At 31.7% G+C, this 72,089-nt stretch overlaps 2 protein-coding genes across 3 annotated transcripts in view; both read left to right on the top strand.

Moving 5' to 3' along the window:
- The window catches only part of LOC139524692 (lachesin-like), a 13,303-nt gene extending 5,709 nt beyond the window's left edge, over positions 1-7,594 (top strand). Inside the window, exons 6-8 of the mRNA XM_071319694.1 lie at positions 833-1,034; positions 2,117-2,350; positions 3,725-7,594. Coding sequence (XP_071175795.1) covers positions 833-1,034; positions 2,117-2,350; positions 3,725-3,861 — 573 coding nt within the window. The 3' untranslated portion in view covers positions 3,862-7,594. The remainder of the gene's footprint in view (positions 1-832; positions 1,035-2,116; positions 2,351-3,724) is intronic.
- A 28,504-nt stretch (positions 7,595-36,098) lies between these two features.
- LOC139524690 (lachesin-like) lies at positions 36,099-70,843 on the top strand. Of its 2 annotated transcripts, XM_071319689.1 has the most exons (11): positions 40,334-40,510; positions 41,351-41,460; positions 47,364-47,622; positions 49,775-49,932; positions 54,380-54,581; positions 55,454-55,687; positions 59,415-59,460; positions 61,298-61,397; positions 62,602-62,860; positions 67,288-67,805; positions 67,874-70,843. In XM_071319689.1, exons 1-10 carry the CDS (start codon positions 40,459-40,461, stop codon positions 67,407-67,409), a joined length of 1,542 nt encoding a protein of 513 aa, XP_071175790.1. In that variant the 5' UTR covers positions 40,334-40,458; the 3' UTR covers positions 67,410-67,805; positions 67,874-70,843. The 2 variants fall into 2 exon arrangements, with proteins under 2 accessions (XP_071175791.1, XP_071175790.1); XM_071319690.1 differs by lacking the exon at positions 40,334-40,510 and adding an exon at positions 36,099-36,270 and having other exon boundaries at positions 67,288-69,953.
- The last annotated feature ends 1,246 nt before the right edge of the window (positions 70,844-72,089 follow it).

Raw genomic sequence — 72,089 nt, 5'->3', positions numbered from 1 at the left:
AATAAAGATAGAGTTTGAATATTAGTGGTGTCACTTTTACAGTTCAAAAGTTATGCCCCTTTTCAAAAGGAGAAATTGCTCAATTTTTGTTTCTGTTCTCTAACTTTAGTTTCTTTAGTTTGCCTCAACCAAATACAATGTATTGTGAAACTTATACACAATGCTTATTACCACAAAACGCAAATCAAGTATGAATTTTGGTAGCATCATTTTGTAGGTAAAGATTGCATGAAATGCAATCAAAACTGTATGATATTGACTTGATGTTAAATCTTCCAACTCTGAAGGCTTATCACTACCTTTTTGATAGACAAAATTTAATGCATGGATCATAAAACTCTATATATCCTATCTGAACTTTTCCAGAAATTTATCAATTTAATATATGCTCAGATGTTCTAGTCATAAAATAATGTTATACTTGTCAAGAGAATAACATAACTTTTGCAATCTGTTCTGAAAATATGAATGATGTCATTGTTAAAGTCATCTTATAGAAATGGACTTATCTTCCTTTGTCCAAAATTAAAGTTGAATTAGCTACAAAAAACAATGCTTTATACATATTTAATTTTAATTCCCACTGATAAATTATAAGCGAAAGCCCCAATGGGTGACTAAATGATTTATTTAGGGGGGAGGATTTAAAATGAATAACTTGGCCTTGTAAAAACTTTGCACAAAACGGTATGATAATGAGTATTCTGCAACACAGGATATACCAATGTGTACAACATTGCAAATAAATTTTTGTAAGAAACGAATGAAAATAGATGACCAATCTAGAAACTGTTAATGAATGCATCAAACTAACATTATAAATGTATTACAGGGTGGTGTTTACAAGGTTTACCAAATCAATGCCACAGATCGTGGACAGTTTATTTGTATTGCTGATAACAATGTCAAACCACCAGCATCTTATACAGTACAGCTTGAAGTCAGGTTTGCTCCCTACTGTACGGCTGTTCAGGATACCGTAGGTCAAGCACAAAATCGGAGGTTTCATGCAAAGTTGGAGTGCTTAGTAGCAGGTAAGCTTTTAGAAGTTAATCTACTGTAACTCTTCATTTGACTAATCTTAATAGTAGGGAAAATTATTTATTTTAAGTTTTCTTTTGAGAGACCAGAAACCCGAAGTTGACAATTATCTCCCTTATTTCAGTCAAAAATATAAAGAAACATTAATTTATTGAATCAGTATGAAGAAACCTATGCTTGGACACCAAAAGTAAACCGAAAGTAACTTCTCATCAATAATTTATAAAATTGATGACGAAAGACCTTGTTTTCTGAACAATTGTTTTTTATTCCACAGCGACAATTTAATTACAACCATTAAAGGAAGGTTGGGATTGACTTTGTGGGTCCCAACAGTTTAGGTATTACATGTAGGGGCCAAAAAGGGGCACAAATAAGCATTTTTCTTGATTTTCGCACAATAACTTTAGTATAAATAAATAGAAATCTATGAAATTTCAACAAAAGGATTATGACCACAAAAGGAAGGTTGGGATTGATTTTGGGAGTTTTGGTCCCAAAAGTTTAGGAATTAGGGGCAAAAAGGGTCAAACTTTGTTTGATTTTTGTCAAAATTGAATTATCATGGTTCTTTAATATGCTGAATCTAACTATGGATTTAGATTCTTAATTTTTGGTCCCGTTTTCAAATGGGTATACATTAAGGTCCAAAGGGTCCAAAATTAAACTTAGTTTGATTTGAACAAAAAATGAATTCTTGGGGTTCCTTGATATGCTGAATCTAAACATGTTCTTAGATTTTTTATTATGGGCCCAGTTTTCAAGTTGGTTTAGATCGGGGTTTTTGGATATTTGACCATAATAGGTAATTGTCCAACTTAAATTTTTTGATTTCTTAGACCACATTCATTCTGTGTCAACTATTTAATCACAATCCAAATTCTGAGCTGTATCAAGCTTGAATTTTGTGTACATACTAGCCTCAACTGTTCAGGGTTCAACCTCTACGGTCGTATCAAGCTGTGCCCTGTAGAGCATCTGGTTGATTTTTAATTGAATTTCTACATACTGTGATCAGGTATTTGAAGGATAATATGTAATTATGATTAATGTATGTGTATTTTGTTTTACTCAGCTAATCCTAGATCAGAAGTTATATGGTATAAAGAAAACAAAGCAACACAAGAAAAAGAACAAATTCAGGATAATGACAAATACAAATTAGAACAACAAGATGATCAGAGATTGAAAGCTGATGAAAAATGGTACACTCTTGAAATAAAAAATGTACAAGGAAATGATTATGGAGATTATTATTGTACAGGGAAAAATGAACACGGAGAAAATCAAGCTAAATTCCAACTTTATGGTATGTATATTTATGTATCATAAGCTGTCATGTTGTCATAGTTCTGCTCTAGGTCATTGCCTAGGAAATATTGAGTGTGTGTGCTGTGTGCATCATAGATATTTGTTATGCATAATATTAAATATGAAAATAGTGTAGAGGACAGTATTCTATTAAGGCAATGTTTATCAAATTATCCTTGCGTTGAATTTTGGAGAGTAAAGAAATTTATATATGTTAATTTAGAAATGTCCTTATGCAATGATATCTTCCTATGTTGATAGCTACATTTTAAGGCCCTAACATGATAAAAACACCCTAAAGTATGACAAAACAATACATCAAAAACAAGAAGGAAAACCACTGAATTACAAACTCCTGTCTTGGGATAAGCAGAAAAAGAATGTGGCTGAATTAATCATGATTTTGAGCACCCAATCCTTCTCTAACCCTGGACATTAGTGTGACAATACAACAGTAAGATAAAAATGCATGAACTGTCTAAATCATTTGAAAATAGCTCTAATTCAGTTTATTTATGATACTTCTATATGTTGTAAGTTGTTAGTTAGCTATATTTGGTACATGCAATCTGCTTATAAGGTGTATATGTCCGTCAGATATAGTATGATATCATCTGACCATAAGGTGTATATGTCCATCTGATATATTATGATATCATCTGACCATGACCTTATTTTAGCTGCTCATTGATAAGTGATTACTTTTTTATTCAGAAACTTCAAGTCATAGGATAGCTGTATTCTGTGTATTCAACTTTGATTATTAAGTTCATTATGTCTGTCTGCAAGAATTTTCTTGATCTTGACCTCACTTTAATGTTTCAGTTGTCTTTGATGGAAATATTGTATATTTGGCATTATTTGCATCTAAACTACCTCTATTTATTTTCATCATCAGCTCTTATGAATTATTTATAACTTGAAATTGTAAACATCAAGTTGTCAGTTATACAACAAAATATGGAGAAAAATGTTTCTTTAATGAGGACTTGTGATTTCTTTCATCCTTAAATAAAGTCAATTTGTTTTGGTGATGTTTGTCAATGAGTTGTTGTTGTTGTCACCATTTACATACAGGGTAAGAGTAATATGACTAAGTTATCTACAATGTATGTTGTGTTTACAAAGGCTGTTTGAAATCTGTCTTTTTTTTACAATCGTTAGTAAGTCTTCATATTTTTTTGTGCAAGAAACTTATAACTAACCCATCATGACGACAAATTGTATCTCTATTGATCTATTCATTTAATTTGAATTAACTTTGTATAAAGAGGAGCACACATCTTGCAAATTTTGATGTGTCACATTTATTTATTTGATATTAAAATTATTTTGATACAGCTTTGAACTTGTTTTTAAATTTACATTATAGAAACTACGGAATGTCAAGGACAGAACTGTCCATCTGTTGGAGCAGGGAAGGCGCCATCAACTTACCAAGTTTCCATGGTTACATTTATGATTGGACTCATCATTAGCTTCAGTATCAATAAGTGCTTACAAAGATGAAATTTTGATGGAGACATACTTCATTAAACATTCTATGTAAAATGAAAAAAAACCCAAGTGTGATAATTACCCAATGTTAAAAAGCAATTAAATTTTCTTGTAAATAATAACATTGAAGTATATTTACACATGTATATATTCATCAAGTTTGTGCCATATATTATTTTTGCAGTTATCTCCCTTTGATTATTGATTAATCTTTAAAGAACCAGTACTATTTTTGACAACATAATCAATAAAGCCCAAAATTTATGAAAGATATTTGTAAAACACCTTTGGTAAAATTTGACTTTTTCTTTCAGACTTCATAAATACCATAAAATAAGTTTTTTTTTTTCTCACTATGTAAAGTAATGCCCATTTGCACTTGCTGCAGCAGTTTCCATTTCTTTAAAATAGGAGTTTTTAATTGGCTGCCATGTTAAAATACAAACTGACAGATGTTTATTATTTGACTAACCAAATTAGCACATCATAAGTTCAAGCTGATGGAAGATTTGAATGAATTAAACCAAACTTCTAAGTCATTTGGTCTATGGTAGAGAGTTGTCTCATTGACAATTAAACCACATCTTCTTATTTTCATATTAAACAAATGATAACAATATTTGTTAGTCTACCAGTCTATAAAACAAGATTTATGAAAAAATGTTTACACATTACTCTCTAAAATAGTTACCAAGGGACATAACTCTAAATTACAACAATTATGAAAGGTATCTATTATCATGATAATGGATGTTTGTCCACTAGAAATTAAAACTCGCATTAATACAAAAAGTGGGAAAATATATATAGGTCTTTGTTCTTATTTAAGATATAAATGCATTTGATACACAAACTGTTGAAAACAGAAGCTCCATGTTTCTCCTAAGAAATTTATTAAAATCAATGAAGTATTTTTCCAAAAAAAGATGGAAGAAATAACAAAAATTAAGGGCATACTATTGTGATGCAATGGTTCTAAAATCTGTGATGTTTAACATATTGTCAATGAATTTTTTTATCCTTAAATATTTAAAAAAAAAAAACTGCACTATATGTATGAAAATGTTTTATGTTCATAATTTAATGAATTACATTTGTACTACATTTTATTGATTAATTTGTTATCATATACATTTTTATACTTTTCATGTAATATTTTTGTATATTTGTATACTATGTAATATATGTACAGATTTACTGTAATCATTTTATATTTATTATTATGTATTTGTAATTATTGTGAAGACACAAACTTCTGAAATAATTTTTTGAATCTCTAAGCTCTACTTGTTCTATCAGTCTTACATATATATATATATATTTGAATTTTGAAATTAATGTATTTGTGTCTTTTTCATGTGTTACTTTTTATGAATTTACTTAACGCATAATACAGTTTTCCGATTGAGATTTGTTTATTAATAGACCCTTTATCCTGTATCTCTACATGTTTTAATGAAATATTACCTGACATGATTTGAAATATCCTTTATTTTGAGGGAAATAATATTCAAAAGAAAGACTAAATATCTCATATATAGTTTATAAAAAGTTTGCCCACCCTGTTTCTTGTTATATGATAATTGTGTTTATTTCAAGTTACCCTTATTGAGAATCAATTCCACTAGGTCAGTTATGTATAAAGTGTAGGTTAGATGTCGTTTTAATATATATAGTCGACTCTGGTAATGTTGAATCACTTGGGAGTAGACAATCATTGTACTATATAGTCAACTCTCGTAATATTGAATCACTTTGGACCAGAGAAACAAATTTGAATCAAGCAAAAATTAGATTTATAAAGTAGTAGATATGTATACTCATTACTTTTTGGTCCAAACACTCTGTTCGAGTAACCAGAATTTTGACTTAAATGTGTTTGTAATACACTTGATTGACTATATCCCTTACCTGTTTTTGTTTTTAACTGATCACTTCTAACAACTCATGTTCTTGTGCAACTTGCGTCATATACTTGATGAACAGGTCGGCATTTGTTTTGTGCCACCTTTTTACCTTTCTGAATGCTATAATGTTTTTGGTACTATTTGAGAGGGAAAAATCTTATTTGAGCAATATTTTAAAGAGAAAGTGAGGTTTTGAAAATGATTACATTAGGTAGAATATTTGTAAATATTATTGATTTTTGGAGTTTCCAACATAAATAGGGTCTTTGCATGATTTCTTTTAAAAAAAAAAAGTGAGAATTACATACATGTTAAAACTCAGAACATCTATGAAAATGTGTTTGTTGTTACAAAAAATCTTAAACATAAACTTGTGATCAAGATTTTCACATTTAAATTTTCTTTGCTAATCAATTAGAAGATGGGAAATTGAATTTCTCATAACTTTTGATATTAAAGTGTATTCAAGAAGTCTAGCAGATACCCAGATTCATGAATATTTATTTAGAAGCAATTTATTGATACATGACAGAGAGTATTTTTGCTTTCTTTAATTTTGTTTTTGTTTACTTCATTCAATGTTAATATACTCTTTCACAATTATACTCAAGGAGTGAAAGTACTGCATATGGTTTGAACCTGAATACAAGGGATACATTTTTTTATAATGAACAATTTTATGGTCAGAATTTAGGATTTTATATGAATTTTATGATTTGGATTGTATTTCATATTCCTTAAACAAAAGAAGATGTTGTATAATAAATCATTTTGGCATTGTCTGACAAAGAAATAGACGGCTAGAATCTTACTTTTAGATTTAATTATTTTACCAATTCTTTACTGTCAATCAATGACAATGAATATTAGAATAGTTAAAATACATTTACTTTTGACATCTTTTTTTCACACACTATGAACACCCGCTAACCTTATAACTAAATGAATTCAAGAAGCACTGTTGATGGCATTTAATGATACATGTATTTGTGTTATTTTTAAGCAGTTTCATCTAATTACAGATATTTTTTGTTGTGTTTACTTGTTCTAATTTTAGTATTTTTGTAATCAATTGGAATAAGTTGAAATAGAGTTGTATTGTACAAACCAGGTTTACAATTAGGTATTGTAGATATAATCTTTTGTGCTATTGATGATTAATGATGACATTACAAATCTGACAATAACCTATTGTTGCCTTAAATTATATCTATGCATTTTGCACATTTGAATCTAAAGGCAAATGTTATTTATTTAAAAAAAGTTTTCAGTTTATTTAAAAAAAAAAGTTGTGATTGCTTTGTTTCAGGAAACTTACCTTTCAATAAATTTGAACTATTATTAATCTCAATCTTATTAAGGATGCTTTGTTTAAAAAGTATCTCAGATTTTTCTAAAGAATCCTCGTTTCAAACTTTGTACCTAAATACCTTTGTGTTTTGAATATCAGTAAGAATATTTTCCATATTAACCTTCACCACTATTTGACATAGCCAGGACTGTCAATAAAGGAGAAAAAAAACTACATATCTTGCAACATCCATAATGATATAAAACTAGGAAATTGTGATTTCTAAAAATACTGGTTGATTAATTGAAATTAACTGAAAGCATGAACTGTCTGAAATTAAAATACTAAACATTTTAGGTTTTACTTTTCTATAGATATTAAGTAAAGCAGGTTCATTTGAACGTCTACTTTATTCTAGAATACTCATTTTCTGAGATTTAGTTATATCAGTCAATTCTCAGTTAGACTATTTAGAATTTATGAATGAGATTGTTTCAATTTATATAAAATTGGTTAATACTATGAAATAAAATTTGTATAATTTGAATTGTGTTGTTTATCACTTCAAAATGGATACTCTGATAAAAAAAAAGTAATTGAATGCAAAAGGGATGAAAAGGAAATAAGTATATATAAGCGAATGTACAGGTAAAATTGACATGTTCACCTACATACCCTCTAAGAAGACCATTTAATAAACAAGGATCTCTAGTAAAAAAGTCCTTAGCCAGAATAAATATCCACTTTGATAGATAAAATCGACCCATCAACTTGAGGGTAGTTTGTATTGCATCTGCTACCAGGCAAGATTATTGTACATAGATATAGGAAGATGTGGTGTGAGTGCCAATGAGACAACTCTCCATCCAAATAACAATTTATAAAAGTAAACCATTATAAGCCAATATACGGCCTTCAACACAGAGCCTTCGCTCACACCAAACAAAAAGCTATAAAGGGCCCGAAATTAATAGTGTAAAACTATTCAAACGGGAAAACCAACGGTCTAATCTATATATAAAACGAGAAACGAGAAACACGTATAATTACATAAACAAACGACAACTACTGTACATCAGATTCAGGTGCAATAATTTGCAGCGGGATTAAACGTTTTAATGGTACCAAACCTTTTCCCTTTTTCTGAAACAATAGCATAACATCACAACATAGAAAACAACACGATAAAATATCAATTGGAAGGCTTAACTCAATCAAAAAACGTAAATGAACACACTATGAACGAATAAATTAGATCTGTGATACCTGTATGTATAATCTCTCTTCCCCAAGCCTGCTCCACTCAACACGAACACTTCTGCATTTCTATGAGATAAGAAAAGAACTGGAATGGCTCACTTCTTGTTAGAAAAAGTAAATACACCAATACAACGAATTCTAATGATAATTCAAAATGGAAATTCTCTTATCAAATAGCAAAACCAAAAGATCAAACACATCAAACGAATGGAAAAAACCCTCATATTCCTGAATTTGCACAGCCATTTCCTTATGTAGAAAATGGTGGATTAAACCTGGCTTTATAGCTAGCTATACACCTCTCACATGACAGTCGCATGAAAACTTTAATATTGACAACAATAAATGAAAAAAATACAAACATTTTTTTATACAGATTATACTGTCGGTTTCCCCGTTTGAGCAGTTTTACACGAGTGATTTTTGGGGCCCTTTAGAGCTTGGTGTTAGGTGTCATTCTAGGCTCTGCATTGAAGACCGTACCTTGACCTATAATGGTTTTCTTTTATAAATTTTGACTCGGATGGAGAGTTGTCTCATTGGCACATGATTTGTAAAAATGTCAACATTGTGTTACATTCTTAATCACTATTAAAAACAAACAAATATGAAGACAAAAAATGACCACAGCACAACAACAATGGCGGGAGACATAAGTATCGAGCCACACCACTAAAAAAATATAACAAAAAATCGACTAAACAGTAAAAGTTGAAAAAAAATACAAATACAAATATAAGAACACGTAAAAGCCCCCATCACACTAGACCAAGAAGATCCAACTAAAATTATAAAAAAATCAGATCGCGGTGATTGCCGTATGGTCGCGGCTTGAATATACGATTTTTGGTTATATTTTTTTAGTGGTCAATCGTGACTTAGTCAAAAATCGAGACATATGTATGCTGTTTCCGTCGTCGGCGGCGGCGGCAACAATGTATTAGTTTGTTGTGAACCACATGTTGTAGGTAAACCATATTTGGTATGCAGTTGTATTAACATTGGTGCACCTCATCCATGGAAATACTTTGACCCTAGCTGCCCCTTCAGACATGGTCTATTGTCTTTGAAGCTTTTGCTTATTTTACATGTATTAGTTTGTGATGAGGTCAGTTTATGGGGAACAACTAAGGAAGGTCAACGATATTAGGTTTGCAGTTGTATAAGTGCTAGCATATCTCATTTCCATGGAGATTATTTAGCTCCTCCCCTTCTAATAACTTTGAAAATTTTGCTTAATTAACATGAATTAGTTTGTGATTAGGTCAATTCAAGAGGAACTATAAATGGTAGGCCAATATTAATTGGTATTCAGCTGTTCAGGCATTAGTACATTTCATTTCCATGTAGAATATTTGGCCCTGGCCCCTCCCAGTCATGGTCTATCGACTTTGAAACTTTTGCTTAGTTTACATGTATTAGTTTGTAATTAAATCAGTTTTAGATACAAGTATCTTGTCTTAGGGGTAAATCAAATTGCTTGATTTCTTGATTGACAACATATTTGTTACGTTCAGAGGACGTGTTTTTTAACAGACGATCGGCATTCCAATGGGAACTAATTGTGCCCCTCTTCTTGCCGACTTGTTTCGATAATATGATGAGGCTGACTTCAATCAGGAACGTCTTAGGAAGAAAGATAAGAAGTTAGGAATATCCTTTAACTTTACTTTCTGCTATATGGATGATAATCTATCACAAAATAATTCAAAATTTGGTTGAAGTCATCTACCCCATCGACCTAGAGATAAAGGATACAACATATACAGTTAAGTCGGCCTCATATCTTGACTTACATCTAGAAATTGACAATGAGGGTCGGTCGAAAACAAAACTTTACGACAAAAGAGATGATTTCAGCTTTCTAATTGTGAACTTTCCATTTCTAAGTAGCAATCTGCAGGTGTATATCTCCCAATTGATACGATATTCCCGTGCTTGTGTTGACTATCATGATTTTTCTTGATAGAGGGTTGCTGCTCACAATGAAGCTATTAAACCAAGAGTTCCAAATGATGAAGTTGAAATCATCCCTTCGTAAATTTTACGGACGCCATCACGAGTTGATTGACTGCTATGGACTAACCGTTTCACAGATGATATCGGATATGTTCCTTACGTCGTAACTACAATCCCATTCCCCCAGAGATCACCCCCGAGTTTTTGGTGGTGTTCGTGTTGCTTATTCTTTAGTTTTCGATGTTGTGTCATGTGTACTATTGTTTGTCTGTTTGTTTCTTCATTTTAAGCCATGGCGTTGTCAGTTTATTTCGATGTATGAGTTTGACTGTCACTTTGGTATCTTTCGCCCCTCTTTTAAGATAAACTGCTTACATTTTAAGTCAATGATATTTGGTATGCAAATTTATTGGAATTTGTAATTATCGTTTCCACGGAGGTTATATAGCTCCAATTCCTCTTAATGGCTCATTGACTTTGAAACTTTTACATAGTTTAGAAGTCAATATTTGTGTTCAGGTTTGTTTAAAAGAATGACTTATAAAAGTCAATGATATTTGGTACGCAGTTGTATTAGCATTGGCACATCTCATTTACATGGCGATTATTCAGCCATATATCTCTGTCATGGTTCATTGAAAATTTGCCTAACTGATGTAACATGTTAAGTTATACTATTTTAATGCCAACATTTGCATAATCAAAATCCAAAAAATTACAAAAAAATCGATACATGTCATATTTGTCACGTTCACACCACGACCTTGCTATGCTCCTGATAAGATCCTGCCCCCATTTCGCGACGACAGTAACATGTTCTAGTTACGGTCTTGTCACGCTGTTTCCAAGGTTAGGTAAATTGATAATTTCAAAATTAAAATCGTCTGCTTTGTCATAGATTCTGATACTCATGTAACTTTTTATGTCAAATTCGAGGTACAAGTCTAAAAAGGAGGCGGGGGAACCCGTATCTGTTTTTTCTTTAATTTCTAGTACTGGAGGTTATATTAATGAAACCTTAAGCAACTTCACCTGCATATGGAATATACATTTCCCACATTATTCGGTATTCAAGAGCTTGCAACTCTTACTCAGACTTTGTAAAACGTCATCAGTGTCTGAGCAGGAAATTGATGAACCAGGGGTATGTCAAAGAACGTCTTTTCCTTTTTCTAAATAAGTTCATCGGAAGGTACCACTACCTTGTTGATAAATATTCCGTATCAACTTCAAATAAAATACACGATGGTCTTAAAATATAGATTCTGCGTACTGACGTTGTTTATCATCTGCAAAACGTGTTATGATATTTTGTTATTTGTATTCGTTTAAATTACTTTTACTGTTTTGTCTTTTTAGTTGATATCTATTTGACGTGACTCTAGTGTGAAGTCGTCCATCTGTGTCAATATTGAGGTAATATCAAAGTATGACACAGTCCTTCTAGTATCAGTAGTACTTTTTGATTCACTGAGATATAAGGTTTAAGGATTGACTGAAATATTGGTCATTCTGTGATATGGCATCATCAATATACTGTAAACACACTTATTTTCGCGAGCTATTTATTTTCACGACTTTCGCGAGTAGCAAAATAACGCGAATATAAATTGTCGCGAATATGTAAAACTTGGATCATTTCTTATTAAATTTCATCAAGTAAGACAGAAAATCGCGAATATAAATAACCGCGAAATGGTCTAGAAAGGGTAAAACGCGAAATAAAGTATCCGCGAAAATAAGTTGGTTTACAGTATCTGAACGTAAAATTAAAAAATTTCGCAAGGATCGTTTTCTTTTTGTCATTTAGATGACTCTAAATAAGTTCTGCTTCATACGAGTACAAACACAGATCGACCAATTGTGATGTACAATGAGAACCCATAGGAATAACGATGGTCTGTGAAAATATAAATCCTCCAAACTCAACAAATATATTGTTGATCAAAAGGTCCAGCATTTTGATAATATCATCTTCAGTGTATTTTGTGATAGAATGATTGTGGTTCTTCACAAATTCAGAATTCTTATAACCCAAAACAGGAAATGTATATCTACGATTCCCGGTTTGATAGAACAAGCTCTGTTTCATGAGATGATGAATTCGATCTTTCAATTGAGCATGGTTATTAAACACATTTATTTTAAAACCAGTTGTTGGCATGACACGGGATATGTTCTTTTCATATATTTTATGATGGTATTATACTAACTCCCTAACGGGAGGATTTATGCCTGATATTCATATGATGAAGGCATAATCTTTCAATCAGTTTAATTGAGGTCTGGAGCTGGCATGTCAGTAACTGCTAGTAGTTGTTGTTATTTATGTATTATTGTCATTTTGTTTATTTTCTTTAGTTACCTCTTCTGACATCGGACTCGGACTTCTCTTGAACTGAGTTTTACTGTGCGTATTGTTATGCGTTTATTTTTCTAAATTGACCAGAGGTAAAGGGGGAGGGTTGAGATCTCAAAATACATGTTTAACCCTTCCGCATTTTTGCGCCTGTCCCAAGTCAGGAGCCTCTGTCCTTTGTTAGTCTTGAATGATTTTTAATTTAAGTTTCTTGCATTTAATTCGGAGTTTAATATGCCGTCCATTATCACTGAACTAGTAAAAATATTTATTTAGTGGCCAGCTGAAGGACGCCTTCGGGTGCGGGAGTTTCTCGCTGCATTGAAGACCAATTGGTGGCCTTCTGCTTTTATCTGTTCTATGGTCGGGTTGTTGTCTTTTTGACACATTCCCCATTTCCATTCTCAATTTCATTAATAGTAGTGTAAAGCGTACAAATATCAAATGTGTTAATGTTGCTGTAAAATTGCAGATATTGTGATCTAATTTAGCAGTAGATCTTTAGAATTTTAGAGAATCCACATCTGAATGACACCAATGGTCGGATATAACTCATCACAATATTTTTGAAGTTTTGTATCCAGTATAATGACAATAGATTTTCTTTGTTTTCTTTAATGTTAAGGGCATACGATACAGTTTTGATCCCGTATTTACATTTTGATAAAAATTTACATATAGACTATTTTTTACCAGATTAAATCAAATATGTAATAAAAAATATACCTTCATGTGCTACTTTTTAAGTAAAATGATGTCGAAATATTATATTAGCTCAAAATTCGGAATTCCCATTCGAAAGAAAGACATAACTTTTTTGTTTTAAAAGATAAACACAAATTGTTTTTTGTTAAATAATTTGTAATTTCTGTATTGTATAAGTATCCTCATATTTAGCACATGTTCATGAATGTAGAAAAAAATATCATTTTTTGCTGTATATTGATCAAATTTTAAAAAATTGCACTATTTACGTTTTCATGAAAATTGGCACACATAATCTTCTTACATTATCAAACCAAATGGCATTTTAAAACAGGGGGGTTCATGAACTCGTTTTCAAGTTAATAAAGTTTGAAGGATAAAAATCAGTCGAAAACTGAATCTTGTCCCGATATAAGTCATAGTAACCTCCCCTGTATCTGTATCGTATGCCCTTAATACCGAGAGAAAAAAGGACAGATTTGTGATTTTGTAAAATTTCACCCTTTGCAAATAACGTTTTGCTGTTAATTGCAAGGTCTATTGTGGGTCATTCAAAATAGTGGTTTTTACATATGATGACATTATTATTGGAGGCTTTGTCTGCTGGAACAACGGCATATTTGTCCTGAAAATAGGATAAAGCATCCACAATCTTCGAAATCTTGAATGTGTTAGAAACCCTTGTGCTCATAAGACATCTAATACATACAAAACAGAATTAATATCAATAACGGAAGTATTTTGGGCCTCTTGAAATATTAAATATAGTTTAGATAATGAAATTAAGTAAAATTTAGATCGGATATGGCGAAATCCTCAATGTCTTTGAACATACGATAACAGACTATCAATTGTCTACAGCACGTGGTGTATAATTTCTGTGATTATGACTTCTATTTCGTCGAGAAGAAGTGAGAAGAAATTTGTCATTGCATCTATAGGAAATGACTTTTCTCAACTCTCTAATCCAAAAGTTTTCTCTTTGTAACCGATATAGTGTGCTCAATATGAAGTCATTTGTTGAATGATACATTTTCTCTATAATGCTTCTTTCAAACAATCGATTTGTCAGGCTGATTAAAATGTTTCTAGAGAAATTTGTTGTTATTACGATCATAAAAATCTAAAATATCTGAAAGCCTTATAGAACAGGGTCGAATATTAACAACGGTGTCTGAATTTTCATAGTTCAACTAAGAATCAGAAGACTTCACATGTGTCGTTTTCATTACATCTTTTAAGATGATTCTTGGAACACCTGATAGAATCGGCGTTGTAGTGTAATTGACAAATTCCGATCGACATCTTTTTATGTTGGACGACGTGTCATTCGGTATTGTATTATTTAGGCTACTTGTATTCATGCTGTTAATAGGCTACCGGACTGGTTGAATCCTTGGGGACAGCACTGCAAATTTAGAATATGTATTTTCATTTTTCCGTAATTTACTGTTAGGAAAACTTATTCTTTATTACTGTTTATTGAAAGAAGATACAGTCTAAGATTCAAGTTTATCACTCACCAATCACTCACCAACTACTTCGTACATTTTACGGACGACACCACGAGTTGGATTGTTTATGGACTAACCGTTTCACAGATGAAATCGGATTTGTTCCTTATGTCGTAATTATAATACCCTTCCCTTTTCACGAATGTGACCTACCGAATTAGACTATTTACCGGATTTTTAATAACTTAAGCAACACGACATGTGGATTAGGATCTGTTTACCTTTCCGGAGCACCTGAGATCACCCCCGTGTTGCTTAGTCTTTAGTTTTCTATGTCGTGTCTTCTGTACTATTTTTTGTCTGTTTGTCTTTTTATTTTTAGCCATGGCGTTGTCAGTTTATTTTCAATCTATGAGTTTGACTGTCCCTCTGGTATCTTTCGTCCCACTTCTCTGACAAAACCTTCGTGTTTAAATTAAAATCCAAAGAACTTTTTAATAGTTTTTCAAAATGTAGTTAATATCATACTTTTTGGAAAAAAATTATAATAAAAGGAGTCAACGTGCTTTTTTGCACTCTCCAGATTGTGTAAAATTGTCAGATTTTGTATAGATTATGCGGAAAACAACATTTTGTGTAATAAACAGAAAACTGCACCAAGAATAGTAAGATACAATAAGGGACGTTAGCTCTAGTAATATGCAACATGAAAAAGTGAAATACAACACATTCCATAAAAGAGTTAATTTATCTTAGTTATCATCCTTTATATCTGAGTTATCTAGCTAACCTTATGTGACAAAAAAATAATGATGAATTAGTTAAAAACAGCAGTTAAGATAATTACACATATAATTTTCTATATCAACATGAAAATTCTTACAAATAAATTACATACAACTCTCGAAATCTGCACGTTTCATTAAAGTTCTAGACCGATTGTTATCTGATCTTTCAAAATCTAAGATGGAGGAAGACACCCCAGCCGCCTTAAACATGCCCCTGTTCCATAATCTTAAAGGTCTTGTCTTTGAGAGTTGTGCGGGTTCTAAAAAAATGAAATTTTTGTCAACGTACAGAATGCTCCTTTCAATATCGGATCTGGCTTCCAAATAAAAAAGACAAACTGATGTTAGCAATAGTTCTGACAAGACAATATTATTTCAACTAAACTAGTTTTTCATTATCAGCCATTACTGGTGTAAATGTTAGGATTCCACGTGCATTTATGATAGAAGAGGGACGAAAGATACCAGAGGGATAGTTAAACTCATAAATCGAAAATAAACTGACAACGCCATGGCTAAAAATGAAAAAGACAAACAGACAAACAATAGTACACATGAAACAACATAGAAAACTAAATAATAAGCAACATGAACCCCATCAAAAACTAGGGGTGATCTCAGGTGCTCTGGAAGGGTAAGCAGACTCTACTCCACATGTGGCACCCGTCGTGTTGCTCATGTTACATCAAATCCGGTAAATAGTCTAATTCGGTAGGTCACATTCATGAAAGGGAAGGGGATTGTAGTTACGACGTAAGGAACATATCCGATATCATCTGTGAAACGGTTATTCAATAACGACCAACCACGAAAGTTCACAATTGGAAAGCTGAAATCAACTCTTTTGTTTTAAAGTGTTGTTTTCAACCGATACTTATTGTCAATATAGAAATAAGGAATACAGAAGCGTTTTATTTTACCCTTAATGTTATTTCTACCACACAGTACGTGTGCTCGTGGACTTTTATCAGAGATGTTTAGTAACCTATATAGCTGATATATTTGGTAATGACTGTATCGTTAGGTGACGATCGTATCTGTACGACTACCGGATGTATGCAGAAAATTGACTAAATGAATTTGAAAATTACAACATATTAATGTGTGAAAATTGAATTCCTCACATTAAATGGAGACATAAAGTTTTAGAATGAATAGCAATCTGATGATAAATTGCAATTACAGCAATAATTGATGTAAGTGAAATGTTACCAATGTTATTACTGAACCATATTTACAAAATGTCTCGTTTATGGCTATACATTAAATAATTGTGAAAAATAAATTTTGTAGAAGAAGATGTTTATCACAGTAACGGCCATGACAGTTACATGAGAAAAGTATGCTCTTTTGAAACAATTCATGCGTTAAGTTAGAATATGGGAACATAAAAAGATAGTATAACGAGTAAAAACAACCCTGTCGTGGTTAAATGTATGGAGTATCAAGGTGATTTATACCAATCTTCCAATTATCTTCCAATACTTTTGATACTTGCTAAACTTAAAAGTCACTTGATGGTGCACTGGCGGATGCCTTAGGTGATCGGATTCGAGAAGAAAAATTTGGTAGAAAGGTAAGTGCCGCTTTAACAGAGATACAAACAAAAACAAAAAACGAGACCAGCAAGCATACATGAACTGTTCCGTTATAGATTTTCAGATATATAGTTATTCTATTCATTATAATGGGGAGTATCAATCTACATTTATAACTAGACTGAACACTGATCAACATAACATTTTGTTTTCGACAGCATTATGGTAGAGACAATATATTTTGGTCAATTATTGCTAAATAACAATATTCCCGTTTACCTCAACCAATTTCTCCATGTCTATGCTAAAAATGTGACATGAATGACTAAACTGAAACTATAAGAATATTCTGTCAGTTGAAAATTAGTATGTTTCATTGTCCCCATTTCATATTGCAATATTCAAACAGCTTTTTCTCAAGAATGAGACACACCAGCAAGCTATCCTAAATGTCATTTTCGAAGGATGACCGCTGGAGCTTTTCTACGTACTACCCATACCAAAGGCATTATGAAGGCATCATTCCATGAAAAAGGGTCTCGAGTTAATCAACAACTCCAAGACATCTTTTTACCTCAATGGACGGTGAACAAATATCATTTTCTATGTATCAGATTATTCTTGTATTGTCCGGCTTGCCTTCTTTTATTTAACATTTTTAACATTCTTCCAACACCAAAAGCACGGGTGTCATTCGGTTTATCGAGAGAAATGATCGTGAAAGAATATCTAACGGCGGTCAAGTATTGAGAGACGATCGTGAAAGCTCTGGTAACGGATCGTTAAAGCCATTTAATGTAAATTCTAGTTCAGAATCTTTGAAAAAATCGCTTAATTTTCAAAACGCGGAACAAATCCGAACAAAAAATGATGTCTGTCAAAATGGTTTAACTTCCTCAACATAACTGTGAAATAAGATAAAGAAAACACAAAAGGCGCAATGCATGTCTATGAAATTAATTACAAATAACACGCTTTTTGTACCAATAATGGTCATAGTTCAGTTTATCATGATATATTGGAAACTTAATCTTTGGTGTATCTGATAGTATAGTAAAATTAAAGTATGTTCTTCCCTTAAAAGCATTAATTTGTATATGAAAACCTTGAATTTGTTGAATTTCCATCAAACTTGATCGTGAAAGATCAGGCAACGCATTATTTTAATCGTGAAAGATAATGCGTGACCAGAGTTAATACTAGTAGTCAGAAATCAGTATTTCTTTTATCATTTGATAAACCTGCAACTGGTTGAAGCCTGTATCTATTTTGATAAGGATGACCATTAAAGCTATTATTTTTTCTATTCAACACTTAACATCGAAAATTAAAAAAAAAGAACAAATACGTGTCTAAATAAGTGTGAAAGATTCAGCTCTGAGAATCGATAAAGTGCAATATAGGCAGACCGACACTATTTAGCCAATAATATGGATATCTAACGTTTAAACCAAAATGATATCCAGCAAACAAAAAATTACAGCAAAACAGCATCTTTCATGAGTAATTTGAGATTGAACGATAACCAACCTTTTGTACAACAGTACTTTCTTTGGTTCTTGATATACAACGCAGATGTGGATTGCTTTGACTATATACTACATACTATAAAATACCAGAGCGCAAATCCTGTAATGTCTCGTCTACTTTACTTATCATAGTATATTTGTTGAACGTCTATAATATCAAGGGTTTTATTATAAGTGTCAAATGCGCTTAAGATTGTCAATGGTTCATAAAAAGAGTTCAAGGTCAGATGAACCATGCCATACAGATCTCTACAAATATCCCGTACACCAAATAAATGTGTTCCGATCCTTACAGTGCCTTAGAAACTGACAAATGTAAAAGTTATGCTTGGACAATTAATTCGGAACATAATGTCAAAAGTATATGAACCCTGACCGACAGCCAGACATAGACATCTTACTATCATTCAATATATCAAATACAATTGACGTCATCATGGTCATATATGAAACATGCAGACAAACATGTACATGAAATACCTTGGCGCTATATAGCATACAGGTATATATCCAAAAGGCTACACAACATAAAACGAACATTGCCGAATGATGCATGATAATGAGCTCTATGTTATTTGAAACCTTGCAGAAGTCGAAAATGTACAACTTACTATCATAACAGACAGTTATCCTAAAGATTAACGAATCCGCGATACGGACTTGACCACAAAACTGAATCTTCAGGTAGCAATACATGGGACAAAAACTTAAAATTGACACTCATAATTTTTAAACACCCTCTTTCCCCTCCTGTCTAACAAATAAAGCTTTCTATGTGTGTTATGCATGTATATATTTATAGAAAGAAAATCTTCCATAGATTTGATTTCTAATGGTCATAATGGTAAAATATAATCCCTTTTGGGTATAACCATGGCAACAATCTGCATTTCTTAGATACAAAATATAGCAAAAAGGGGGTTGAACATGTCACAAAAGTCTCCAAAATTTGGTCTAAAGAAAAATTTCAATCAATTACAGTGATATTTTTCCTGAATCCATAGGTTTATATCTATCAAGTGGTCCAAAAAAAAATCATATGCATTTCTACTCGTTTTTCCATAAAATTGAATTTGAAATGCTTAAACCTATTGAGGATGTTGACCTATCTAGCTTTTCTCAATACCAATAACAAACATTAATTATTATATAGTTGAAGAAAAATTTGAACGTCTTCGTAGCATCAGATCCTTCACGATCCTTTTCACGATCTTCAAAAATGCGGTACGTGATCTTTCACGATCCGAAAAATAATTTTTTTTGTAAATAGTTCTTTATTTACCAAGTTTCAGATTATGTTTATACCAAATAACTATGAGAACCGTTTGATTAATTCAAATAGAATGCCCTTATTTGGATAAAAGTAGTTTTTCTAGTCGAATTTGTGAAAAAAATCATGTTTGTTTACATTTTTTAAGTCATTAAAATGTCGAGAAGCAATCTGCCTTTTGTTGTTTTGTAATAACTATGTACTTTTAAAACTGGATATTCTCACATACTGATCATAATGTTGAACCATTTTGACAGACAATTTTATTTTGTCGTAAATTTGACTGTGTAATTAATTAAATTAGAATATTGATTGACCTTTCACATGTCTTCTCGATTAAATGTCTTTCACGATCCGTTACCAGAACTTTCACGATCGTCTCTCAATACTTGACCGCCGTTAGATATTCTTTCACGATCATTTCTCTCGATAAACCGAATGACACCCGTGAAATGTATATGGAAGTGGTTTGCTGTCTTTCTGTGGTAAAGCTCACACTAGAGATTTTATGCATGTGAAACATGTAAAATATAATGTCTCCAAAGTAAGTTGGTTTTATAAAGATCATTTTTAAACAAAGGCAAATATGCTGTAAAAAAAAAGTAATAACCGACTAAAAACTCATTAAAATACCAGACTGATAATTTGCATTTTATCTTGCATTTCGTCTACACAATACTCATGTAGGGTAGACATCATAATTAGGGTGTCCATGCACAAGCGTTTGTACTTTTGATAACTAGCATTGTTCATAAGTGGGCTATATTAACCTAGATAACTGAAACACATCACTAATAGGAAAATACCAAATGTTGTTTACCTGTTACATCATGTACATGAAACAGTATTTAAGCTGGGATCTTCATTTGTACTGAACAGTTGATCAAAGAAGGTGAATGTGTTATATTTCGTCTTTCTTTCATCCATGTTGTGTAACGGTAAGTATTTTCTTCTTTTTTTAATTTTTTCAAATTATTCAAATAAGTGAGATAATTCCAAAAGAGTAACTTAGGAAGAACATTCGTGTATAAAAATAAAGAGAACGACAGCATATTTTTTTATGTATTAAACCCTAAACTTAAATTATTAATCCAATATATAAGATTGAAAGAAAATATATTGTGTATTCCTCCTAGGCTCATTGCTATTTAAACGACTGCAATATGTTTGTGATCGTATAATTATATGACGTCGTCTTTGTCTGCGTCGTCGTCGTCTCCAGAAAGCATCAAGATTCTAGATAATAACTTGAGGATAAGTGTCTTGATCTTTATGAAATTTAACTTTTAGGTTGGGATTGAATTTATGGGTTATTGTTTTTTTTGCTGAGGAATTAGGGACCGAAAAATGCATTTTTGTCGCAAAAGCGAGACGAAACGATCTGTGTCGGCGTCAGCGGTGTTAACATCTCGGTTCATTCTGTTATTTAAGTTATTCAGTCATCAATGACTTTGTCTATCCTTCATGGAATTTTATGAAATTTGGACAGAAGCTTGTCTATGGACAACATATAGCATGTATAGCATCCAGAATAAAATTTAGAAAAATCTGTGTTTTCATTTTTCGGTATTTAACTGATAAATGGACTTTGTTGTTATCACAGGTTCAAAGAATTTTAGAGTCAAGGATTACATTTTTTTTATACGCCAACAATTTTGACAAACGTTCGTACTTGTAGAATTCTTGGTAACGTTTGCAGATGCTTTTTATGATTAGGAGATAATGTTTGAAGAAAAATTTTGAAAATATATTTTTTTTTCATTTTGCTGTATTTGTCTGATATGTGGACTTAGTTTTGTTCATAAATTTATTGCTCATGGTAAATTTGTAAACCGTCTTGGATTGTTCTGAAATTTACCAGGTTTAATCCACCATTTTCTACAGAAATTCCTGTACCAATTCAGGAATTTGACAGTTGTTTTTTCATTCGTTTCATGTGAGCTTATGATGTTGTCATTTGATAAGGGACTTTCCTTTTTTGAATTTTCCAAGGAGTTCAGTATTTTTGTAATTTTACATTTGTCACAGACGCTAAATCTTCAAGACACAAAATAACATTTAAAGATTTTTTTTTAATTCTGTGTTTTACTTAAGAATGATTGTTATATTTTTCTGTCTTTGAGAAAACAACATCAAAAATGTGGTGCAAACTGAATTGCCGTAGCGTGTTATTTTAAAGTGTGCACAACATTTTTTTTGTTATTTCGTTTTGAATAGACAAAAAATATGACAGTCATTTCTATAATTTCTAAATTCCATTTCAAACCGGAGTAAACCATGAAAAACGTTTATGACGTCAGGGTCACATGACAAAATTATGTATTTGAGCTGATAAAAATAAAAACGTCAGCCAATCAGAAGAAGCGTTACTTCCAAAATAAATTTATTTATAAATGGACCCAACATTAAAATCAACATTAAACTTGAACACTGAAATCAGTGATCGCAGACGAAGCACAGGGTTCAGCGGAAGCCCTTACGAATTTGCGTTCTTGTTTTTAGACAATAGCTTATATATAGGAGTATGGATCTCCATAAACATGTACTACAAAGTTCTATACCTCAAAAGGAAGCTTGGATGGCACTTTTCGGGTTATGGTTCAAACCGTTTAGAATAATGAACAATAAGTTCATTTGTCCTTCTGTTTTGTTTCTTTCGTGTGCCATAATCAGTCTTTTGTGTTTACGATGCGTGCATATGACGTACTTAATTGTCTTTATTTAAAACCTAGTATCTTTGACAACTTTTACCCGTTTTTGAATAAAATTCCAAAGATGAAACACAAAGAAAGCCTAACGATGATGCATCCGTTAAAATGTTTAATTGCATATATGAATATGTTTTAAATTAGGATAGACATTAAGGTGGATTAGCGGAGGGCGTGTGTCTTAATTCAAATGTATAAAACATTTTAATATTTTGTCAATCTGTAGTTATTGATATACTTTAAAAAAAAATATATATAAGTAAAACGTATGGGTTTTCCGGATTTTTTCATTCTACAGGTTTTTGCAAAATTGTCAGATTTTGTATATATTATGGTGAACAATTATGAAGTTGAAATCATCCCTCCGTTACGTCGTGACTACAATCCCCTTTCTTTTTCACGAGTGGACCTGCCGAATGAGACTATTTACCGGATTTTGAATAACATGAGCAAAACAAAGGATGCCACATGTCGAGTAGGATTTGATTACACTTCTGGAACACCTGAGATCACTCCCAGTTTTTGATGGGGTTTGTGCTGCTCATTCTTCAGTTGTCTATGTTGTTTCTTGTGTCTTTTTGTCTGTCTGTCTGTTTGTTTGTTTGTTTGTTTGTTTGACTTTTTCAATTTTAGCTATGACGTTGTCAGTTTGTTTTCGATTCGTGTGTTTGACTATTCCTTTGGTATCTTTCGCCCCTCTTTTATGCGTGGAAAAATTTTGTGCAATAAAAAGAAAACTTCCCAAAAGAATTTTAAGCTTTATTTTCTGTGGTCACAAAAGGTATAATTTCGTCCATGTGAAGATTGTATCAGAAAGACAACCGGATGTATGTAATATAATGACTATACAAATATGTAAATAACATCATATTAACTTGTGGCAATCAGATGTATTAAATGGAGACATGAAATTTTAATAGAAGATCTAAGTTGCAATTGGTTTCGTATAGGTATGAGAAACAATAGGTACAGCCTTAAAAATAGGGAGGTATATCGAGTGAACTTATTTTTTTATGAAGGATATTGTTCAAGTTGAAAGCATCTATAGCATTCGTGTGCGAAAGAAAGTTATAGAAAGAATCTATTTTTCCTTTTCGAAGGTTCCAATGCAAACCGTTTTGAAGGATCTGTGACTTGGGATATCCGCGATTATAACTGTAAACTTGTATTATCTATAGGGAGCTTCTAAAGGTGGTTTCCAAGCATGAGTTGTATAGTCAGTGCATGAAGTTTTTAAAGGGGTTATGAATTGAGCTTAGTGCGAATGTGGTAAATATCTAAATGCTTTGTATAGATGGTAGCAGGTTATTGATAGAACCATCATGGAGAGTATGTGATGTACAAAGAGGAACGAAAGATACCAGAGGGATAGCCAAACTCAGAAAACAAACTGACAACTCCATGGCTAAAAATAAAACAAACAAACAATAGCACAGAAGACAAAACACAGAAAACCAAAGACTTCGCAACACGAACCCCCCCCCCCCAAAAAAAAAACCCAACAAAAAACAAAAAAAACTGGGGGTGATCTCAGGTGCTCCGGAAGGGTACGCAGATCCTGCACCACATGTTACAATGGTGAAACCCATGACTGTGTATACGTCGAGGATCAAAGTTTAAACGGGCATCTCATTAACTCATGTATGACTAGATATAATATCTTTACCATCTGAATGTTCTTATCTATATTCTGGTTGACAGGGTTCCCGACAAAAATAAATCCGAGTTTGGCTAAGAGATGTACCTATCAAAGAATTTTGCTTTTAAAACCCTTTGAACAACTCTATAAAATATGGGACCATATGGTCCATGTCTGCCTTGAATTAACATGTCCTCATTATTCAGGGGCAGTTAAAAAGTTTTGTTCATCCTTCTGGTTTGCCCGTATTTGAAAATTCTCTATTGTTACGGTATTAAATAAAATTTAGAATGGAAATTGGGAACATGTTTTAAAAAACAACAACCCGACCATAAAGCAAATAACAGCCGAACTTCACCAATGTAGCGAGAAAATTCTGCCCCCGGAGGTGGTCCTTAGCTAGTCCCTAAATAAAAATGTATACTCGTTTAGTAAAAATGGAAGTCATATTAAACTCCAAAACAATTATATCAACTTACATAAAAAACATTCAAAAATTACCAAGGCAAGAGGCTCCTGACTTGGGACAGGCGCAAAAAAGCAGCGGGATTAAACATGTTTTGTGAGATTTTTGTTTTGTTCTAATCCTGAATTTCATGAAATACTTTGGACGTTAAGCAAGCAAAAAAAACAACAAAAAAACACAGTAATTATGGACTAGGAGAGTTAGGAAGGTTTGTTTTTCAATAAATAACACAGAATGTTAAAAAAATCATCTTCAACTTAATTTTACAAATACGTTATCTTTTTTATTAGTAAATTCCGTCGTCTTTGTTCAACATTTGAATTACCATACCTAGACATACATAATACAAATTAAAGTAGTTGTCTCTACTATTATTTAGTGGTATATCAAAATATATGGGTTTTTTCAAAGACAAGTACCTGTGCTTGTTTTATTGTTCTCTGATAAATCCGGTTTTACAATAATTGAAAAAAAGGATTGCTGTATTGGTAATGATATCAAAAGGCGGATCCATAAATGGTTATCATTTTAATAGTTATTAATAAATGGTTAGATTATTATTTGTGTACAGATCACATGACAAAATAAACGACATCTTCAAACAAATATAAAAAAGAAGATGTGGTATGATTGCCAATGAGACAACTCTCCACAAGAGACCAAAATGACACAGAAATTAACAATTATAGGTAACCGTTCGGTCTTCAACAATGAGCAAAGCCCATACCGCATAGTCAGCTGTAAAAGGCTCCGAAATGAAAATGGAAAACAATTCAAACGAGAAAACTAACGACATTATTTACATAAAAAAAATGAAGAGCGTTTACCTATGGCATTAAATAGGAAATTAACTGAGCTTTTGATTTCAGTCAAGGGATAAAACAAATCATTTTACTGAATTTAATGTTACCAAAAATAGATAAAAATATCAAATTTGTTCACTGCCGTCATTTTTACACGACACTTTACAAATCTTTAATAGTATCCTCACTATTCATAAAAGTATAATTTCATGATCAATGAACATCCTATAAACAGTAGATTATCGTTTTCTTCTTGTGACCTTATTCAACAGTTATAGAAAAAACATCATTATACTGATGTTTACTTTCCAGATATAGGTTAAACTTTGATAAAAAAAAATGCAGACAAGAAAAATGTTTGAGGAGGCCTGTTTTGATCTCCAAAAACATAATGAACTTTAGGGTTTGTAAAATTGAAATAAACATAAGCCTTAGGGGAGATTATTCAAACCTTGAATAGAAAATTAAAATGTTTAAAAAAAAAGAAATTTTACTTACATCTTCAAGTCAATATATATAATCATGACTTATTTAAGTATTGCATCTGATTGCAATCTAAGATGGATTGATTGTTTATTGCTAACTCTCAGCCAAGTTGCAAAAATGGCATGCAATATTTAGATACAAGTTAAAATTGGTTCTAAAGTTGTTGGCGTTTTATTTATTTTTTTCGATTGTTACATTTTTGAACAGATGTTTGAACCAAAAAACTTCATCCTCAATGTGTATGTACAGCGAATTTAAACTTTAAGTTTGTAAGTTGCGTAAGATATGATGCAAGGACAAAACGAAGATAACACATTTTTTTCAGTAGTAAATACTTCGGAACTGACATGACTTATAACAAACCTTTCTGAAATTGTCTGTTAATAAAGCTTAAACTATGAAGAAACTAAGGTTCTAACTCCATCAGGAAAAAGTGACCTATGATGAATTTGACTATTTTTGGGGGTCTTTTTTTTTGTCATATAGCTCTTCAACTGTTTTGGTACTTAGACATCATTGGCTTTGAATTTTCTGCTTTGAGGGTTCCTGATGACGTAATATCAAGAAAAGCGCTTCGGCTGCATAAATTTTGTAACATTCTATGTTCATTTTTATCTTTTTTCTGCTTCGAAGCGCTTTTCTGGAATTACCTTCATCAGATTCTCTCAACGCTTTCAAAGTTTGAATGCCGCAAATGAATATTAACTGACAAATACAGATATGATAGTTTAAAGAGAATTAGCTTGTGTTTAATGGTGGATATATTTATTATCCATGCATATTATTGCCCTTGTTGTAGAGAACCTCTAAGAAAGTAAAGAGTATAGTAATGCCCTTTCCAATAATGTTTGACCTATTATTGTTATTTGTGTTAATTTCGAAGCTCTGTTTGAAATAAGGCTTTTTCAGTGGTAAAATCGTTTATGTGACGGCTAGTGGTAAATTTGTATGGAATACAAATATTTTATTTGATATAGCACATATTTAAATGGCATTGCATAACTCAAGTGCACAACATACATGACATATACAATATGACAACCAACTAGTGTTAATAAAACAAAATGCATGTATCTAACCAGTGAAAATAAATGATGTACTAAAACCATAAGTATGTTTATTACTCTATTGCTTATGATAGACCAAATACTTTGGTAGCATACCACCTGCATTTATAGGCTCTAACTTAATAGTGAGGATTTACCTCAGTATAAAAGACTGTATATTGAATTTGACCTGTAATCAATCATTATCTTTGGTCTTGTATTAGTCATGAATGAAAGCAATTCAACTCATATCGGAAACTCGTACTATTTCAACTCGTATCTTTAATCTCCCAATTGATACGATATTCCCGTGCTTGCATTTCCTATCATGATTTTCTTGATAGAGGGTTGTTGCTCACAAGGAAGCTAATAAACAAAGAGTTCCAAATGGTGAAGTTGAAATCATCCCTTCGTAAATTTTACGGACGCCATCACGAGTTGGTCGACCATTATGGAATAACCTTTTCACAAATGATATCGAATATGTTCCTGACGTAACTACAATCCCCTTCCCTTTCATGAATGTGACCTACCGAATTATACTATCTACCGGATTTGTTATCACATAAACTACACGATGGGTGCCACATGTGGAGCAAGATCTGCTTACCCTCCCAAAACACCTGAGATCACTCCTTGGTTTTGGTGGGGTTCGTGTTGCTTATTCTTTAGTTTTCTATGTCGTGAAATGTGTACTATTGTTTGTCTGTTTGTTTTTTTAATTAATAGCCATGGCGTTGTCAGTTCATTTTCGATGTATGAGTTTGACTGTCCCTCTGGTAGCAATCGTCCCTCTTTTAAAAGTCAACTCGTACAAATGGTAACACGTTCTAAAGCGAACTTGTACCAGTGCAAATTCGTATCACTGCAAACGTATACCAATAAAAAGATATTATTAACAATGTTCCACGAATTGTTCAAATTATTAAATTTAATTTTTTGCATGTTGATACAATTACGATATAATTATCCGGTGTATGTGTTTGACACAGTAATTGTAATATTTGATTTTTAAATTTTTTTTGTATCTGTACATGAATGTTGAGGAAATTGTCTAAAGTAAAGCATACAAAATAAACTTATTTTTGTCACGTTATCACGGCAGCTAATCAAATATAATTAGACCCGAGATATAATATATTAATATGAAAGTCCCAGATTAGACACAATGCATAATAAACTTATCGTAATTTGAACAAAAAAAATCAACATTTGACAATCTTAGTTACAGTTGATTACACCGTTCTTATTGCATCAGCCGAGGAAGGGAACCTCAAGAGGACGTTTTATGGTTTTAAAAAGGATTTCCCCTTAAAACCATTGTTTAATATTTTTCAGTTTTTGCTGAAAGACCAGAAATCGTGAATTCTATTTTACCACAGGTGAAAATAAAAGATGAAACTGCATACCTGAATTGTTCTGTCATAAATTTACAGTCACCGGGACAGGTAAATAATCTCGAAGGCAAAACTTATCATAAACTGATATTTAGTCATACTAACTTTTTACAGAGGCATTTTATAGCTTTAGCAAATAAACTAAACTTGTTTTGTTAATTTGCTGAAATTGTTATAGGTCAATTGGTTTGCGAATAGTAAATAAAATGAAGATTTAACCTAGTTACAACAAAGAGTCTGTCTGTAACAGTGCATGTTAAAAAGGACAAAATATGTATGGGGAAGAACTTATCTAAGTTGAGATTTGGCAGTATTACACAAATATTCTTTCAAAGCCTTGACCTCACAAGATGATTTTGCCTCAAATCACAAACATACTGAACTCAGAGGAAAATCAAATCGGAAAGTTCCTAATCACATGGCAAAATCAAATGACAAAACTCATCAAAAACAAATGGACAACAACTGTCATATTACTGACTTGGTACAGGCATTTGCAAATGTAAAAAAATGTGGATTAAACCTGGTTTTATAGCTCTAAACCTCTCACTTTGTACGACAGTCTCATCAAAGGAGAAGAAAACTTTATTATGACAAAAATGACTTCAGTTTTCTGAGTTTTAATATTAACTTTTATGTTAGCACCATTTTAACAGAACCTGTATATTTTGTAAACATCACTCTATATATTTATTTTCCTATTTCTTATTGGGATTTAAAGTTACAAAGGTTGCTGCTTGTTTCAATTTTTGCTTATATAGCTAGATGTTTAAACTTATAATAGAAGATTGTGTAAGATCAGCAAATTGACACTTTTCAAAATATGGTACCATGCAATTTTATGGGAGAGATTAATCATTTACTTTTTTTTATTTTAATGTTTTTAATATTGATGTTTACATATACCTTTATCGATTTTAACAGTATCATGTTATATAAAAACAGCTGCATTGGGTTAAACAGAGGACGGAATTAGTTGATTTCCAACTCCTTTCCTCAGGTGAAACTGTTCATACTGATTATGAATATTTACCAGTCCAGTTAAGAGAAAAATATGATGTGGTGAAGTACAGATCAAACAATCGTGAAATTTACCAACTGATTATTCGATCCTTAGGGCAGTATGATACAGGGAATTATACATGTTTTATCGCTCTACCAAATCAGAGTGAAAGGGAATGGCCTCAGACGTCAGGAAGTTTAACTGTGCTAAGTAAGTTATAACACGAGATTTTAGTTTGTCATGTCTGTGTATACATCATTTTAACCCATGCAATGGTACATACATACATACATGCATACATACATACATACATACATACATACATACATACATACATACATACATACATACATACATACATACATACATACATACATACATACATACATACATACATACATACATACATACATACATACATACATACATACATACATACATACATACATACATACATACATACATACATACATACATACATACATACATACATACATACATACGACTGTTAATAAATACATAGATGCCGATTGAGTTGTGCCATTGGCAATTATACCAAATTTTGCCAAAAATGAAAATTTCAAATAACTTGAACCACACACTTTATCGGAAAAAAATCATTGGATACATAGCAGTTTGACAAACCCTTATTTGATCATTGAGAAGCTTTATATTTTCTTAAAAATAGAACGTGAATGAAATGTTCAACCGAATTTTATCTCTCTGTAGTGTTATGTACCACCTATATAGTAAGCCTTTTCAGGCAACAATTTGACACAACACCCTGAGCATTAAGTATGACAAAACTATAAACGAAAAACAAACCACTGAATTATAGACCTCTGACTTGGGACAGGCAAATAGAAAATGTGCCTTAATTAAGCATGATTTTAAGATCTCAACCCTTCTCTTTCCATGGTCAGTTGCATAATATCACAGCTTAGGAGCATAAGGCATGAACCGTTAATATCAGTTGGAAATCATTCTTTAATCTGTTTATATATGATACTTGAGTTAGCTAAATTTGATGTATGGAATGATTATGAGGAGTATTTGTCTGTCTAATGGTGTAGTTTTATCTGTCATTGACATCATTTTAACCGCGCGTTGATCAGGGTGAGAATTTTATGATTTTGTTTTCCAGATCCTTGAATTATACGAGAGGCGAAAGACACAAGAGGCACATTCAAACTCATAATTCGAAAATAAACTGACAGCGCCATGGTTAAAAAAGACCACTAGATTAAAAAGTACACAAAACACAACATAGAAAAATAAAGACTGAGCAACACAACCCCCATTAAAACTAAGGGAGATAAGTGCTTCGGAAGGGAAAGCAAATCCTGTTCCACATGTATTATATGAAGTGTATGAAGAATATAACAACTATATATTGTTTATAGCATGATTGTGAGGTTTAGATATCTGTCTGACAGAATTAATTTGATCTTGACATAGATTTGGTGTTCGAGCTGTCTGCAATGGAAAATTGTTATTTTGGCAACTAAACCACATCTATGTTATATCTTTTGCTTGAAATTGCAAACACAAGTGGTCAATTATTACAATAAAGTATGAAGACAAAGTTTAATGAGAACTAGGGTTTTCTTTCATCCCTTAATAATGTCAGTTTCATGTGGTGAATTTTGTATTAATGAGTTGTTGTTGTAGCTATTTATATACATGACAATACTTAAATAAACAAAGACTGTTTGAAAACTGCTTTTAAAATATTTTTTGATAGTCTTGCTTTTTCCTATTACTTCAATATAAGAACTCGCCCTGGCATGACAAAAAGTTGGAGCTATCTATCATATAACTGGATTTAACTTTATTTAAAAGAACACATCATGCAAAAATTGTCTGTTACATTTTTCATAGCTTTAAAAGGTAATAAATCTTTAATAAATTAATTACCAGAAAAATGAAATATTTTTACACGACTTTAAACGTACTTTAATTGTACTTTTACATTTCAGAAACTATGGAATGCCAAGGACAAGACTGTCCATCTTGGAGCTGAGTAAAAAAACTAACTTCCTGTCATGTTTCCGTGTTTTCCGTTTTGTTTTATATTATAAGCTTCAATATCAGAGAATGTATTCAAAAGTTATATTTCATTGCAAATATACTTAACTAAACATTAGATGAAAAAAATAATAGTGTAATATTCGAATAATTATCAAATAATTTTATTATAAGGACAATGGCAAATCAGCTACAAATAACAACACTTGGTCACGTTTTAAAAGAATCATTCATTCCATGTTTAGTTTCGAAAAGGGTCTTTTGTTAAACTAAATCCTCTGTTGGGAGCCATCTTTTGAATGGATTTGCTACAAAGTAACAACATTTGGTTAGCACCTCACAAGGCACATGCATGCCATGTTTGGTCATTCCATTCATTGGTTCTTCAAAAAAAAGGACTTGTATATGTACTTCACAAAGGGTCCTTTGTTAAACTAAGTTTCCCGCTTGCAGTTGTCTTGGATTATTGATTGGCTAAAAAGTAACACCACTTAGCCAGCATCTCATAAGGAACATTCATGTCATGTTAAGTTTCATTCTATTCAGTTGTTTTTCAAATTATATGTGTTTCCCATACGGTCCTATTTTTAATCGAAGTCCCCTACTAGCAGCCATCTTGGATGACAGATCGCCTACAAAGTTACAATACTTTTTATGGTTAAATAAAGTTTCCTAAAAATTGCACAGCTATGTTTTTATGTTACTTTAGTCATGATATAGGTTATGCTTTTGATTTGCCAAATCTGTAATTCAACAAATGACAGAAACTTCCCCATGTAGAAACAGAGGAGGTGGACATGATAGTGAAGAAATAAGCAGACTTTGAGTGATGAATGTTTTCCGTACTGTTGGAATTCCAAAAAATTTAAAACCGCAATACATTATCAACTATCATATAGATTGTATCAGAGAAAGAGAGACAGTCAATATAGGGTCTTGTACAAAGTCAGGAAAATGGAAATTGATGTCTTCAAGTTCGTTTCTGTGTCTGTTGCATTTTCGTTTTTTGTTGTTGATCTTAAGTATTTCCGTTGTTTCGTTGTTTTCCTCTTATATTTGTTTCCCTCAGTTTAAGTTAGTAGCCCAGAGTTGTTTTTACTCAATCGATTTATGAGTTTCGAACAGCGGTATAATACTGGTGCCTTTATTGAAGAATACTTGAACTATGTATTTGTGATCAAATGCAAATTTTGAATGCCACATACTACTTTGACTGTTCCGATAGATATGTATAATTGCAGTCAAATTGATTATATATAATATATGTGCTGATATTAAAGATTATACAACAACATTTCATAAATCAATGTGTCAGATTTTAAAGCAAACCTTTCTGGCTGTCTTGCTAAATCACTTTCAATATTATTGCATACCATAAACAAGTGAAAGGTGACGTTCTCACATTGGTGGTTTTTCCTGGAAGATATTTTTGAAAATCTGACTGCTAGACGCAATATATATTTAGGAATCATCTTCATATCTAATTATACAAATTGGGATGAATTTGTTTTTTAACGTAACAATATCTTTATTGCATATTTGCTGTAACAACTTACTAAGTTTACAGCTTATAACTTAGTAACCCTCGTGTTAGTTTACCTAATAGTTTAGGGAAGCACTATTTGGTAATATATAACTTATTCATAATATTAGTATCTATAATATAATTAATTTCACAATTATATATAATAAATATTGTTAATACACATACAGATCTTTGTTTTTCATTCCTTTTTTTTTTATACATAACTTTTTCGGATTCCTTTCCGTTACCGATTTGATCGTATGATCCGTGTTTCATTGACATAAATTGGGCATAGTGCTGGTTCATTATCCAGAATATTCGTAAATATTATTGATTGATGGAGTTTTAATCATAAGTTGGACTTTTGCAGGAGATTTAAACAAACTTGAACATAAACAGATGATAACTCTAAATATTGTTTGGTAAATGGTATCATATGAAAACTTAAAAATCTTACATTACTGTTGATTTTGAAGTGTATTTAAGATTCCTATGAGATAAGCAGATTCATACATATTTATCTAGCACCTTAAAGGTATTTATTGCTACTTAAAACAGAGTAATTTGTACGATTTTTAAATCTTTCGTCAGCTCACATTTTATGTTATACTTTTTAAAATCTAAAGATTGATAAAAAAGTAGCTATGGGTAAAAGATCCTAAATCACTAAACACATTCGTGAAATTATATCCAAGAAAACACTTCAAAGAAAGCATTTACTACTCGTTAGAAGCAACACACAAGTAAGCTTCTCAAAATGTTATTTTTATTTCAAATGACGAACGAAAGACCCTTTACACACACTATCCATACTAAAATGCCGCCGACAAAGTTCCAGTTGTCTTGGAGTTAATTACCAAATCATATACTACATCATACCTCAAGTGGCAGTAAACACTTCAATCATTTTCTATGTAGCTGATTATTCCTGTATTTATCATTTCTTTAATTTTACATTTGTATTACCTTTTCAATGCAATAACTATTTTGAGGAAATATGCTGCCCCTCTGTGGTAAAGGTAAGACTAGAGGTGCAGCATATATAATATAATGCATCCTTTTTAAGATCGGGTTTATTTGATGATGACCTTTTATTAACAAAAGCAAATATGCTGTAACAAACCATAATAATGTCTTCCTTAAACACACCAAATATAAAAGGCTTTTAAATTGCATCAAAACGCACGTTTCGCCCATGTAAAAACCCATGAAAGACGGGAATACAGTTCGGGGTACCTGGCAATTTCTAGAAATCACACTTACTTGTTTCGTCGCAACAAAGAAGCCTTATTGAGCAGGAGAGGTAAAGGGTCTGTTATTTTTTTTAAACAAGACCCATTGGTAGGAATTCAAGGCACATATAATTACTTATTGGCAGTTTTATGTAAGATTACATTAATCCAGGTACGATATAACCAATAACTCTATTTTGTAGTTTAACTAATAGAGTTGAAAGAATACCTTTAGCTTTGAAATTTAATGATAATTATGATTCATAGATGGGTCAATAACCTGACTTGTTTTGATTTTAGTTTAGAAAGGGGAATACTTGTATAAAATGTAGAAAAGTTATATGTTTTCATACTATAACAAGACGAAGAAGACAGTATGTATCTCCAACTGATTTACGCTACCTCTAGAATATGCAGTTTTACAATAACTATGAAGCCTGGCTTTGATTGCTGATAAAACCGATGTTAATAATTTAGAAAGAAGTTTCGCACTTAAAAATCCAGCAATATACCGTTGTTTATAGTGACACTTGTTTAGTTTAGGTATGCAATACAGTGATGCAAGATCCAGTTTTTCATATTTGATTGAAATTTCGGAGGAACATATAATAGACCTTTGATTATCTAGGATTTCCTCCTTGGAAAGCGTATATGTTGAGTTTTCAAGTGAATTGTCGATACCTTATTCATTGTTCAAGCAGTTTGTGCAATGATATTTTACACACAAAACCGATGTTGTCTGGGGATTTATCTCAGCGGGGACAACAACATATTTATCATGGAGGTACTGTTTTTGCAACTTTTTTGTCTTCAAAGATTGAAGTAGCATGGGTACTGACAGACCCATTCAGTTTCTTAATTGTGATTCGTATCAACAACCTAACAGCCTTAATACGTTTTGAAAGAGTATCTACGTCTTGTTTCTAGCGATTGGTATAATCCTCGACTGTATCCATCAGTAGTTTTAAGTTGTGTTTCGAGTTTGGTGGAATAGGGTTCATGATATTACTGGCCTTTTGACAACATATTTATCAGAGAAGTGATATTGACAATGTTTAGGGCAACAGTAATAACGTGGCCATCCGGATTATATATAGACTTGAAGTTAATATTAAAATCCTGTTACGCGCGTTTGTAATTGAAAACTTCAGTTGCAATTGGTTGTGTATAGGTATAAGAGAGGATAGGTACAGACTGATCTTTGTAATCGGGAGGAATTTTGATTGAATTGATTTGTGATGAAGGATATTGCTTAATTTGATGGCATCAATATCTTTTTTGGCAATTGAAATGCTAACTGGTTTAACAAGTCCGTGCCTTGCAATATATGAGATGATAAGTTTTAGTTTGAATTGGTTAGAATGGCGGTTTGTAAAACAAATCACTACGCATATATAACAAAAACCTGTCGAAACTGATACACGTACGATTGCCAATTAAGAATGTATAAATGTATAATTTCATCTTCAACTTCTTTTCTCAAACACATTATCTTTTGGAGGTAAATTTCATTATCTCTGGTTGTCTGCATTGTTCAATGTTTGACTTACTAGAAACAGAGACACATCATACAAATTACATATATGCCCTGGCTATTATTTATTTGATATAGAAATATTTAGGTTTTAATTCAGAGTGCTTTTTATGAAGCAATAGTGCTCAAATATATTAGGGTTATACAACATTTAAAAACTAATTGCTGTATTGGTAATGATTTAACCATATATTTATAAATGGGCCATTTATTTACCTGGTAAAATAACTACCTGTGAACAGATCACGTTACCATATGAACGACATTTTCAACAAAAGAGTATTTGTGGTATGAAATATATATCTTTATTACATTTTTTCAACTTCCTGAAACAGCGTCATTGTACTTACGTGTTCAAATAAGTTCAAAATAAATGACCTGACATAGGAAATAAGTTGAAATCAAAGTTTCACTGAATTTAATGTGACCGAAAAAATTGATCGCAATGATAAATATGTTAACTGCAGTCTTTCTTTCGTCAATATTGTGCTCAGGTAAGTATTTTCAATTATATTTTCTAAATTTCTGAAACTTGGTGACGTTATAAGTTTTTAAAAAAAAAGTAACAAAGAAGAACATATCTCTCACTTAAGTACCAACCATATGTTTTATTACTTGGACCAATAAAATATTCATGTTGTCTGGTCTTTGGTCGGGTAACTGTCTCTTTGACACATTCCCCATTTCCATTTTCAATTGTATTAGTCTCTGACTATTTAACCATCCATCATAGATAGAGTTTTTTTATATGATTATATAACTACTAAGAACAGTATGTCAAGTCTTCTACAATGTAGCCATCTTCAAGAACAACTTTGGTCATACAAACCCAATAGATTCTTCAGATCAAGCTACAACGGGTGGCGTTTTGACAAAGTTTACAACCGTACTTATAGACTGAGATAATTGGAAATGCTTTCCAGCAATTATTAATTGGCGATCAACTTTTGGCGTAGTGTATATTTCACTTAGCAAGCCATTTTAAAAAATGAGAGTAAATAAAAGGTCAAAGGTACAGTGCAGCTTCCAATTAAAGGAGTAGTACTACCATTATTTTCCCAAATAATCCTTACTTAACATTTTTTAAAAACATATGTAGATTGATCTTTGTTTCATTTAAAGAAATACTTGCCATAAATAAAATTTTTATCCGGTTCAGTATCATAGACAAGATATCACATAACGTTTGATTGTATACTGTGGATTCATTAATATTCGTTGAATACCAATTTTTGTGGATTTTGTTGGTACAAGGCAACCACGAATTTAAATATTCATTGAATTGCAAATTTTCTAAAAGAATGTGTACACACTTTGCCAAAACCATGAAATAAAATATCCACGAATATGCAAGTTTTTCTCAAACCACGAAAATTGTACCCACGAAAATAAATGAATCCACAGTATAAGATCACATCCATCACTGAAAGTGAACCAATTACATTTTGACTCCTTTTTTACTGTGTACAAGCTTTAGTAACTACGGAATCTTAAGTTTCCAAACATTTTATAGAAACACCAGGTAAAAAAAAAGAATGGTGTATTAAAACACCCAATATGTATTTTCATGATTCAGAATATTTCTACTGCAATGAAATGTTCGATGAATTTCCTACAACTGTCAAATTCAAGGGAATATTTTTTTGTACCTTTTTTCATATGCAACCGGATATGACGTACGATGATTTGGTGGTAATACCCATGAAAATGAGTTTTTTTTGTGAACTAGAAGGAAAATAACTTTTTCCTGTTCGCTGGTTATTTCAAGCATCAAGTCTTCTCATAATCAGTTTAATTATTTCAAAAGAAATAAATATAAAATTAAACGACATCTACAGCGATTCCAGCAAATTCATAATGGGTCAAACAATAGAATAGTCATACGTTAAAACGAGTAAATGTTCTTAAAAACAAATTATACATATAAAAAAACAATACAGTCTATCTCTTCATGTGTTCATGAAATACAATATATATGTGTTGTGTACAAGTTATCATTTTGTACAAATTTTAACTTGTACAAAAAAATTGTACAAATTATAATTTGTATTTTGACTTTGTACAAAAAGTGCCTGTACACATTATAATTTGTACAAAATAAGGCTATTTTCACTGATAACTTGTACAATAAGTTACATATAATAAGTTTCTAATCAAACGATAAAAAATAAATTCAATTTTAATTACGAATCAATATGAAACACACTGATAACTCTATTTACAATACTATACAATAATATATAATGCTCTTATTTGTTTGAGCAGGTTATTGAACCATGACACCTCATTTGCAAGAGAGATGCCCCTGTCCACCAGTGTTTGAAAAAAAATTTCACAGCTTCCCTCAGGGAAAGTTGTAAATCTGGAATTTGTGTAACGGACAAAGATGAGTCACTAATTGATTCTAGTTGGTTTTTGCTTAAGACTCCTGATAAATTACCAGCTATTGTCCCTACACGATAGCCAAAATTTCCTACTTCTACAACAACACCTTGTATATTCCTCGGATCGGTCGGTGCTCGGTCATATTGTGGTATTAGGATAATAACGTTGTCTCCAACAGATAACTCACTCAGTTTCTGTTTTGTATTTCTTGTAAGGACATCTGCTTGGATTTGTTGGCCAGACAATGCACATTTTCTAGCACGAATGATTGGGGTTTCAACTTCCTCTAATACTACTTCAATAGTTGTACTTGTTGATCCAGAATCGGTAAGTTCTCTTTCTGATTCTACCGATTCAGCATCTGTGTTTTCATCCGTTCCAACAATCTCAATTTCACTGTTCTCCTCTGAAACCTCTTTCTCCAGATCTTCCCCAGTTTCAAAATTTGACCAAAGTTTCTTTGGTAAAGAAGATGAAATTAAACCTATCGCTGGGTCAGAACCAAACAGAGCATGATAAGGCGATTGATCAATTACTCTGTGATATGATCTATTTTTTCTGAAATTGCACGAAGCGCAAACCTTCAGACCACTGCCGTGGGTCATTGTCATTCATCTATGATATGAGCATTTCTTTAACATCTGCATTTGCTCTTTCTACAGACCCTTAACTTGGGGGATGTCTTTGTCGCCCATGAACTATTACTAATTCTGACCATAACGATTTCAGTCCAGTAATTATATGTGCCGTGAACTCAGAGCTCTAAGCACGCTAAATTTGGTAAGTTGATCTTTATAATGCATTATCCATTTAAATTCTTGTGCGGGGACAGATTAAAGGTCTACAAGGTCAAGCTGCCCTCTACAATTGAAGTCAGCAGAAGTTATAGGTTTAACAACAACTATTGATATGTCAGAACGTTTTCTTTTCAAGATACATTGTTCACAGTTGGTTTTAAATATGCGTATTGCTTCCCGGCTAATGTTAGCAAAATGATTTTTGGGTTCTTTGTTAGTTTTACGGAGAACTCCATGACCGACCCCAACATGTGCTGTTTTTATGATATCATACATATCCTCAATGGATAAGTAGTAATGTATGGTGTCATCTGAAAGTAAGAATTAAACCATTTTTAGTATGGCATAAAGCTAAACTTATATTTTGTTATAAAGATAATTATGTTATGAGGCCTAACAGCGATATGCTTGTTCAAATATTATAAATATAAGAAGATCTGTGAAATACTTAAGTTCATATTGTCGTCTGTTTTGTGACCTAAAGTTCCTTAAATAATACGTGTACACCCTAATTTACTGTGATCATATAGATTTACGATTCTAGGTTGATGTACCAACGTGACTGCAATCTTCTGTATGCAATAATGCATAGTTTGATTATTTTGATACATCGTCATGAATATGCATGAAATATTTGCCAATGAACGTTAAACATCAAACACAAAGATATGTTCATAATATATTTGTGTATGGAACTAGAAAATTTGTTCATTAAATATTAATAGATATGTTATTTCTTGCGAATTATTAAGACCACATTTGCGGATCAAGAATTTTAAAAGGATTTTGAAGACCTATTGGTGACCCTCTGCTGTTGTTTTTTATTTGGTCGGGTTGTTGTCTCTTTGACACATTCCCCATTTCCATTCTCAATTTTATTCAATTGGAAGGAGGAGTTCAAGACGTATGTTGTCAGTTTAATATGTTATCCAGAAAATGGAGAAAGGGAATGTCTTCTCGATATGCGTATATATAAAAATAGTTTAGATGAAAAACCCCTGCAACATCTTAATTATTAAATTAGACAAATATCTATGGTCTGCGCTATTATAGGGAGGATCTTGATGGCAGATACTTCATTTCTGTATTCTATAATTTTAACGATATTTGTCTCTTTTTTTCATATTTGAGCAGCTCATGTTTTCTAAAACAATTCCCTGATGGTTAATTATTCTCTAAATATTCATATTTTATTCTACAACCTTATTAAATGTTGTAAAAAACAAATGAGGCTATGTTACCTGATCTTTATGCATCAATACTGCTATGGTTCATTCCATTCTTACAACAATTAAAAAGGATTTTTGTATTGGTATAACTGTAACCGATTTATCAATAAACGGGTCATTCGTTTACCTGGTTAAATAATTACTAGTGTAAAGATCAAGTTACCCCATAAGCGACATTTTGAACCAAAGAGTGTTTACCTGTGGCATGAAATAGGAAATAAGTTGAGATAAAAATCCTCTCAGTTTAATGTAAACGAAAAGTTGATGAAAAATGAAAAAAGAAATGTTCACTACTATCGTTCTGTCATCAATATTTTGTTCAGGTAAGTATTCATTATCATTTTTCAACTTTCTGAAACAGCTTGATGGTGCTAACTTTGCTGAGGTAAGTATTTTCATTTACATTTTCTAAATTACTGAAATAGCGTGACGTTTCAAAAATTAAAAAAAACTATAACAAAGGAGAATATATAGTTATCAAAGATACGGAGATTATAATCCTGAGAATAGATCTCTCACTTAAAGTACCAACCATATGTACTATTATTTGGACCAATAAAATATTCATGTTGTCTGGTCTTTGGTCGGGTGGTTGTCTCTTTGGCACATTCCCCATTTCAATTCCCAATCTTATCAGTCCCCGACTATTTAACCATTCGTCATAGATAGACTTCTTTTATATGATTACATGATTACAAAGAACAGCATTTCAAGTCTCCTACAATGTATCTATCTTTAAGAACAATTTATGTCATACAACTCAATAAATTCAAGTACAGTTAAAGTTTTGACGGGAGGCGTTTTGACAAAGTTTATAACTGTTCTTACGGACTGATATTTTGAACTACTTTTAAGGGGTTTCTAAAAGTTTTTTTTAAATTTTTGTTATACCATTTTATACTTTTAACAGACAAACAAATTAAGTTTCGACTGTATTGCATATTTTAAGTTATATGAGTTTTTTTTAATCTTCTTGCTTGATTTTTACTATTTAATGTTTCTTTTTGTGTTTTTTATTTAAAGTGACGCGCTTTAAGCAATTGTATTTATTATATAATGTGCTCTATAAGTATATATATATATATATTTATCTATTTAAGATTACAAATAAGCATGTCATTTGTGTACTGAATAAGGACATACCATTGTTTAATCTTTTCCAGTTTTTGCTGCAAGACCAGACATAGTGGATGATATTTTACCAGAGGTGAAAAGACTTGGTCAAACAGCTTATCTGAACTGTTCTGTCATTAATTTACAGTCTCCAGCACAGGTACATCTATAAATAATCTTCTAAAGTTCTGTCATAAACTGACAATCCTCATCAAATGGTATATCTATACATAATATACTAAAGTTCTGTCATACATTTACAGTCTCCAGCACAGGTACCTCTACATATAATCTAAAGTTCTGCCATAAATTTACAAACATCAGCACAGGTACAGATGAGTGCAGTCCTAACCTGTACAGCAAGTTAACAGTCATTAAGTAAACCTGTGACAGGATTTAGGGCTGCTCCGACCAGTCCTAGGACTACAAACTAGTGAACTTGAAAAGTGGACTTGATCCTAGGACTAATGTTATGTATGCCGAAATAGTGAACTTGGAAACAGGTCCACTACTGATATCAGTTATCTTCGAACAAGTCCAGCCATAATTTAACATAAGTTTGATTTTGATAACTCCGAACGAACCTGTTCTCAAGTTAACTTTTGACAGGTCTGCTCAACTCTAAGTTAACTTATGACCAGGACCGTTCTACATCGATGTTTTTAAAAATATCTTTACTAATGTCTTTGTTTCTTGGTATAAACATAGAAAAAAGATAAAATTAATACTTCCGTGACATTAAAACGATTAGTAAAAATAAAATAAAAGTAAATATTCCGTATCAACTTCAAAAATAATGATGGTCTTGATGTTTATATTCTGCTTACCTGATTTGTTTATAATCTTAACTCCGTGTTATATTGTTCTTTTATTTGTCTTTGTTCAATTATTAATATTACTTTTTATGATTGCTCTGTTTTATGTGATATCCATTTAACGTGGCTCGGTACTTATATATCCCGTCAATGTGTTTGTATTATCTTTCATTTTTGCTGTTTTGTTTTGTTTTTTCTTGTTTCTTATAACGTGAACTGCTGGATACTTTTTAATCTCGGTCTGTTTCTGTAATTAATTCTAACATAACTTTTGATTTTATAACCCTGCATATCCACCAGTCTCCATGTGAAATTATAATTGTTTTAAATAGACATTGAACGATAAAAACAATCTTTTTTGTGACGTTTGAATTTTCTGACGCCCAACAAGGAATGTGTTTTTTAATTTTATTGATGTTTTTTGTGTGTTTTGTGTTTGTTTGTTTTGTCTTGAGATTGTAACACAGTGATTACTGCTGTAACCCTATTTTGACTATTTTACCGATTATGTCTGTTTTGTTCACGCATCGTTGTAAAAATAACGTAATTTGATGCGACTGTCATAAAATTGAGAGGTTTAGCACAATAAAACCAGGTGCAAGCCACTATTTCTTACGGAAGCCCTGGAGTGCCATGCAAAAAAAAATTTCAACTTGTGCGCACAAGTTATTATCTTGTGCGCACAAGTTACACAACTTGTGCGCACGAGTTATTAACTTGTGCGCACGAGTTATTAACTTGTGCGCACAAGTTACACGTGATCTTATAGACATGCGCTGTTTTGCTAAAGAGACTACTTTAAGGAACGCCGTAGCTGCCGAATACAAACATATGTTTAAATACATGAATGCACATACTTTTCAATATCTGCACATGTTTTTTTCTATGTATACACATACTTTTCATACATATGAACATAGTTTACTTTATATAATCTTACTTTTTATATATATATGCACATACTTTTCCTACATATGCACATCGTTTACCTTATATGCACATACTTTTCTATATATGCACATATATGCGCATTTTTTTTTTATCTATCTGCACATAGTTAACCTCATATGCATATACTTTTTTTCTATATATGCAGAGACTTAATCTACATATGAATGTACAAATGTAGTTCTGCATGTGAATACTTTTCTCAGTATATATGAACATAGTTTTTCAACGTGAGAATTGCAATTCATATTATGCTTTTCTGTTGTTTTTTTCAAACTGAACTAAGGGTTCCAATATCATAAAAGGAATGTTTATTAAGAATTTCTTAATGATGTATGTTGTTCAATTAAGCAACTGTTGGAATCATTTTTATATGAATGCAATATTATGTTGTTATGTATGATGGTATGGCGCTGTTGTCTTCATCTATAGTCACTTGGTTTTCATGTCAAAACGTTGAAGGAGTCGATTTGTTTGTATTAAATTTTAACACAAGGATTATTACCACTAACGGGTCAAAAGTTGTAAAAATGCATTCTTATAAAACTTAATTTAAATTGCCATTTTCTTTACCAATTTTAATGTGTTTTCAAAGTATTTAGTATAGTCTAAGATCTCAAAATGTGAATTGTTTTCTATTATTATGATGTTATAGAAAGGACCAAAGACGGTGGAATTTATTGTATGCTCTGCCGATAGGCGTATGGGGCATTATACATGTATTACCCTTGATCGTCCGTTTTACCGTATGTCCTTCCATCTTTCCATTTTATTTTGCTGCACTCTAATTCAACTTTGCCTCTACTTAATTTGATAAAGCTCATACACAAAGGTAAAAAAAACTATAAAACGCAAAAAGTCACCTGCTGTACTACAGTACTGCTCCTTTATAACTAAGAAAATTTCATTTCTTTTTTTGTTTGTTTTTACACTCTCATCTTAATCCCAAAATGCTGAAAATGTAGACGCAAAACAAGAAATGCAGAGTAAATCAGACAAATCATAATTTAGAACTGCAGCGCGTCATATCATATTTGATATTCACACCTTTTAAAAGCTTTTCAATACGTATACATTTTATTTTTACGGCGTCGGCGTTGGCTTCGCAATGTATTAGTTTGTGATTAGGTCTAGTTTATGTTGAACCACAAGTGGTGGTTCAATGATATGTTTTATGCAGTTGTATAAGTATTGGAACATCTCATTTCCATAGATTATATTTGGCCCTGTCCCCTCAGTAATTGTCTATTGACTTTGAAAATTTATTGGCCTTTGCAAGTCATATTTCTATGGAGGTTATAAAGCCCACCCCCTCATCATGGTTTATTGACATTGAAACTTTTACATAGTTTACAAGTTTATGTTTGTTTAAAGGGAACGACTTATGATAAGTCCATGGTATTTTAAATGTAGTTGTATATTGGCATATTTCCATGGATATTGTTCAGCCATGTACTTTCAGTCGTGGTTCATCAACTTTGAATATTTCCATAACTTACATGTTAAGGTATTGCTATTTTGGTTTCAACATTTGCATTGTCAAAACTACAAAAAGGCGTTACATGTTGTACATAACCATTTCTGTGAAAACAGTTTATTTTTTTAATATTTTAACGAAGTTGTATATATATAATTACTTTCGTATACAAAGAGAAAAATTCAAGAGAGATACATTACTCCCACCTGACCCCCAATTTTCATAAGCTTACAACTTGAAAATGAATACATGATTCTATCAATATTTTTGTCTCTATAAGATATAATATAAAATTACTTATCAAATTGATAAAATGGCCCAAGGGCCCAGCTTGATATTACTGCAAATGTAACTTGAACCCTGGATAGTTCGATCAAGTATGGCCCTTTTAAATACGTTTGACATAACTACATTTTGATTGTGATTAACATTTTGATAATAGGCATTTTTTTAAAGACATCAAGAAATTCAGTGGGCCATTCTTATACACTCTTTATAGAAAAAAATTAACATTGACCAAAGAATTATGAATCATGAAAATGTGACACATATAGTTGACCTACTGCGTTATTACATCTGAGCAACGTACATAATAACTTAATTTTAACATTGATCACTCATAAAAAGGGAGACATTCACATGACAAAAAAAACTATAATTTTGTTCAACCAGTCGCTGTACCATTTATAATAGGTCAAGAACATATGACAGACGGAAACTTCGAAACATAAGGCTATTACAAACAAAGTATGAAGCATCCAGGTATTCTATCTTAATGACGAAAATATACAGCTCTGTGGAAATAGTTTTCGCCATCGCTGGACAGTAATACCTTTGTCTCACTTTATGACATTTTACATTCACTGTTTATAGATTATTCCCACACCGACAAAGTGCATTCGGCTCTTACTAATGTTTTTACTAATAAAACTTAAAACCTGTATAAAAAAAAGGTCTGAAAACACGAATGCCCCGCTTAAAATTTTCAATTTTCCAAGTTATAAAGGGGCATAATTGTCCAAAAAATTACTACCCAAATTCTAACTCGGCCTAACTTTGTGTGATTATTAACATTGTGTGTGATTTTCAATAGTTTTGGATAAGGCAAATTAACGACAGAGTGCGGAAACCAAACTAAATTCATTAATATAACTTGTGACCCGTTATCACTGAATTGTAAGGACAAAAACCACTAAATTCAACACGCCATTAGTGATAATAATCCTTGTGTTAAAATGTAATACAAACGACTCATACAAAATACAAAGTTGTGGCATTAAAACAAGTGACTATAGATGAAGACAACAGCGCCATACCATCATACATGCCACAAAAAGTATTGCATTCATATGCAAATGATTTCAAAAGTTGCTTAATTGAACAACATGTATACATCATTAAGAAATTCTTAATAAACATTCTTTTTATGATATTTGAACCCTTAGTTCAGTTTGAAAAAAACCCAACAGAAAAGCATAATATGAATTGTAATTCTCACGTTGAAAAACTATGTTCATATATACTGAGAGAAGTATTCACATGCAGAACTACATTTGTACATTCATATGTAGAATAAGTATTTGCATATATAGAAAAAAGTATATGCATATGAGGTTAACTTTGTTCAAATAGATATATAGAAAAGTATGTGCATATAAGGTAAACGATGTGCATATGCAGGAAAAGTATGTGCATATATATGTATAAAAAGTAAGATCATATAAAGTCAACTATGAAAAGTATGTGTATACATAGAAAAAAACATGTGCTGTTATTGAAAAGTATGTGCATTCATGTATATAAACATATGTTTGTATTTGGCAGCTACGGCGTTCCTTAAAGTAGTCTCTTTAGCAAAACAGCGAATGTCTATAAGATCACGTGTAACTTGTGCGCACAAGTTGTACAACTCGTGCGCACAAGTTAATAACTCGTGCGCACAAGTTGTGTAACTCGTGCGCACAAGTTGTGTAACTTGTGCGCGCAAGATAGTAACTTGTGCGCGCAAGTTGGTAACTTGTGCGCACAAGTTGAATTTTTTTTTTGCATGGCACTCCAGGGCTTCCGTAATTTCTACATTCGAAAATGCTTGTACCAAGAATATGACAGTTGTTGTCCATTCGTTTGATGTGTTTTATCCTTTGACTTTCCATTTTTGAATTTCACTCGGACTTCAGTATTTTTGTGATTTTACTTTTTTCTACGATTTGATGGTATTATAATAAGGGCTAAACCTGTCAAATCATGCAATACCTGCCAATCATGACTAGGTCGTTTAAAGTCTGACAAAGATGTAAAACTAGTAATTTACACCCTTGGTCTCTTGCTGTTACACAAAAGAAGGTTGATTTTCATATCGCGAAAAAAATGACTATAGCCGTCAAGATCCCAGTTCTAACCCTATCTGCATTATAGCCAGACCAGTCTAAAATCTTTATTTTCACCTAGAAATCAACAGGTGGTTGAGGAGAAGACCTTTTCATGAAAATAAAGATTACTTCAGTTTTCTGTTAGTAAAATTTTCTGTAACAGTTTGCTGTAGCACCTGTATCTGAGTTATCCATTGTAATAATTAATATGTATATTAACTTATTGTCATTTTGAAAATCTCTTAATAAAAGGCTTGCTCTCATTTATTTGTATCATTATCTGATAATTTGTTTTTTTTCAACTGAAAATAGTTAGACCCTTTTTTCAAACATGCAATAACTAGCCTGGGCCAAAATTATGGTTGGAGAGATTTGTCATTTAATTTAAACCTTGAATAATTTTGACACTGACCTTACAATTCACTTTAATTGATTTCAACTTATGTTTTAACAGCTACAATGGCTCAAAAAGACATCACCAATTGGTCCTCAAAAAAACATTTCCTCTGATGAAACTGTTTTTATTGATGAAGTTGTTGAAGGAAAAAGGAAATATGATGTGGTGAAATATGGAAATACCAATCGTTTAATGTACCAACTGATTGTCCGATCATTAACAGAGACTGATGCAGGGACCTATACATGTCAGATTTATCTTCCAAATCAGAATTACAAAGAGTGGCCACAAAAGTTGGGTGTTTTAACTGTGCAAAGTAAGCTTTTACAAGTGTTCAATGTTTATCATGACATTGTTTGACATTATTTTAACACATGTAGAGATACATTATGACTTACACATGTATACTTTGTAGACAAAACAATTGTAATTTTTCTTGTCAGCTACATTAAATGTAACTAGTAGGAGATTTGGTGCAGGGATGATTGGAAATGAGACAACTGTATAACAAAGTCCAATTGGAGTAGATTCAATGTTTTTATAATAGAAAATTGTCAAGGGATGTACCATACATATTATATTAAATATACATCTGTACAAAATAGTCATACTGGAATGTACAAAGATACAAGTAGGAATAATGCGAGAATGTGTCGAGCTTTACCGTTCTTTTTCCAGCTGATCAAAATTAAAATTTATAATGTGTGGATAAAAACTATTATCATATTTATTGCAGATATAGAATTCCTAATGTTGTGTATTATTGTTTGGAAAATATATGAAGAGCCATCATGACACAATGAATGCTAATGGATTATCCCAAAAATCTAAAAAAACACACTAGCAGAGGCACAAAATAATCAATTCTATAATTCACCAAGAGAAATAATATATGTAAACTGCAAAATTCTACGGAAACTGATAACCAACGTCATAAACAAGGGTTTATATATATTGTAAGTGAATATTCGAGCCAAAGTTAATACTTTTAAAGGTGACACCTGTACAATTCAGGATATACCTAGTTTCTATGAAGTTAAACTTAAGGTAAAATATTTAGAAAGCTGTGCAAATTGCAAAATTTGGTTGAACAGATAGGGACTTTTAATTGGTGGTATTACACCTTTTGTATAATGGGTTAATTCTTAGTAACCTGTGACATTTATATTCATATTTATGATGGAAAAATATGATAAATCGTATACATATATAAATTGAAAACCAATTGTTCAGAGAACAGTTGAAGGTCTTTCCACCAAAAACCATGTATTTTGATATGAAAGTAGTACAATTCGGTTTGAAATGTCCTTCCAGCGTCAAATGATAGCTTGTGGTACGCTGATTCCAAAAATAACTGGTTTCTATGCTTATTGTTTTCAAAAAGGGAGATAGTTTGTTACTTCCGGTTTGAAAAAAATGTTACTTCCGCTTTTTTTTTAATGTTTACTTCACGCTCATTCCAAAAATATCTGGTTCTATTTACTTTTATGTGAATAAAGTACAGAACAAGGCTGCTTCCGGTTAATTCAAGGTATTTTCGGTTGTTTTTTCAAGGTAAAATGACTTGAAACTTATTGTAAAAAGTCCCATGGCTTTATCATGTACACATATGAGGTAATTGCGAAGGTCAAAATCTAGAACATCAAATAAACCTATGACCTTGAGCTCAATGTCAATGCCATCAACCAAAGAACTCGATTCAGAAGACCCAAGGTTTTAATTATATTTGGTTAATGAGATATTTCAACATATGCATATTTTGAATACAAGTGGAATTTAATGTTAACGTATCCTCTTAACCAATATGTTTGTATTACGACATGTTGCAACTTACAATTAAGTAAAAATATGTTTTCAATATCTGATATGGTGTTTGAAAAGAGGTGAAAATAAGCCGAAATCCAAATTAAAAAAAATACCTTGACTTTTCACCTTGACCCTATTTTGTTTTGTTTTGACAAATGATCTTAAATCAAAATCCCTAGGTCTCTATCACTTATGATTTACTAATTACAATTACATTTAAATCATCTAATATACAGAAGGGGAAGTAACTCACTTATGGAGTTTCCGGACCGCTTTCGTCAAAATTATATTGTAAAAAGTTAAAGTACATTTGTTAAGTCAGTTTTGTTGTATGTCAGTGTGTTAGATCTCAATGATTGTCACATTAACTTTTATTGTCTATTTGGAATGCTAACCAATTTTCGTCAAATGATACCTTTTGACTTTTTTTATAATTGACTTCCCCTTTATGAATTTGCATTTTTGTTATACCTTGTACATATAAATGACCATAAAACCTAATTCACTAGATAGAAAATACATGTATGATTAAAAGCTGTTAATTGTACGTAACAGTTGTACATGAAAATTTTAGAAGGCACGGGATTTATTTATTATTTTTTTTTATTGATAATACACATAATTTCAATTTTGATTAACACGATATTTATCAAACGTTTTAGTTCCTCCTACTATAAAAAATGACAGTCTTGCCAGTATAACTGTCAATGAAGGACAGAATATCACACTGTTGTGTGAGGCTCAAGGAAATCCTGCACCAAATATTACATGGAAAAGAGCAGATGGATTCCCACTACCTAATGGAGGATTCCAGCACAGGGTAAGGCAAAACATAAGACATAAGGTTCTAATGCCAGTTTTTGATAAGGTTAGACAAAGAAAAAACAAAGACTTATTGTATGGTGACGTCAAACAGATAGACAAAAATTGAAACCAAAAATACCTTGAGCTTAACAGAATTTTCCATACATGTTGTGTACTGCAGTTATAGAATGGTTATAATCCCTCCCCCCCCCTGATTTTTCCAATGTGTAATTATTTTTGACCTTAATTAACAAAAACATATATAGTTTTATGTAATGATATTTTGCAGACCGTTGTTTGGTTTTTACATTTTTCTTGTTGGACATGTTTTTTCTCTGAATTTCTTATAAATTTCTTCAACTTCTATATTATCTGCAACAGCTGTGCCAATCGAAATAATGAGTATACAATTGATTATATGTATTCTATTAAGAAGTATTACCCTAAATACAAAACAAATCTGACTTGTGTGCGTGTTACTATAAGTAGTGATTATATTGAGTTGTTTTAATTAGAGTATATTAACATAGAAATAAGTTTGACACAGTACATTAAATAGATATTGCATAATTCAGCCATCGCCTTTTTGAATTCTTTCATTTCAGTAACGTGAATATCTGATTTTTGACTCTCCCTCAGATATGTTTCTCCCCTCTTCTGCATCACACAGGAACATTATTATTATCACACTAGTTTATTTACCAACTATTGTATAGTACTCTTCTTAAAAAAATTAACACATTGTTTTGCCATTTGCAAATTGTATCCTGGTTCTAAAAGAAAACGGCTTCTTTCCAGGCAAATATGAATACTTGAAAAAAGGTAAATAACAAAAATACAGAACTGCGAGGAAAAGTCTACACGGAAAGTCCAAGGAAAAATTAAAAGGAGATAAGAAATCTTAAAATTTTAGCGATTTAAATGCAAAATAATCAAAAATCAAAAGTCTTTGTATTTACAAAAGAGATAAAATGTTATTAAATTAATTGGTTTTTTTTTGTTTTTTTTTTAAAGATTACAGACATAATACACCGATATATACTTTTTCAATATAAATGTATGTCTCTCTAGGGGACAACAACTTTTTAAAAGGGACCTCTATTTATAGGATCAGTTCTGGAATAAAAAATAAGAAATAGGTCTTACCAAGATAAAGGAATTTTGTGGGTAATGCAGCAAGAAGGAAACATCAATCAATCAATCAATCCGAAGTATTATCACATTGTGTGTTGCCATCTTTATTAATTAGGTCTGTTTATTTTTCTGTGGAAAGACCTACTGTAATTGTTCTGATTTTCTTTCTTCTTCCGCCACTTTTATTTCTTGTGTGTCACATTTGTTTTGCAAAATGTCGCTTTGATGTTTATACTCTTTGTGAAACTAACCCTGATTAACCGTTTATTTTTCCTTGTAAGTGTTATCTCCCCGAACACAGCTTTTCTTGTGAATGCATCCCCTCTTTAACTGTTGAGGAAATCGACAAATTTATTTTGCCAATTTTGGCCGTAACGATACAAACACTCCATATATAAGTAAGTAAGTAAGTAAGTAAGTAAATTATTTATTATAGTGACATGTGTGTTTCACAAAATATTATATAACACCAAATGAAAGTTATTTCCCCTTATGCATTTGTTATAGAGAATTTGCATTCCTAACTTGTAAACCATAAGTGATAGAGACCTAGGGTCTTTCGATCTAAGGTCCTTGTCCAAAAAAAGAAAGAAAATAAGGTAAAGGTCAGAGTTCAAGGTCATATTTAAAATTCATATTTTTAAATTATTTTCACGTTTAAAAAAACGTATAAGATATCGACAACATGTTTTAGTAAGTTATGAATTGCGACATTTCGTAACGCATACATTTTGTTTGAAAGGGTACACTAACTTTAACATTGGAGTTTTCTCCCCTCTTATATTAAAACTTAGGCATATAGTGATTCAACTCATTATCCATATGTGATTAAATCCTTGATTTTTTTTAAATTGGGCTCAAGGTCATATGTAAATAGTTATCAAAGGTACCAGGATTATGAATTTGACGTTCTAGATTTTGACCTTTGCTTTTAGCTCATATGGATACTTTATAAAGCCATGGAACTTTTTGATTACATTGCAAGCCACTTGACCACGACAAAACTAACGGGAATGGACCTGGTGTAAACCGGAAGTCGCTATTTCTTTACTTATTTACCGAAAAAGTATATTGAACTTTGTATATTTTTGGAATCAGTTTCATGTAAACTATCAAATGTTACCAGAAGTGTCATTTGTCAAACCGGAAGTAACATTTGGTTGTTACTAAACCATATTTTTTAATGGGAAGGGAGACTGACGGAAGGACAAACAGACAGAAATACTGATGGCCAAGGTTATCACTTAAAGCCCCCGTCGTGTACGGCGGTGTCATAAAAATGTACTGGTTAGTTACTAGTAATGACAATACACAATGTTACGAATTGTAAAACGATGTTTTTAAAAAAAGTTTATAGTATTCACTTTCTTGATAAACAAAGAGTAAATATAAAGAAGCTCTACCAAAAAAGGGTTAACAAAACAGAAACAACGTTATAAAAATTGTTTGTGTCGGACTTATATAAATATATATATTAATTCGACAACGTACTTAATATAACATAGTATAAATAAAAGCAACAGTTCTACACGAACTTCAAATGCAAAGTAGAGAAATTGGGGCCTTATCTTAGCAATTTTAATAGAGAAATAAATAGATAGGTATACATAAACTGTATCAAACGTTAATTTTAGTATATTTTTTTCTAGATACAACTATATATAAATGATATAATGTATTTTGATATATCCGTAAACTTACATTTTGATGGACAGTCACATTTAGATATTCTGAAAAGTTAATCAAGGTATCCCACTAAATTCAAAATGCTTGTAAACATATGTTTAAAATTTGTTTAATACAAAATGTTCCTTTTTTTTTTACTAATTTATTAGGTTATTTTGCACCAAAAAAAATATTTCCAGAACTGTAGCTATATACAGACAATATTATGTTTTTTTTTAATGAAATTATCGTAAACAGGGAAAATTTTCATCGTTGCTTCTTGTAGGTATTATTTTGGTACCCTTTATGTTTTCGACCATCCATTAAAAGTAAAATCTAATAGCAAAATCAAAAGCCCAAATACATTAACCGAATGAAATAAAACATGAAAGAGCTCAACCATAATTAATGACTCTTACTAATATACTATAGAAAAACATATGAAGTGCATTACATGTAACTGTGCTGTTTGATTATAAACTTTGACTTTCACATTCATTTACCACATAAGGCCTTGTTTATGACATTGATTAGGACTTTCCATGACATTTGACAGTATACATATATTATTTCTCTTTGATGCATGACAGTTTTTATTCGAAAACCAGTTTTTGGCATGACACGGGTTATGCTCTTCTCATATATTTTATGATGGTATAATAATAAACCCCTACCGGGAGAGATTGGGCTTGATATTCATATGATAATCTTTCAATCAGTGTAATAGAGGTCTGGAGCTGGCAAATCAGTAACTGCTAGTAGTCCTTTGTAAATTTAAGTTTCTTGTCATTTTGGTTATTTTCTTTTGCTACCTATTCTGACATCGGACTTGGACTTCTTTTTTTACAGAGTTTTAATCTTTGTATAATTTTGTGCGTTTGTTTTTTCTACATTGGCTAGAGATATAGGAGGAAGGTTTTAGATATAAAAAAAATACTGTTCCTTGTCAGGAGTTTTTGGCCTTAGTTAGTCATGTATGATTTTTAATTTAAGTTACTTTTTTCGGAGTTTAGTATGACGTCCATTATCACTAAACAAATATACATTTTTGTTCAGGGATCAACTAAAGCACGCCTCTGGCTGTGGAATTGTCCCTCTGCTTTGAAGACCCATTGGTGGCTTTTGGCTTTTATCTGCTCGTTGGTCGGGTGGTTGTCTCATTGGCACTTTCCCCATTTCCAAACTCAATTTTATTATTTTGTGCCTCTATCCTTCTGAAGGATTATTTAAATACAGTTAATTCATTAGCACCCGTTGTGTCGTGATGGCACTTCATATATGTTCCAAACATTAATACATAATATTAGGAATTCTATATCTGCACTTTATATGAACTATTTTAATTCATCGTTTTTATTGAATATTATATACTAATGGTTTAAGGAATTTTTGGTCATCAACGCTCTTAAACTTCGTACTTTATTTGGTCTTTTTAACATTGTTCTATTCTGATGATTCTTTTGTAGACGAAACGCGCGTCTGGCGCGTGATATAAAAGTTCAATCCTGATATCTATAATGCGTTTAACTTCGTTCCACATTTATTTTGATAGTAATCAGCTAGTGATTTGTTCAAGAAATGTGACTAAACAGCAATAACAACAGTAATCACATTTATGAGATCTGCTTCAAAAATATGGAATTATATTATTCAATTACTTTCAGGGTGGAATTTACAAGGTTTACCAAATCAATGCCACAGATCGTGGACAGTTTATCTGTATTGCTGATAACAATGTTAAACCACCAGCATCTTACACAATACAGCTTGTAGTTACATTTGCTCCTTACTGTACAGCTGTCCAGGATACCGTAGGTCAGGCACAGAATCGGAGGTTTCATGCAAAATTAGAGTGCTTAGTAGCAGGCAAGTTTTGAGAATTTAATCTACCGTAACAATTAGTTTGAACAATGATGATGGTTTGTAAAATTGATTATTTAATTTTTTTTATATGTTATATGCCTACCTTTTTATATATATTTTGTTTTTGGTTTCTGATATAAGAATACCGGTTTTGGAATATCAACACATGTGTCCAGATAGTACGATCTTTGGATTCATGCTTTACTTTTCTAAATTGGCTAGAGGTATAGGGGAGAGTTGAGATCTCATAAACATATTTAACCCCGCCGCATTTTTGCGCCTGTCCCAAGTCTCTAGCCTTTGTTAGTCTTGTATTATTTTTAATTTTAGTTTCTTGTGTACAATTTGGAGTTTAGTATGGCGTTTATTGTCACTGAACAAGTATATATATTTGTTCATGGGCCAGCTGAAGGACGCCTCCAGGTGCGGGAATTTCTCGCTGCATTGAAGACCTGCTGGTGACCTTCTGCTGTTGTCTGTTTTATCGTCGGGTTGTTGTCTCTTTTACACATTCCCCATTTCTATTCTCAATTTTATCATTCAGTTATATGGAATTCTACGCGACTGTCTTATGCGAGAGTTTAAGCTAGTTATACAACCATTTAAAAACTCCCATTTTCGAAATGTCGAATCCAAATGAGGAATCTGACAGTTGTTTTCCTTTCGTATGATGAGCTCGAGTTTTTTTGTCATTTGAAAAGGTACTTTCTATTCGAAGTTTTCACGAAGTTCGGTAGTTTTTGATATTTTACTTTACTTACGAGCATAAATGTTGCAATTAAATAATAAGATAGACAATTTATGTTTAAGTTGGATCCATGTCCAAAATGATTAAATGCCGTTATTATTAATAAATGTATTATTTATATTCTTAGCTAATCCTAGAGCAGAAGTTATATGGTACAAAGAAAACAAAGCAACACGGGAAAAAGATCAAATTCAGGATAATGACAAATATAAATTAGAACAGCAAGATGATCAGAGATTGAAAGCTGATGAAAAATGGTACACTCTTGAAATAAAAAATGTACAAGGAAATGATTATGGAGATTATTATTGTACAGGAAAAAATGAACACGGAGAAAATCAAGCTCAATTTCAACTTTTTGGTATGTGTATAATACAAAATTTAGTCCGGATATCAATGATGAGTTTATTTATATGTATCGCAAATTGTCGTGTCTGCTTTAGGTCATTGTCTAGGATTTATTAAGTTGTGTGCATCATAGATATTTATGAGGATATTCTTAGAAAGGAAAATAGTGAAGAAGACGTTGGTATGTTAAGAAATTCGTAGATAGTGTTTAAGTTGTGTTGGCAATCATACCACAATTATCACTTTTATAGTAAGCTTTTTCCAGTTTCCAATTTTTCAAAACATTAGTAAGCTAAAGTATGACAATAACATAATTGAAGAACAAACCATCAGCCACTGATTTACAGACCCCTTACTTGGGACAGGTTGATAACAAATATGATTGAATTAAGGCGAAGTGTTCGTAATTGCACGCCCCTAGCGCAATTCAGGATAAAAAACTTGCGACGTAGGATACGTTAGTTTTTTTCCCTACTCCAAGAACGAGAAATGGGCACAAAAACAGGCACATGAAAAATAAAATCATCTTTCTGTATAAAGAAGTAATACAATTTAAAAATATACCGTTAATACCAATTTTTCTCAATTTAAATAGTAGACTGACTCTACCAACAGTATCAAATGCTTTCCTTGCGTCAACAAAGCATACAAATGTATCCTTTTTTGCATTTTTCTGCTTTTGACAATATTATCTAATACATAAACATGATCTGTACAATTTCTACCTTTTCGAAAACCGTTCTGTTCATCACATAAAATTTCATTTTCATCAAGCCATTTATTTAGTTAAACGATTATTCAAAATGTCAGCAAAAATACCTCTATATGACATAGGATCGAATTTACAACCACTATCATTTTTTAGAATAGGATTAATAATTCGATTTAACCATAAATCAGGCACTTTATCATTGTGAAAGCAGAATGAAATGAGTTTAAATAACAGGTCTATACATATGCTATTGCGAAAACTTTCCGCAGGAATATAGTCAAAGCTGACTGCTTTATTCAATTTAGTTCTATTTACAGCGTCAATGACATCTTGTATTGTAACAGGGCAGTTCAAAGTGTCACAGTTCCTAGTCGGGAAAACATGTTTGTTTCCCTTTACCCAGTCTAAATGATTGTTATCAAAGTTGCCATTATTACCAAAATTAAATAGTTTTTCATAATCCGTTTTCCATTTGTCCAGGACAACATCAACATCACTAATAAAGCCTTCATCTGTTATACTTTGAATGGAATGTTTTGGCGACGTTCATTCGCAATACCAATATTACCAATGTATTTCCAAACTCCTAAGTGTTGTGACTTTGAAACAGTTTAGTCAAATTATCCTGCTCCTTTAATTGAAATTTACGTTTAGTATTTCTAATTAGTTTATCGAACTGATTACGAATATTACAAACTTCCTGTTTTAGTTTACGTCTCAGATTAGTGCAGTTTTTGCATTTCAACCACTGCTTTTCTTCAATACACACTTTATTCCATTATGAGGTTCCTTCTTCAGTCCAATATGATTTTCGAAGCGATTTATTCCTTTTATTCGAACTTGGTCCTGTTGGGGTCTCCAATAAGGGAACTGTGTCTTTCATCTCTTTTTCTATTAAAGTAACAAACTCTGTAATGCACTATTAATGTCTTTATTTGTGACTAGTTCGTGTTCATTTTTGTCAATAGTATCTTGAATGTGTGTATTGGTGTCAAGAAAATTCAATGGGAAGCGTTTCAAATTGAACCTGGGTCTATCTTTATTTGGTGCTTGTCCAATATTACTCGTATCGCATGCAATGCCTTTCTTAACGTTTACAGTCCACACTATTGATCCATGGTCCGGGATGGACTTCTGAAAGTTCAAACCAGTATCGACTATTAGGTCTGACATTTAATAAACGTCACAGCTTGTACACATGTCTAACTGTTCATGAGATGTAAAGACATAGTCAACAACTGACCGTCCATCAGCACGACCATTTAGCATGCACAAGTTACAACTGGTCAAAAAGTCAATTAGAAGATCACCGTACTTGTTACTAATAACGTCAATTTTTTCTCTGTCATTAATATTATCCACACCTTGTATGTAATCCAGCTCGCTCCCACATCTAGAATTAACATCTCAACCAATATACACAAAGCCTTCATTTTGATAGCTATAAACTTGTTGTAGCAGATCACTATAGAATTGTTCACCATCATTTGAACGGCTTGACCCTTCCGGTGGTAAATAGCAAACACAGAAACATATATTATTTGAATCATCATATGTATGTGATAATTTAATCCACAAAATATCTTCCACTGAACTATCAAGAATTGAAACACTGAAATTATCCAAGACTTCATCCTTTATCAACACACCCACACCACCAGATCCTCTCTTCATTTTTAAACTTTCTATTATGGCCATACCATTGATAACAACTTATTTCAATATTATCATCGTTTTTTAAGAAGGTTTCAAAACCACCAATTATATCCAAATTAAGGAAATTCGAAATACTACTCTAATCCTAGAAGTATCAGAATTTTTATATTTAGACCAAACATTTACGTTCCATACACCAAGCCTGACGTTTTCCTAACTTGTTTTATTCGGGAGGATTCTACCACCAAAAACTTTCAAATTCCGTTCTTTTCCAACCATTTTAATAATTTTCCGTAAATTGTTGTCCTTATTGCGCATTTCAGGTGTAAGATCATTTTCAATATAAACGTTTGCAAAATTCTTAGACTTTTTTAAACTGGATTTTGATTTCATAAGTTTTTGCTTTTGTTCAAATGTATCTACCGTTGTAATATAACCCGTCTTGTTTTTGCCTTTATGTGTTAACCTTTTTGCCTGACTATCTTTGATGCGCGTTAGTTTTAATTCGTCTCGTAATAACTTATTAACAGTGTTCATCGTGGCAGATGGATCATTTATCTCTATCGTACACGGGGCTAGGTTTTTAATAACAATGTTACATTTCTTATTATTTTCGGATGGTTTTGCAACTTCTGCGTAAGATTTTGAGAGTTTATCGAAATCAGATTTTATATTGCCTATGTCCTGATTTATATGCTTTTTGAAGTTGGAGATATCTTGACCAAATTTATTATGCACGACCTTGCGTACAGCATCAGCTATCTTTTCCGATAATCCGTCCTCAAATTTCTTCTCCAGATTATCCATACGACTACTTAGAGAATCGAAAACGGAATTCACTTTCTCTGTCAAAGTATTAATTGCATATAAAACTGCCGACTCTGAGTTATTAGGATCGTCATTTTAAACCCTTTTGTTGTTGTTTTTCATCTCAGTTTCATTTTCGGGCCCATCTTAATTTTGCGAGGGTTTGCGTTTACGTTGGTCTCCTTGATTTCTTATTACATATGCAGTCTATCATGAACACAGACAAGTATTCCTGTACTATCTCAAAACTTCAAAGACATTAACAGAATTACTCCAAACAGAAATTTTAGTATCTTATTGTGTGATAGTCAGCATCTTTTACAATTGTTTTGTTTTGCGACTCGTATTTATTCAAACAGAAAGTAAAAATAAACGAATAAACCAGTAATAATTCTGCTTCTAGTCGTATCATTTAAGTCAAACCAGAATTCACACAATAATTTTGAAAAATCGTAGATTTGGAAGAAATAAAAGTATAATTGTAAGGTTTATCTGTAAAAAAATTATCAGAAATATGAAATATGTTTATACAGCTTTAAAAGTACGTATCAATATTACATTTCAGAAACTACTGAATGCCAAGGACAAAACTGTCCATCTGTTGGAGCTATGTAAATATACGATATTAGATTAATATAAGAAAAATATCAACCTAATTGTATGAGGCCGAGAAACTGGGAAAGGGCGAGGTTATACATAATAGTTGATATTTTGCTGACATTGACCTAAAACTGCTTTTTAACTGCAACTTAAATAAATAAACGCATAGCTATCTAAATTGTAACACATTTCAAACTTATTTGCATTCCTTAATGATAAATAAACTCATCATAGATACCAGGACTAAATTAAGTATATACGCCAGACGCGCGTTTTGTCTACAGAAGACTCATCAGTGACGCTCGAATCAGTTAAAAAGGCCAAATAAAGTACGAAGTTTAAGATTAATGAACCCTTGACTGTGGAAAAAGTGTTCCATGATGAAATTAACGTTGCACAAAATAAAGCTGTGTTACTATATTTAGGAAATAAACACAACTAGTTGCTGTATAAAAACCATCTGCTTTGATTTTTCTATGTTTTCATTTTTTTTTACTCATCATAAGCTTTGATACCAAGGAATGCTTTCAATGGTTACATTTTATTGGAAATATACTATTCTAAATATTTCATTTAAAAAAACAAAATAAGGACAATAAAATGTGATACATTAATTTTCATCGACAAGAATACCCCAAACAAATAACTTATCTTGTACATAATTACATTGAAGTGCACTAACACTACATGTATATTATCACATTTTTACCATACATAATTTTTTCACTTATCTCCCTTTATTTTTTAAGTCTCAATATTATGCATGATAACATAATCAATAAAGTTCAAAATTTACGAAAAAGATCTATAACAAGACTCTTTGCCGAGATCGCGGGTGTGTTCTAGTGTTAAATATTTTTTTGCCAATTATTACTATATTTCCGAAATTGGACCTCGTTACTTTAGTATTATAGTTAGGTTTTCAGAGACTGCATTGCCTGATCTTTTTACACATCAATACTGCTTAACCTTATAAAGAAAGTTGTATTTGTATTAATGTAACTGATTGATTCATAGACGGGTCATTCATTTACCTGCTGAAATACCAAGTTACCACATAAGCGACAGTCTGAACCAAAGAATGTTTACCTGAGACCTGAAATATGAAATAAGTTGAAATTAGAGTTTTACTGAATTAATGTTTCTGAAAAAATTATTGCAATGATCAATGTGTTAACTGCAGTCTTTCTTTCGGTCATTTTAATAAATTTCCTGTTGTCAAAACTTTAATTGGTTCGAAAAGCTAAGGATTTTCTTATCCTAGGAATAAATAACCTTAGTCGTATTTGGCACAACTTTTGGGAATTTTCGGTCCTCAATGCTCTTCATCTTTATGGTTGTTTCGATTTACAACTATTTTGATCTATGCGTCACGTATGAGTCTTATGTAGACGAAAAGCGCGTTTGGCGTCTTAAATTATAATCCTGGTACCTTTGATAACCATGTCGTCAATATTTTGCTCGGGTAAGTACATTTCTAACGCTCAGGATAAAATTCGAATATCACGGCCCAGGCCATGTGTAAATTTCCAACAAATCTATGGCTTTCGTGAATTATTTCTTAATTAATCTCTGGCTATTTAACTAGCCGTCTTTTTTATGATTATATAATAACAGGGAACAGCATGTCAAGTGTCTGACAATGTATGTAAGAACAAATTAGGTCATACAAACCCAACAGATTCTTCAAGTCAATCTTCAACGGGAAGAGGTTTAGCAAAATTTACAACCGTATTAATTAAAGAATGAGAATTGGTACTGCTTTGTAAAGATTTCAAGTAGATCTTTTTTCTTTTTTTATTACATTATACATACAATTGTTTGATACTTTTCATTTATTTTTGCAAGACCAGAAATAGTGGATGATATTTTACCAGAGGTTAAGAAACAAGGTCAAACAGCATACCTGAATTGTTCCATTATACATTTACTGCATTTCATAGCAAAGGTACATCTAAATATAATCTACTATAAACGTATCTTTTTTTCTTAGAATGTCCGATCCTGTACCAAGTCGGAAAAATGGCAGGTGTCATCTTAAATAAAACAGAAGATGTGGTATAATTGTCAATGAGACAACTCTGTACAATTAGAGTCCAAATGACACAGAAATTAACAATTATAGTTCGTTTCTGTGTGTGTTGCATTGTCGTTTGTTTTTTCTTCACTTCAGCGTTTCTGTTGTTTCGTTGTTTTTTCTTATAGTTGATATGTTTCCCTCGCTTTTGGTTTGTAAACCATATTTGGTTTTGTCTCAATCGATTTATGACTTTCGACCTATGATATACTACTGTTGCCTTTATTTATCCTTAAAATAAAAAAATAAAAATAAAAATAAATGTCCGTTAGGTGCGAAGATTTGTCTTTGTCAATTGGTAGACAAATACCTTTTAAAAAAAAAATATTTAGCATGCTTACAACAACGAAATCTATCTACCCTTTATTTGTGCTTGTTTAAAATGACAAAACTATTACAGAAGAAACTAATGGTAGGCGTGGTTTCTGACCCATGTATTTTTTATGTATTAAGGGACCGTTCAATATCTGTCAGATGAATTGCAAAGTGGGGCGAGGCAAGCACTTTATTGGGGAAATATTTTGATTCTCGAGAACTTTATTTAATATGTATAGTGGATGGGCCATAACTTTATAGGAAAAATTTTGCCATAAATTTTATTGGTGTGTAGGAAATTTCTTTTGCAGGCACACAAAATATGTCTAAACAAACTGGTAGCTTGGTTCATTTCGATCAATTTTTATTTAAGAATAAAAAAGATAGAATTTTCTGTTTGGACTAATTTCAGATAGTAACTTTTGAAAAATTTATATATTTGGAACTTTATAGAAATCTCAATTGTATTTTGATCTAATAACATATTAGGTTGTTTGATAGTTTGGTGTATTGCTGTTAAATTTATAGATTCAATTAATAGGTAAGAAAAAAGCTAAAATTTTCAGTTTCGATTAAATTCAGATAGTCAACTTTAAAAACTTTTACAACTTTTTCAAATCAACTTGGATGTATTACCTACTGCTCTCAAAATTTGCAAATTTTGTTAAAGATCAAGACCGATTGTTTTCTGGTATATCAACATCCAAGATTGAGGAAGACACCATAATATTCTTAACAGTATTAAATTATATTCCAACAGGTACAATGGATTAAACAGACATCACCAACTGGTCCCCCAAAAAACATATCCTCTGATGAAACTGTTCTTATTGATGAAGTTGTTGGAGGGCAAATGAAATATGATGTGGTGAAATACAGATCAAACGATAGCGACATATACCAACTCATTATTCGATCATTAATGGAGACTGATGCAGGGAATTATACATGTCAGATCTATCTTCCAAATTGGGATTACGAGGATTGGCCACAAACGACTTGTGTTTTAACTGTGCAAAGTAAGCTATAACAAGTGACCAACTTTATCGTGATACTGTTGACATTATTTAAATCCATTCAGTGACACATTATAACATGCACATCAAATTGAGAAATGAAATGGAGAATATGTAAAAGAGACTACCACCCGACCAAAGAGTAGACAAGCTAAAAAAATGCGGAGGGATTTAACATGTTTAGTGAGAACTCAACCTTCCCCCTATACCTTAGCCAATGTTATTAGTGATACAGAGATTTATTTCGTTGAAATAAAATATATTGTTACATACACGAGCGATTTGGGTAAGTTGAAATATATAAACACTATAAGATGGTGACAAGGAAACGTCAATATCTTAAGATGAATAGTTAACAATAGGAAATGAAAAATCACCTCTTTTATCGTAAATTGTGGTATTAAGCTCCCCGTCAAAAACCTTTTTTACAGAGCCATGTATCAAAATCACTGCCGGTAATCCGATGGATAAATATGTTGTACAGTTGTCACTGGTTCAGACGTTCAAAACCATATCATTATTTCTGTGACTGTATCCTGCATTAATTTGTAAAATCCTTTACAATAGATAATTTATCTGATCTGTAACAATACCACCTTCATGTCTTATATATCATAGAGTACATGAAGACGCTATATAAAACTGACGACGCAGGCAAACATCAGCCACCGAAAGCTGTGTTATTATGAAGCCAATATGATCGAGTGTCTACCACGTCGGATACAGTGCAGGCGATTTGGTATCACAATATCTCAGTAGCATGAGTTCGAATCTCGTCGAGGGAAAAACAAAACAAATCGCGAAACAAATTTTATACAGAATTTACGCAGCCATGTACAGATCTCACATTGTTGGGCTGATGTTTAGATGAGTTGTATAAACAGAATGTACACAGTCATGTATCACCATCACTGCTGGTGATCCGATGAATAAATCTGTTGTAGATTTGTCACTGGTTCAGACGTACTTATAAATATCATTATTTCTGTGACTGTATATTGCATTAATTTGTAGGATCCTTGACAATAGATAATTAAGCTAATATGTAACAATATCAGCTTCATGCCTTATATATCATATGCTATATTACGACGCTATATTAGAACTGACAAGGTAAGGTAACACCCGGCCACCGAAAGCATGGGTATTGTGAGGCCAAGGTGGTCGATTGGTCTCGCACGTAGGATACAGTGCCGGCGATTTGGGGTGACGGTATCTCAGAAGCATGAGTTCCAAGGGAGGACTATTTAGTTTGTTATTTTATGAATGTTTAAAATATTAACAAAATCATAAAAATAAATGCAACATTTCGCTAGACAAATTATCTTTATCAAGCGTGCATCGTTATTTATCCAGGTGAATATTACAACATGTACAATGTACTAAGGTAATAAAGTTTCATGGGCGCAGCCATTTTATGAAGGGAACATAACATAGAGATGAGAATAGCTGGCTATCTGTGATTGGTTTATACATCATTTCATATATTTAGGAGGTGGACAGGAGTGTGAAGAACTAAACAGACATTTAATGTTGACTGTTTTCCTTGCTGTTGAAATTGTAAATTAACATTTCAAACTAAACCCTATGGTTTATTGTTATTTACTGTATAAAGGGAACAGCTTAACATTGATTAAAAAACCAACAATATATTTTAAAGGTGGGAACGCACTAGTTATAAAATATCAGTTCACATTTAATATAATAAAATAAAAAATAAAACTATAACAGCAATACTACCAAATTTATATTCTTTCTTCTATGAGGTCGGGCAAGATACCAGATGAACATTCAACTGCTTAGATAAAAAACAAACTGAAAACGCTTTGAATAAAAAGAAAAAAGACAATCTGAAAGCAGTACACAATACATAACATAGAAAAATAAGACTAAGCAACACGAACCCCATAATAAACTTGGGGTAATCTCAGAAAATACAAGCTAGGGAATATCGTATTAATTGGGAGATATGTACTCCGTATACTGGCGCTGGTACAAAGAAATAGAGAGTTCACAATTTGGAAGCTTAAATCATCTTTTTTATCGGATAGTTTTGTTTCAACCGACCGGTATGGTCAATTTTTAGATGTAAGTCAAGTTATGAGGCAGGTTAACTATATTTGTTGTATCCTTATTTCAGGTTCGATGGGATAGTGAACATAGTCACCAAATTTTGTAATATTTAGTAAGAGAACATTATCTTTAATAGTGAGCAGTAAAGTTAAAGGATATTGCTTACTTATTTCAGGTTTTAGACAGTTACCAAGTATCTATTCTATTAAACGAAAAGACCTCATGTTGTGTGTCGCTTCTCTTCCTTTCACGATAAAATAATCATCATGCCTCTGTGTTCTATAGGTAACATGCATAGTCGCATTTGTCATCCATTCTTATGATTATTTAGATTGAGTTATTTTTGAAAAAAAACGGCAAAAAAAAAAGTCCGGATATTGAGTCCGTCTGACTTTTAGTCATAGATAAGACTTCCGGTTTGAAACATGCACAAGTACAACCACTCGTATGATAGATAACAAAAATGAAAAATAAATAAGCCAATCAGAGCGTTCTCTATATCATGGTGTTTAGATCACAAGAACCACAATTATACCTCCTTAGAGAGGACAATTATTTTACGGGTTTATCTACATGTAAAATACGATTATACTACTTTAATATATAGATCATCTCTGTATTCTGTCTACTATTTTCTTTGAAATGTTTATTATTTAATGGGTCATACCAGTTGCATATATGTTAAAATAAGTAATACATGTGGAAACAAGAATGTGTCCATAGTACACGGATGTCACATCGGCACTATATTTACTAAGTTTCGAGTTGATTCGACTTCAACTTCATCAAAACCTCGACCAAAAACTTTTAACTTGAAGTGGGACAGACGACGGGACGAACGAACGAACGCACGGATGCACAGACTATAAAACATAATGCTAATAAATGGGGCATAAACATCTATTGTTGAAAGTGAAAGTAATGATTTGGCAAAAATGATAGTAGGGTGAGATTAGAGGGAGGCAGTACCTTTTTCGGGACGTCGAGATCGCGTGTTTTAAAGCTCGGGATTTTGGAATTGATCCTTACGGGATCAGGTAATATATTTTTCGATTTCGGTATTTCGGGAAATGAATTTCTTTAAATGTTTTTAAGCCCGGGATTTTGGGATCAGGGCCCCTCCGACCACCCTAAAATCAGCCTTAGTCGGTCTTAGTCATTTATAAAAGATTCATATCCTACCATTGGCAAGTTAATAAGGCTCTCAAAAGAAAAAGCACTGATGGATTGTCCTAGAAGCATATTTTATTAGACTAATAATGATCTTTATATAAAAAGTTACATTTATTTTATGTTTGAAGCGGTGCAAATTGTTGATTTAATTGACCTTTACCAAAAGATGCATTGTAGCAAAGGAGAAGAATAATTGTGGTCTGAGGCCAGAAACACGAAAATAATTAAATTTAACAGAAGGGAAACAAATATCGGACTTTGGAAAAGGGAGAGGGCTTTTGGTACCTTTTATAATATTAACCATACATTATATCTTTTACAACAGTTCAAGCTGTATATGCCCGCGATTTCGCGTTTGTGTTCTAGTATTGTTTAAATGACTAAGAACCATGATGGTTTTTAAATATTAATTTCTATTGGTTCAGATGAATTAAATCCAACATTACAGATATTAAGGGGCATGGGGTATTCTAATATAACTGTTTATAAGAAAGGTGGTATTTTAGTACACTAGGATTCAAGAAATATGGTTTAACAGCTGAATAGTACCTATGATTGAAACAAGCCATACGGTCTGAGTACATAGTTATCGTGTACAAATATACTAGTGTGAACAGTGTGTTACTTGTCAATTTTTTTAATACCCCTTTCAAATGTTTTTCTTCGTGTTTTATGTTTCCAATAGCAGGGGAATAAAATTACACTGTAAACTAAAATAGGGTCGTGAATTTGAAAGTAGAGGAGTGATTTGGTCCAGCTGAAAAAGGTTAAAAATTAGCCGTTTGGCAGCTATCGAAATGATTTCAAGACCCTTTAATATAAAATTATCCGTATTTTGAAAAAAGCGAATATTCATTTTAATTAAACTTTCTGTTCTGAATACTTAATGTTGGGATACTTAAAGTGATCAATTCTACTACAGTTTTAATTATTCAGTAGTGATTTTAGTTTTGAAAATACGATAATTGAAAACTTGTTCAGACTAAATAGATCACTGTTTGTCCTGTTTTGTGGCACTATAATCAGTTCATGCTTACGTCCCAACATTTGGTTCTGTTCTGTAATCTGAATTTGATTCTATTATATTTTATGAAACGTAGCACCTTGCTAACTACGACAAAACTCAAATCAAAATCTAATTTTGGTTGAATCGCTTACAAAGTTATTTTTATTTTATATTTCAGAAACTATGAAATGTCAAGGACAGAACTGTCCAACTGGGAAAGCACTGGCTAGCTATCAAGTTTCCATAGTTACGTTTATGTTCGGACTCACCATTAGTTTCAGTATCAGATATTGCTTTTAAAGATGAATGAAGATGAACATACACATTACTAAACACCACATAGAAATACGAATATACATATATATATATTGATGTGTTTTTTTGTTTTGTTTCATATGATCATTTTTATCAGCACTTGCTCTTGTAATGCTTGCATCATATAGTTGATAAATATGCATCAGAACTCATGATCTGCAAGGTAGTTTGCAAAACGAAAGAACTTATTCAAGCAATATTTTTCTAAAGGAAAAGATATTTTGCATATTTTTACAAAATATATAAAGAATGACTGTTATTAATTCTCTGATATTTATTTATCCTTTTTATAACACTTTATTGATTATTTTGTAATCATTTGTATTTTTATATTTTTTATGTTATATTTTTGTCCATGTACATTTGTAGACTTTGTTAAACATGTACATATTGATCATAATGCATTTGAAATGATTTTTAAGACATAAACTTCTGAAATATTTCGTAACAATTTTGAGGTGTATTTGTTCTATTTGTCTAACATTTTAGTATTTTTATCCTCAATTTATCAAATATTCCCATACAAAATTTGATAATTCTTCATCCAGAAAAATAACACTCAATCAAATAATTATCAAATTTTGGATGAAACGCGTCTTATGATTGGCTGACGTTGTAATGTTTATTAGCTCTGAGACATAATTGTGTCGTGTGACTGTGACATCATTGACGTTTTTTTTCATGGTTTAATTCGGTTTAAAATGGAATTTAAAATTAGATTGTAAGAAATAACTGTGATATTTATCTGTCTATTCGAAAAAAGATAAAACAAATGTGATGCACACTTTAAAATAACGGGTTATTTACCACATGTTTGATGTTATTTCTTCATAAAAGAAATTATTAGATACAGTCATTCCTTACCTAAATATCCCATATCAAGCATTTTGCTCATCCTATATTATGTTACTGGATACTTGTGTTATATCAAGCTATTCTTTGTATGCATCAATGCCACCTTGAGGTCAGTAATGTATAAAGTATTAAACGTCAGTGTACTATATATAGCATAATTTAATTGTTTTTGTTTGATTGAATTTCTACCAACGCTTGATCTTGTGTTGCTTAAATAATAAACTAATAGTTGACAGATAAGTCTCATTTTCAGTTTTATGAAGGGTGCTTTTCATAAGCGATATAATTTATATGAACAATTTCTAGACAAATAAAAGGTCATGAACATTATTTCAATACGTAATATATTTGTGAAAACTGTTGAGTTTTGAAATTTTAATCATAGATTGGACTTTTACAGGATGCCTTAACAAACTTGAAATTAAACACACGATTACTTTAATTTCGTTTTTTAAATGCTACCGATGGAAACTTATTTTCTCTGCTGCTTTTGATTATCAAAACTTTATGTACAATTCCCAGAAGATAATCAGATTACTTCATTTTTATCCAGACCCTAAGACGCATTTATTGATACTTGAAATAGAGGATTTTTTACGGTTTTTAAATCTTTCATCTGCTTACATTTTATGTTAAACTTTTTCACTGATATACTCATTGATGTTAACTACACCCTATCATTCAAACCTGGTTGTTTATGTATTGTTTATTTTTTTACAATGAACATCTTTAAATTAGGATTTGAGAAAATGTGTGTTAAGGGTTTGGACTTCATCTTTTGATCCTTTGACAACGGGAGACGTGGAATAATTAGTCAGTTTATTGCAAAATGAATCAGAACCTCGAAAATAATTTTACATCTGACGTATCTTTTTTACACGTTAGGAATGTCCGATAACCTTGAAAATACACGTAATAAAGATGCATTGTAAATTGCATTAAAATTTATGTCTTTGTATTGATTTGAAGCAGCTTACTCTAATTAAAATAATTGTGTTGCTTATTCTTACTGGTTACAAATATTTTTCTGTTTTTGTAATCAGTTGAGATAAGCTGAAATTGAGTTGTATTGTACAAGCGCGGTTTACAGTTACGTAATGTACAGACATAATATTTGTGTTCATTTGAATTGTAATGAATGATTGATTTCTGAGACTATAACCCAGTAAGCTATTGTTGTCTATAAATTTTGCTCATCTGTCTCTTAAAGCAGATGTTATTTTCATGGATACAAGGTATATAAAAAATAAGTCTTTATTAGTTGTCTGCTCATTTAACAAATATCGACCATATTGTCTTCAGAAATCTAAATGAAACACACTTTTTAATCAATTTGAAACAGAATAATATCAGATTATTACATGGCATTTTTCATATCGCAAGCATTATCAGCCCTAGGTTCAATATCAGACCAAGAGCCACATGGCTCGAGGGCTGATATTGACCGCGGGCTGATAATACATGATTTTTTTTATCATACGTTTCAACAATGGAGAAAAATAACAGATTCATATATTGATCCTTTTATGTGGTTCCCTAATAGAAGTTCAAATAGTGAAAAGTTCCACGAACGTCGGACCCCAAATTTAGTACATTCGATATGAAATCTTTCTACTATATGCCTCAACAGAGAAAAAAACCGATTTTGATATTTACGAAACGATAAACAAAAAATCAACCACTATACATAATGAATACGGTTTGGAAAAGTTCAAAGTAACTTTCTAAATTATGTTTGAAACTTTACAAAAATGCATTTATTTAATAATTTGTTTGTTTTTTAATTTTTGTTTATTATTATTTTACACAATATATTGTTCCTTATCCAACTGATTATTTTGAACACGACTTTGTAATGTTTGTCACTGAAAACGTAGCATTTAGGTGTATTTTTCGGGATATACCGAGTATCACCGGAATGCCATGCGATAACGTTACTGAAACAAATTCGAAGCATGTGATAAACTTTTCATATCAGCCCGTTAAGCACCAATTCGAAAAATATTGAATTTACGTTAATTTAATGCTATTATCATACAGTAAAAATCATATGTTATTTAGTCTAAGTATATGATAAAACACATTTTTGTAGGATGTTTAACATATTTTTGAAATGAATGTCATATGTCTAAATAATCCTCTTTTTGGAACTTTACACTTTAACGCCCTTGTGATAAGAGTAAAAGGGAATGTTGATAATTCAACCTCTAATTTAAAACATTACAAGTACCGTCAATGAAAGAAAAAAAAAAACTAAACATTATGCAATTTCTAAAGTAGTCAAAAAACATGATTATGTGATCTCTAAAAATAATGATCAATGATCAAAGTAAAGTCTAAACATGAACAGTTAGAAAGAAAACAATGATCGTTTAAGACATACGGGATTTATCCCCCTTTAGCGATATATATATTCTTTTTGAAATGTATTTATTCTAAAATACTCATTTTCTGAGACAAAGTTATAAAGGTCTATTCTCAATAAGACTTTTATAGACAAATATGAATGATATTGTGTCAATGTATATGAAATAAGTTAAAATTATTAAACAAAATTTGTATAATTTAAATTGTTCTGTTGTTTTCTCTTTATATGAAATACTTTAACTTGACATAATTTAAATACCAATGGATGCTTTTTTAAGTACCCGCATCTGAATCATGCCATCTCTAGAATAGATAGTACCTCAAAAAACTTTGAAGCCATGTTTTGATAGCTTTAAGAAAATTGATGGCAATAATTAACAAAGACGTTTTGTAGAGCACTCTGACGAATTAGCAATATATATATATAAAAAAAGAAGATGTGGTATGATTGCCAATGAGACAACTCTCCACAAGAGACCAAAATGACACTGAAACTAACAACTATAGGTCACCATACAGTCTTCAACAATGAGCAAAGCCCATACCGCATAGTCAGCTTTTATAGGCCCCGAAATGACAATGTAAAAATAATCAAACGAGAAAACTAACGACTTTATTTATTTAAAAATAATTAACGAAAAACAAGTATGTAACGCATAAACAAACGACAACCACTGAATTACAGGCTCCTGACTTGGGACAGGCACATATATACATAATATGGCGGGGTTAAACATGTTAGCGGGTTTGTAAGAACACGTATGCAGTTTAGCTATTCAAAATGTGAAGCAAGATCGAGTTTTTATTTTTGATTGATTTAAAAAAAAAATATAGAACAAACCTAGGATAAGCCAGAATTACCTCTAGGGTAAGTGTCGATTGAATATATGTTCCAAATAAAATGTCAATATCTAGTTCATTTTTTAAGCAGTTTATGTAATGGGATTTACACAAAGAAACGATGTAATTTGGTTTTTTCTCAGAGGGGACAACAAACTATTTTTTATGGAGGTATTGCATGTGTTTTACAGTATGTGGGTCTGAAAAGTTTGATGTAGCATAGATATTCATAGATTCAGTATATTTTTACATTCAAATTTGTAACAACAACCTCACGGCCTTAATTTAAAAAGGTATATACGTCTTTTTTCTGGCGGTTAATCCATCGTTTTGCATATTCCTCGAATAAATTTTTAAGTTGTGTTTCCAGTTTGATGGATTACGGATCACATTTTGTAGAGAAGAAATAACGTGGCCAACCGAATATATATGAATGGTGAACTAATACAAGTGCAATTATAAAATTTAGACTCGTAGTAACAAGTGTCTGTAATTGAATAGCTTAGTTGCAATTGGATTTGTATAGGTATAAGAAATAATAGGTACAGAATAATTTTTAAAATCGGTAAGTATTTTTGATAGAATGGATTTGTGATGAAGGTT

Source organism: Mytilus edulis, chromosome 5 (assembly GCF_963676685.1).
Source record: "Mytilus edulis chromosome 5, xbMytEdul2.2, whole genome shotgun sequence".
Classification (NCBI taxonomy): Eukaryota; Metazoa; Mollusca; class Bivalvia; order Mytilida; family Mytilidae; genus Mytilus; species Mytilus edulis.
This window is presented reverse-complemented; position numbering and strand designations above follow the sequence as displayed.

Excerpts from the sequence above, each read along its gene's own strand:
- LOC139524690 (XM_071319689.1), top strand. The coding sequence starts at position 40,459 with ATGAAAAAAGAAATGTTCACTACTATCGTTCTGTCATCAATATTTTGT. Across the intron at positions 41,461-47,363 it reads ATTTACAGTCTCCAGCACAG|CTACAATGGCTCAAAAAGAC; the intron begins GTACATCTATAA and ends ATGTTTTAACAG. Across the intron at positions 54,582-55,453 it reads ATTAGAGTGCTTAGTAGCAG|CTAATCCTAGAGCAGAAGTT; the intron begins GCAAGTTTTGAG and ends TTATATTCTTAG.